This window comes from Ochotona princeps, chromosome 7, assembly GCF_030435755.1.
Source record: "Ochotona princeps isolate mOchPri1 chromosome 7, mOchPri1.hap1, whole genome shotgun sequence".
Lineage (NCBI taxonomy): Eukaryota > Metazoa > Chordata > Mammalia > Lagomorpha > Ochotonidae > Ochotona > Ochotona princeps.
Window position 1 is genome coordinate 40,715,670 of NC_080838.1, and position 72,089 is coordinate 40,787,758.

A 72,089-nucleotide genomic window follows, 5' to 3' on the forward strand; every position below is an offset into this window, starting at 1 on the left:
TCCCAGGTTGTTGTCAAGGAACTGGATTGAAAGTAGAACAGCCAGGACTCAACAGACTCTCACATGAGATAAAGCATCAGCCTTACCTAGTAAACCACAACATACCCCACCCGACATCACAATTTTTAAGCCCTGTGAATTCTTTTCGACAGTGAAGTTTACCTAAAGATACTACAGGAAGTTCATGGGAAAAAATGGAATTTTTAAGGCGTTTGTGTGTGTGTGAGTGTTTAAGTAGAGTTAAAAAGAGAAGGAGAAAGGGATCTTCCACCCACTGGTTCACTTTCCAAGCTGAAACCAGGTGTCAAGAACTTCTTCCAGGTCTCCCATGTGGGTGCAGAGGCCCGAGCACCTGAGGTCATTTGCTGCTTTCCCAGGTGCATTAAAAGGTTGCTGAATGGGAAAGAGAACATCTGGGGCTTGAACTGGTACCCATATGGGATGCTGGCACTGCTGGCAGAGGCTTAATATGACATACCACGGCCCCAAAACCAAAAATTGAATTTTAAAAGGCTTATTTTAGTGAACACAAAATACTTGCACATTGTTAAGGGATGCAGTGCAATAGTTCAATACATGAATTCAGTATAACTGCTCAACTCAGGTAGTTAGCATTTCTATTTCTCTTTATGTTTGGAGTCTACCAGCTCCTTTTTCAAATTCTTTATACTGTGTCTAAATCAGACTGCAGGAATGATCCCAAAGTGCTTCTCCTAGCCCACTCCTGTCACACTTGCTCTCACTTCCCCCAGTTTCATGTGTTGTTAGCTTAGACCATGATCAACTAAGCCACACAGACTTTCTCTTTCCCAAGCATTCATGAAGGTCAAATGTTTTTGATTGTGAACTTTTTGGTGCACAGGAGCTAAATGAAGAGCTTTTGTCCATGCTATTAGAATGAACTATTAATTGTGAATAGATCTCTAGTATCTTGCTTTTGCGTTTGAATATTCATGTCTTTTGGCTGCACGTTGTTCAGTTATTATAACTATCATTCTTATTTCAGAATGAACACACTAACTTAAACTTTTATTATATCACATTGTCTCTTCTGTTCAGCACCACCTCCCTTTCCGTGAATATGTAGAGGTATTCGTGCTAACATGAAACAGCTGAGATGCATTCCTTCCTTTTGCCTTCTTTCCTTAATTCCTCCATCTCTGTGATCCATGCAGATTTCCTGCAGCCTTTACCTGTATTCCTAAGTACTAATTTCCATGGCTACATTCCCACTTTGTAATGATCCTGCCTACTTCATTTTCACAGAACCCAAACTATTTCCCCTCCCTGAACAGATTTCTTTTTCCTTTTCAGCTTTTGTACATTATAAGCTGGAAACTCATTTACCACTGTAAATGCCTGGCATGAGATAAAAAGAGAAATGAGTTAAAGATCCCGAGGATTATAAATACGCATGTCTCCAATTGGCAATGATGCATAGTATTAGCACTTTGACCATTTGTTTATCTGACTCAATAAGGAGAGTATATATATACTTTGTAAAAAAAAAAAAAAAGTTAAAAAGAAACAGAAGTATGCCTAAAATGCATTGACCATTTCATAAGGAGAAATACAAGAAGTAATATAAACTGGATCCATTTCAGAGATGTAGAGGCTGTGAATATTTTTTTCTTGTCCTCTGGCTCAACGGGGCTTTGATCTGTTACAGTATTGTTCTTTTAAAAATAATAAATAAATCAAGTTGACAAGTATTGGGGCAAGCAGCCATTATTAACATGAGCTCCACCTGCCCCCTGGTGGCCTAAGGACCATTGATGTCGCATAGCCCTTAATCTGCATTGCCCAGCACATTGGGGTCCAAGGCAGTATCACTCTGCCTTTCTGATTTATTATCCTTTTGTGTTGCTTTCTTTCATCTTGTTAAGTAGTGTCTTAAATAAAACCCCATATACCACTGCCTGCCGTGCATGGCTACTGGGAAAGGCTCAGTCATCTTTCGTAGACTCATGCCTTCCCTAAGCCATGAATCTGTGGTAAACGCCCTTCCAGACCACCTCAGCTAAAGCCATCTTTTGAATCACCTTTATTCCCATCCCTATCCACCCCTCCCCCACCTAATAAAACCTGTCTTTCATTTAAACCCTTATGTTCACAGGGGGAAAAGGGAAAGAAAGGCAAAAAGGGGCCTAAAGGGGAGAAAGGAGAACAGGGTGCTCCTGGATTAGATGCACCCTGCCCGTTGGTATGTCTGCCTCATGGAACTGTCTCATCTGTGTAAGGGAAGGACCTGGGAGAGGAGCAGGCTGAAGGGGCCTGTAATAGTAGGATCTCAGGCTAAGGTCACTTAACTTGGACTTGAAGGTACCAGAGCATCTATCTCAGGCCATCCTGATCCACCCCATATCCTGTCTCTGACCCTTGGCTCTCCCTGCTGTCTTAACCTTCAAGGGTCACTGTGCCACTGGCTTCTGAATCCAGGATCTCAAGAGGAACCTGTGCCATTCTACATCCCTCCAAAGCCCACTGTTGCTAGAAAAGTCCTCCTATGGGAGCATGCCAGGCTCCACTGCAGTTACACATCCCTTCAGCCTTGCTCTTCTCCCAGCCTTTCGTTGATGTAGTTATTTCTTTAGCAGACTTTGTGTTCAAGTAAATTCTTGTATTAGTAACATTATGAGTTAATCTTTACAAACAGGGATTCCGTGGCGTTAAGGGGGAAAAAGGGGAGCCAGGCCAGCCTGGCCTGGATGGGCTGGATGCCCCTTGCCAATTGGTACAGTATTTCTCTTTCCTACCACCCTGCATGCAGTTCCTTTGTTGATGACCTACTCATTGCCACCCGTGTAAAGTGGTGCTTCCTGGAGCAAGCTTTCCATGACCCACGTACTACTTGCATGCGCGTGAACAGGCTGCTTCCTCTGGGGAAGAGAGCAGGCATGTGCTTCTGTCCGTGATGCCAGCTAATCTCCTGACATCGTCCTCCTGACTGACATGGTTACCGTATCTGTGTTCTTTGGAATATTAATATAGTACATAAATACTTAAACATATTTAAATGTAATGAAAAAATACTGGATGTAAAGATATTGCTAGGCCATAACTTCTGGTTTTATGCCTAAGTTTAACTTTTTTTTCCTCAAAAAATATATTTTTGTCACTTCCATTAATTTTCTACCAGGCTATTTATTAAGCCAAACATGCAGAATTATACATCTGTGGCAAAAGTTAACCAGTTCAAGTAAATGCTAATCAGAGACCATAGAGGGAGGAAAAAAATCAAACTTCCCTGCACTTCTGAAGATGATAATGGTCTGCAGCCCAAACCCTCTTCTTTGTCCCATAACCTGTTCAATTTAATGGTCTCTCCTTTTGAAACTCACTTGCCTTAGTAGACAAAAATCCTATATCTCCATTGGCATGAACTCCAAATCCTCCTGATACTAAAATCTAAAATTCTTCTGGTTGATCCTTCTCCTTGTACCAATCTGGCATTACCAAGTTTTTCCCAAGTAGTTTATAAAGTTATTACAAAATGATTTTTTTTACATTTAAGAAGGAAGTCTTTGATCGACTCTGAGGTCTAAATAAAAAATGTGATGATTGTGTTGATAGTTACTCTTGTCTGCATGTTCTTACATTATTCTTCAGTTATCAGCATGGATCTTTAAATGCAAATTGATTTATATTTATTATGTCTTTTAAGAGATTGTATTTATTTGAAAAGTATTATTTAGGCAATAATTATGGCTATGAAAATCTCTGAATTGCTCTTTTATTTTGTTGTCTTGTATTGATGATAAGTTGCATTTTATAATCACTCTGTTGGGGAAATGTAAGCATGCCATCATAAAAATGTCAGCTCTTTCTGCCTGATTTGTATCATTTGTATCTGAAGAATGCTCACTTAATTTTTGCAATATTTTGGATCTTTTGTCAGATTTTGTCAATTGAAATCTGAAGAATATGAACATAAACACTGAATGCTATGGATAACATTTCTCCCATGCAAGTACTAACCAGGCCCGACCCTGCTTAGCTTCCGAGATCAGACGAGATCGGACGCGTTCAGGGTGGTATGGCCGTAGACATGGATAACATTTCTTATAAAATACAGATACACTGCCTACCTTTAATTAATTGTGTTCTGATTTATCTACTTTCAATGTAGAAAAGTAATGAACATCAGTATTGATGAGCTATGAACTTCAGATAGAAATGGTTCATCACTGATTATTCATTATTATCATGCATTTAGCCATAGTTCCTGGTGACCAGAAAATTATCTTGATTTATTTAATAAAGATAATTGTAAGTTATAGTTCAATGAATTTAAGAGGTATAATACAGATTTGTTATCTATCACTATAACTATGAGTAGATCAGAATGCTTTTTGCATATTACTTTTTCAAAATTTTAGGCATTGTTTGTTTTATACTTTATGCACTTCCACTCTGGAAAATATTGGTATTGGTATCATTTCTAACATTGGATAATTCATTGGAGTTGCTAACTAGTAAGAGATGGCTATGACGGAAGTCACGTAACAGGTAGAAATCTGTTTTTAAATTACTAAGCTTGTGAACTCGGAAGTTTGATTACTCTTGTAGAGCCTGAAAAACTTTTCCTTCTCTTTAAAACAGGGGCCAGATGGATTACCCATGCCTGGCTGCTGGCAAAAGGTAGGCTGTTCCAGAATGATTTTTAGGAAGAAGTGCACTCCATTTCTTTGATCTGCCCTTTTCCATTCAAATCAAAACAGAACTTTGGAATTTGACATCCTGCAAAGTGGTTGGGGCCTTAAAAAGCATGACTCCTGTGTTTTCCATGTAGTTAACATGATTCTGTCTGAGCTGATGAGTGAGAACACTTTTCAGCAAACACTGTCATTTGGAACCATCCGGTTAACTCCTTTAGGAATGGAAAAGAGCAGTGCATCTTGATGACGTTTGTTTCTCTCTAGCAAACCCTGCCCCGCCCTCCACCCCTGCCGTTTAATGCTTTTCTAAGTTGTAATTGCTTTTCTAATCTTACTCAGTTACCGAGACAAATATAAGCATGGTAGAACCCTGTCAAAACTAGACACAAAGCTGTGAAAGCAGAAAATGAAATTCAGTTTTGCCAATGGTATATGGACTTGCCTGATTAAATTGGCCTCCTCTCTGACGCCAGTTCATATACACCTGTTCCCATATCTGTCTAGTTACAAGACAGATATTCAGTAACAAAGAGACCCTGTCCTTTAGAGGAAGCTTACTGGGTACAAAGGTGTGTGCTCATTTTTTTTCTCATTTAGGGAATATCATTTCGTTTCATGCCTACAAAGCCTCTTAAGTGCTGTTCTCAGTGATACAGATGAGAAAAGTGAAATGCAGAAATGTGAATGAAGGAAATGCCAAGAGCACAGAGCTATAACATGGTGGAACAAAGGTACACAGAGTAAGGCATCACAGAATTTTGAAACAGGCAGGTGATATGCATGTGCTGGGCTCTTGGGGAAGACCAGTCTGTGTGCAGTAATGGTGTAAGTCTAATTGGAAAGGGCTGTGCACATGCTCCAAAAAGACAAGACTTTCTTTTGCACAATGAGCTCGAGGGAAGTATTCAGGCCACTTTGATCATGTGGAAGGGTTTTTTTTTTTTTCTCCAGCATCTTGTGGTTTATTCAGTGATTTTGGACAGGCACGCTTCATTGACAAAACTATAACAAAAGTATGATGAGGAGAAGTTTGACTCTTAGTTGCCTTTCACTTCAGCAACCCTGTTCAAGAATTCCTGGGTAACTGGCCTTCCTTCTTAATCAGTTCCACCTACTTGGCGGGGGAAAGGAATATCTTCCCTCTCAACAGCATCATTTATTTACAAGCTTCCTGTGTTCCACTTTCAGCCGGACAGGTAATTAGCTCAATCCTCTCTGAGGTCAAGTGAGTCTGAGGAAGATGGACCTATTGTGGTAGAAAACGATCCACTCACCGTCATAACCCCAGCTCACAAAATTTTAAAGACTATCTGAGCTAGAGTTACCATTTCTCCCCTAACCTTTGCCCTGCAATCCATTAGTATAATGATAGATACGAATATGTACATATTTTGTATCCAGCCATCACACCATCAGGCAGTGGCTCACTTTATACAGCTTATGACCTCTCAGAACTGGGGTTCATTGCTGCTTTGGGCCACCTTTGGGCTTCCTTCTTGAAGGGCAGAATAATGGTGGCAACATGCAAAGGACTCGTTGTCTTTTTGGTTTATGATGTAGCCAAACTCAGTGGTCATTGGAATCATGTTAGAAAATGGTTTCTCTCTCAAATACTCATTTTTCCAAAGAATAGATGCTATGTGCTATTTCAAGTTAAGGTTTTTATGAACCTAGCATCTTCTATAATTAAAATAAATCAAGATAAAATTTTACTGTTGCTTACCACACATATCCCCCACACACACAAATGCAAATCATCCTGATAGGCATCTCTGAATTGCCTGTACATACTCCTTAACACACGGTAAAACAAATAAGTAACAGAAAAAAATGAAAGGCTCTCCAATTCCTTATGTGACTGATTGAGCTATTCCAAAAAAATAGGTAACTAAAATTGTTTAATGATATTTTACAATATGGCCAGTAGATTGCTTTTAATAAGTTCTGGTTTATGTGGACTGCATTTTTAAACACTATTATGGGTTTTTGGTTTCTTTCTTTGTGTTTTGGGGGGTTGTTTTTTTGGGTCTTTTTTTAGGCTTTACAACACAGTGACAAATTCTTTTTTAGTTTGAAATTCAGAATGTGGACCTGTCCTGATGCAGAAGGTTGTCTCCTGCAGTACAGGCATCCCATATGAGCACCTGTCCAGGCTCCTCTACTTCCCACTCAGCTCCCTGCTAATGAATCTGGGAAAGCAGCAGAAGATAACCCAAGTACTTGGGTCTCTGCCACCCAAATGGGAGATTGCATGGAGTTCCAGGCTCCTGGCTTATGCCTGACCCAGCCATAGCCTTTGTGGCCATGTGGGGAGTAAACCAGCAGATGAAAGATCTCTCCCTCATCCCTTCCCTTGCCTTATCCTTCTCTTTCTCTCTCTGTCAAATAAATATTTTTTTTTTTAGAAAATCAGAATCTGGTAGCAGTGTAAATAACTGTGGTTAATTTAAAAATCCAGTACACAGCATGGTTTAAATTGTGAGCAAAACTCAACACCCATTCTCATCCAGATTAGCAGCTATTTATAGGAAAAAATACCCAGAGCCTTATCATAGAATATCACACCTTCAACTGTTTATAATGTTCCACAAGATTTTAATCTTCCAGATGGGGTTGGCAGGTTTACAACAAAACCTTAAAGCCAAGTGGCAGGTTTTTCCAAAAGATTTATTTGAAAGGCAATTAGAGAGAGAGAGAGAGATTCCATCTGTGGATTCACTCCGCAAACAGGGCCAGCAGCTGGGACTGGGCCAAGCCAAAGCCAGGAGCTTAGAACTCCATCTGGATCTTATGAAAGGATCACCTTCTGCTTCTTTCCAAGCCATATTAGCAAGGAACTGGATCAGAAGTGGAGCAGCAAGAACTTGAACTGGTGTTCATATGGAATGCCTGTGTCACAGGTTGCTGCTTAAGCCACTGCACCACAACCCTGGCCCCATATAATAATTTTTGTTCATTATTTGAAAGGAATATTTTACACAGAGAAGAAAAGAGGGAGAGAAATATTCCAAATACTGGCTCACCCTCCAAATAGCCCCAGTGGCCAGAACTGAGCAGTCGAAAGCCAGGAGCCAGAAATTCCCAGAGGTCTCCCACATGGTTGCAAGGGCCCAAGGATCTGAACCATTCTCCATTGATTTCCCAAGCCACAGGCAGGAAACTGGATGGAAAATGGAGTAGCTGGAACATGAACTGGTCCCCATAAAGGAGGCCAGCACAACAGAGGATTAACAAACTGTGCCACCACATAGGAGGCGGGGACATGCAACACAATTTTTAATGAAGTTTTAAAATCAGAGAAAAATATCAAAGCTCTGTAGATTTTTTTACTTGGATGATAGTACCCAAAGTTGCATCTGATTTGGAAAGTCTGGAATAACAAATTCTTCCCATGAGCATCATTTTTGACATTGACATGACATGTGTGAATACTGGGTAGCTTACGTGTCTGAGCACAGAAAGAACAACCTCAGCACACCTGTTCAGGAACCGCATCTGTTCTCAGTTAAGAGATACAGAATGACTATTGTTCATTATCATTTGGGAAATAACCCTGTAGATTAGTCACCCTGCAGAGGATAATTCAACAGTCCCATTAGTCTTTGTCCATTTTGCCATGGATTCACTGATTATATAAATATATGTTTATATGCAAATACCATTACAATTCAAAAGGCAGAGTAACAGAGGGAGAGAAAGGTCTATCCACTGGCTTACACCCAAATGTCCCAAAACAACCACAGTTAGTCCAGCCCAAAGCCAGAAGCCAGAACTCCATCTTGAAATTCCACATGGATGGTAAAGGCCCGAGCATGTAAGCCATTAACCACTGCCTTCCAGGTCCCTAGACCTGGAGTAACTGAGATTCCAATGACTTTCTAATATGAGATGTAGACACTGCATGGGGCAGCTTTACCTACCATGCCACAACACCCACCCCTCCCCTGATTTTTCTAGGAATAAACATCAGAGCTTCCACTATGTTCCCTGTAAGCTTGTGCCTTCAAGACCCCTGATCTTCAGTCCTCTCAGATTTTATAATTCGAGCTGCTCGGGTGAGGAGCCAGAGTTTGTGGAACCTTAGTTCACAGTGGATCCTCTTGTATAGATGAAAGCTCAAACAACCAGGAGGATCCTCCTTACACAACATTCAGAGCAAGCACAGAACAGTACAATCAGGTGTCAGTAAAGCAAACACCACCACTGATGTCAGAATTCTGAAGTGTTTCACAGCTGGGTTGTAGTGTTTTAAGGAGAGTATATAGTTTATAGATCCAGAATGTAACTTTATACATACAAATAAAATCCTAATTTTCTGCTTTCCCAGAATGGTTATTGAAACAAACACCAAATTCTCAGTATGGGTTGAACCTGGGATGGAAATTGTCATGGTACAGAATGCATATCACATGATCAGTTAGTTCGTTAACAAGACTATTCAAGGTTCTACCAACTTTCTTAAATGTTGATTTGGAATTGTTATCTGAAACTACTAATTCCATGTATTTGTCTTTTTGTTGTCTGTTTTTTCACAGTGATGAATCTAACTTTCCAAGCATGAAGTTGTGTATATAATGGTCCACTTTTTATATTTATAGTTGAAACCTGAATTGCAGATTTTACAAGTCTGAGATATGTTTACATAGAGCTGCTTCTTCCTGTTCGCAACAGCACACATGTCCATCTTGTCTCCACTTAACATCTAAAATAGGACCATCTGTGAAATCAGTGAGGAGCCTGCAAAATATATAGATTAGCATCCCTTAACCTTATGTGAAGATATGTATTTAAATGAACATTTCAGTGATAGAGAATTATTGTTCTTGCTCTATTCCTACTTGCAACTTGTTAATTGCATGGACCAAAAGTGCCATAAAATAGTTTACATGAAATCACGACCAAATATGAACTCAAAGCTATGAAGACGTACTGTACTGACTGATTTTAGAGTGTATTGTCATATTCCCATTCACCTGTATTAGTTCTGGTTTTGTACTCCTGTCACCCACTGAAACTGACTAAAAGAGCATGACCGTGTGCCAACCTGCTTGTTGTGCAACCTCAGATTCTAGCATGCTGCTTGATGAGCCCTTTGATTATATCTAAGCTTTTATTCCTTTTGTCACTTCAAGGGGGTTACGCCATGGCTTATTGCCAAAAAGAGATAAGTTGATGGAGCGCACACACGATTGGTCTTGTATTTTGAGGGATCTGCAGTCCTGACTGCAGATCTACAGCTTCCAGCATTGTGGGCTCACATGGCCACTTAGGTTAAAATACCAAGGGCTTGAGCCCATTGCTGCCGCCAGCTTTCCTCAGGCTGCCCTTGGCAGTGAAGACATGGGAAGAGGACCAGTTCAGCATCCTGCACTCTCTCGCATGTGACCAAGTAGGAAAGAGGTTTGCAAATGCCAACACCCATATCAGCGGACTTTTTGTTTTATACACTGAATATCAGTAAGTGTTCATGTGGGTGTGTTTGGAAAGTGACTGAGACATACAGCACTTCTTTTGGGAGAGGAGGTTCTTGGAATGGCAATCTCTGCAGACAAAGGCTGTGGACATCCTGTCAAAGCTCAGGTTGTGGAACGAGTAGCACATCTCAAGGAGAGATCCCCTGAAGACGTAAGGGAGCACACCGGTACAATCTCCCAGGGTTGATGTGAGAGCTCTCCTTTTTGCCAAGATCCAACTACAGCAAGAATTTTCTGCCAAGCTCTAGAAACAGAAAAAAATTTTTCGTTTTTCTTTTTTTTTTCCTGTTTCAACCCCATGAATGTTTAGGAGATAATTTTCATTTTTGTCACAACTGTTTGAAGCAACTTATTTCGAAGAAAATCTTCCTAATTACTTGATGCCAGCAGTTGAAAAGGCCTTTTACTGACCTTGCTCTTATTTGGCATACTTGAAGAGAATATATAGGAAGATCCACTTTCAATGTAATAATTGTAAATCGTGAAGGCTAAACTCTTTTTTTTTTTTCAGTACTTTTCTTTCACATTTTTACATGATGAATGTATCATGTGTAGAGACTATCAGTTAATTTAAAGTCAAGTTTTGTCACATTTGATAGCATTAACCCATTTCTTAGGATTTTGATTTTGCCTATTTTTAGAGTTCTCTCTTTCTACATTTCCAGATGTTTGTCTTACTTTCTCTCAAAAGACCAAATCTGAGATCTCAATAAGCTGTGAAATATAATTGCCACAGAGTATTTTTTCATCAACTTGCTCAAAACTTACCTAACCATGAAGACTGAGCACTTGTTTGCACAGTGGAGTTGGTAGTGAGTTTGGAAATGGCTTATTCAAAGCAAAAGGGTTGCATTGGCAAGACATTAGCACTGAGTAGTCACCTTTCCAGCCCATAAGGGAACTTAATTTCTCTCCTAACTCCCTGTCATTTTTGTGACATTTCTAGTTTTATGCTTGGTTTTCAGTACCAGAGGGGAAGTTAATATATCATTGGCTTATGATAATAACAGTTAAGATATGATCACATGACAAAGGTTCCCTTGTGGTCTCTTTCATACGCTTCATGTTCAGTTACACAAAATGGCATCTTTTTTGTAACAGCAGGCTTTCAAAATTAGAAAGATGCTCAAACTACCAGGAAACTTTGATTGATCACATTTCTAGTAACATTCCGCACCTCTTAGTAAATATAACATTTTTAAAATAGTTCAGAACATTTTCTAGCAATTTCTTGTGTGATGGTTAGGATGAGGTATTGCTCAATGCCTAAAACTATTTATCTTAAGCAGTTTTGGAAATTCACTGGGTGGAATTACATTTTCTCCAGGAAAATGAACTATTGCGTCTTGGGTGGTAGCTATATTTCCTCATATCTTTCTGTTTCCATAGTAGAGAGTTGTTGAGGTGCATCACTAAAACTTGCATAGCTTCAAAAGAGAATACCTCAGCCTCAAATGAGAAAGAATTCACAGCTTTTAAAAAAAATGTGTGTTTTTTTAAACATAGCCCTTTAGTACTCTTTGTTCTGTGTGCTCTGATTTTGTTCTAGAACTGGTTTGAGAACATTGACTTATTGCAGTATTAAAGTTATAACTTTACATTAGCTGTAATTTCCTGGGGGAGAAACAGGGCAAGTATGAGATGATAGTGCTCTATTCATTCAGTGGAATTGTAAGGTCTCTTTACCACCAGAGATGATCTTAAACTGTGGTTACTAAAATGTTTTCAAACATCCATTTGATTGTCAATATAGAAATTTGTCAAATGTTTAAGATGAATTAATGAGTTATATTTGTTAGTATATATTCTTTAAGATTTCTTTGCTTTAATTTATATTGTGATAGAAGATTCAGAAAAACACATAAAATCCATTGAAAATCCAGGTCAGATTTTATTTCTGGTTAAACAGAAAATCTTTAAAGTTTGCCAAATTGATATGTGTTTTAGCTTTAAAATTATTTTCTATTCCTATGGGTTGGTGCTAATGTATTTCTTCTCTTTTTATTTATTGACAATGCAACTCTACTATGGATAATGTTATTTGTCTATACAATAGCATTCCTAAATTCTTAGTGTGTGATTTTTTTCTTTAAAGTTCATGAATTTGCTATAATTATGGTTCAATGACCAGCTTTTCTTAATGTAAAAAGTGTACCTGTAGACTGATGTGTGTTTATTCAGACTGTGGTCCCCTTATTTTATTTTATGTTCACTTCATTTCTAATATGCTTTACACTCATTTTCACTCATTTCATCTTTCATTCATTCATCCAGCCTATAGAATTTCATTCTACATGACAAACCTAAAGTTAAAAAGTCAGTATCCAAAGCATTTTTGAAGAATTTTTCTTTATCATGTGCTCTCTTACAGAAAGCATTGCAATATCTTTTTCAGACAAGACCATGGTAAAGATCTTATTTTTTTAGCCCATAGTCCATGGATATGATGTTCTAGAGGTACAGAAAAAACATCCATCAAGTAGTTTATACCACATGTCCTGCATCTACAAAATGTGTGTATATATATATATATATATATATATATATATATGCTAACTTGAAAAATGGTCAAATCAGTATGTCTGTCAATGGGAAGCTTTCTTTGCTATCTTGTATTCTTATCACTTAGGAAAATGTGCGTAATATATAAATTTTTGGTGTTACTCTTCCAGCATAAACAGTTAACTCTTTGTCCTTTAAAAAAAAAGCCCTATTCATTGTTTTACGCTCTCAGGACTTATTATTCCATGGTGTTGTTTTAATGAGTTCTAGTAAGTGATCATAAGGAACATGCAGATGCTGATGCTTGAAATTTTTATTTTTTTTAATTCCTTGATGATCAAATGTTACTATTTAGCACTACCCAAAAAAATGAAATTTTCAACAAGCAAAAGCCGTAGGAAATCAAGTCCATAAAAACTTTGCCTTACTTTTTGAAAAGAAGATAATCTCAATCTCATGTGATTATGGCTGCTAAAATTGCACATCCCTACTAGAATTAACATGCATAACCTATCACGGTTGTACTCAGCTGCTTTCTAATAGAAGGACCTTCAGTCCCCACTTCTTCCCATTTTTCTTGAAATAACTGCCTAACTAGATTTATGATATATCAGAAAACACTCATTTCTCTAACTTAAAATTTTTACTGCATTTTGGTTTTGCTAATCCAAAAACACTGTGTATTTTAATGGCAATTTTTCCATTTTAAAAACAAAAAAAAAGTGTAACACTTTCTATGCTGCTTATTAACAAAAGTATCCTTTTGAGAAAAGGAAGTTTTTTTCAGCCTGACCTTTTATTCTTGATTTGCAAGCAGTGAAGAAAGTGCCAACATTTCTCAACTGAGGTGAGAGTTTCATATATCTTCATGGATTGGATTCACAAAAGAATGTCTTACATATTGTGGCATTTATGTGAATATTCCTTATAATGTTGTAAATGTTTCATTCAACTTAACATTTTTTGAAAGATGTATTTGATTTTTCTTTAGAAATATATTTTTATTTGTATTTTTTACATTTTAAAGTTCATCTCTATGGGCAGCTATTTTTATATTGCCAAAAACTGACATAAATAGAAGAGAAAAATGCAGAAAAAAAAACCTTTTGGCAAACATGACACTGCATATTTTTGTTAATGTTTCATGGGCCAGTCTCACATGTTTGATCATTTTAATGATGTGTTTCGACTCAACACTGTAAATATGGCACAACTCTGTTTATCTCAGAAGTGTAAATAATTGAACTCTCCTTGTTTGATTTCTTATTTCAATTTCATTGTTTCTCCTGGTGACATTACTGGATCAAAGAACATAAGGGTTTTGATTTGCAGTTTGGAGACAATTGCATTTGTTTTCAGCTTCTAATTTGTTTTTACTTGCTGTTTTAAACTTGTTTTCAGGGTTCCTAGTTGTTGAGAAGTTGATCTTCAGGATTATTTTTACACTATTTATGACTTATTTTCATAATGTAAAGTGTGTAATTTTAAATATTAATCCAAACTAATGGGTTTAGTTATTATAAAGCTTTATTAATGCTCATGAAAATTTGGACCTGTCTTTTTTGATATAGAGAAAAACATAAGAGCTTCTATCCTGCCCTTCTGCGGTTATTGTCATGCCACCATCTAATTTAGTGCACATCCTTGGCTGCCATGATTTTCAGTCTGGGAAGCGATCGTGCTGGCAGACTGAGTTTGTCCTCCACTTCATTCTCCAGAATGCCCTGTCCTGAGACTACCTTACATTCAGTTCATACCCACTCACTCCCCATCAAATTAGTCGTCTTCATTGTGTGATTCCAGTGTAAACATAGTCATCCAGCAGTGCTAACTGGATGATCAGTGACTTAGCACACCCACTAAGCCATCCATTTGTTCCAGTGTGCAACAGGAGCACTCTTCAGGACTCATCCTTGCTCACCTTGCCAGCGCAGCAGCCTGAGATGCAGCCGACTATGGCCACCCTTCCCACCATGCTCCTTAGTTCCCATGTCCCTGTACGCTCTGGCTTTATCTTGCCTTCCCTTTCCATTTTGCTCTGCCAGCCCTCCCTCTACCAGTAGCATGTGCTACATCTCTGTCACACTTACTGCCTCTCCAGAATTCACAGGTTTCTCCTCAAGGCCATGATTCTGTCTCTGTGAAGATTTCTCTGATTTCCAGACCTGGAAACACTGGACATCATACAGTGCTTGCCATCTTCACCTTCCCCTGCTTTTCTTTCGGTCCATATCAGAGTCAGTGGTACCACTTCCCCTTGCTGCCATCCAGGTGAACAAGACACAAAGCTCAGCATCCTGCGAGACAGTCCCCCAGTGTTGCACTGCTCATGGCCTACCTGTCCTTACACATGTGTAGTGTCTCATCTGTTAACACATCTCCTCCTAAATCTCGGGTCCAGGCCCTCTCCCTGCTGTCATTACCGGTGCTTCAGCTTAGTCTCCTTGTTTTCCTCCTGGACATTCAGCTGAAGGTTTTAACTGGCCTACCTGAAGCTAACATCCCCCCCCCCTCCATCACTGGACTGTTTATGAGTTCATCCTCCCATTTCATCCCATGTAAGGTTTGAGGCAAATTTAAAGAATTGTTACAAAGAAATTGAAATATGTGAAGTTTTAAAATAAGAACCAAGAAAACACTAAGCATATGTCCAGACCAGAAAGAAAGTTATAACAAAAAAGAAGTAATATATACAATGTTTTCATTAAAGTGAACAACTGGCATAGCTCTGAGCTTCCTGGTATACATTTTAAAAAGGAAAATAAATACCCTGTTCATATCAGCCATAAGGTGAAAACTTGTGAGTTCCTCGAAAGAAAATCAACAGAGTATTTTTTTTTTTTTTACGTTTGAGTTTTCTTACAAAGGAGATTGCTTTTTAGTGTGCCCTGAAATGAATACACCAGCAGGTGTAGATAGTGTTTCTCCATGAAAGTCAAGTGCATCTGTATCAACCAATGTCACTACAAACAGCTTGACAGGGAAATTAAGTCATTCTGCTAATTTGATTAAAATCTTCTAGTTGGTAGCCATTGTTGTGGTTTAGTGAGTTAAGCTTCTGTTTTTACCCATCCCCGTCTCTGTACTTCTGCCTTTCAAGTAAATAAATGTCTTTTTTTAAAATTCAGAGCTGACTTTGTGACATAACAAGTACAGCTGCTGCCTGCAGCACTGGTATCCTGTGTGGACACCAGTTTGAATTCTGGCTGTCCCACTTTCCATCCAGCTCTCTGCTAATGTCCCTGGAAAAGCAGCAGAGGCTGGTCCCAAGTGCTTGAACACCTGCACCCATGTGAGAGATCCAGAAGCTTCTGGCTCGTGGCTCCTGGCTCGTGGCTCCTGGCTGGGGCTTGGCCCAGTCCCAACTGTTGCAGCCATTTGGGGCATGAAGCAGTGGAAGGCAGATCTCTGTCTCTCGCTCTCTGTAACTTTGCCTTTCAAATAAATAAATCTTTAAAAGAAAAAAAAAAAAAAGACTGGTCTCCTGGCATTCATACAGATGCCATGAAATAGTCCAAAGCTTGCCGTGATCTTCTATATAGCATCCTGTCTTGATGATTAACACACCTCACCCAGTGTGATGCAGTGGGCTAATCTGCAGCCTGTGCCGCTGACATCCCTTTTGGGTACTGATTGGAGTCCCAGCTGCGACACTTCCAATACAGCTGCCTAATGCACTGGGAAAGGTAAAAGATGCTTCAAGTACTTGGGCCCTGTCATCAACATGGAAACCCCGAATGGAGTTTCTGGCACCTGGATTCAACCTAGCTCATCCTGTTCCCCAGTGCCAAGTCACTGCAGCCATTTGGAGAATGAACCAGAAAACAGAAGATTCATTTCCATTCTCTCTCTCCTTCACTCCCTCCACCCCTCCTTCCTCTTCCCTACCTCTCTGCTTTGCCTTTGCTCCCTGCATCTGTCCCTCCCTCCATCCACCTTTCCCTCTCCCTGTCTCTCCTCTCTTTCTCTCCTTTCCCTTCCCTCTCCCTGTCCCTCTAACTATGCCTTTCAAATAAATATCTTTAAAAATATGTGAACATATTCTCTTACAGTTCCATAGTTGAGAGGCACACTTCCAAAATGGACTAGACTGAAATGAAGGTGCAAGAAATGCATTTCTTTTCTGTGACAGAGGGTCCCTTTCCTTGCCTTTTCCAGTTTCCTGGCTCTCCCTCTTCTGTCTTCCCCTGCCTCTATTTAGGACTCTGATTAACTGGACCTGCCAGGTAACCCAGGATAGTCTTCCTATTTCAAGGTCAGTGGATCAGCAACCTAAATTTCATCTGCAAGCCGAATTTCTCTTTGGTACACAGTATACTGTATTAGCAATTTTCAGGAAGCAAAAGACGAACGTCTTTGGGGGGGGGGGTGTTATTCTCCCTAGCACAATGTCATTTCTCTCTCCTTCTCTATATATATGTGTACACACACATACTATATATATATATATATATATATATATATATATATACACTCTACATGTGTGTGTAAACCAAAAAAAAATCACAAATTCTATATTGACATCTAAAAATTACAAATGGTATAACATTACAACTCTTTCATAAAATAAAGATGTTATTGGCATCTTGTACTTTCCACATGCCCTACTATTAAGAACATGTAGAACTGTTATTATTCTAAGACTTGACAAATATTTAGTGCCTTATTCAAAATAGTTTTTACTTTTAGTGTTCTCAGTAGGATTTTTTTTTTACCTTGATTTATTTTAGGCTATTTCAGAATTCCCTAAGAGTGTATGACAGGATGCTACTATTTCTGGCTGTCACACTTAATCCTAATCATTTTACATTACAAAGTATTCTCTCTTTTAAACAGAGTTGAGCTTCAAAAAATCAGAACAGTGGCCTAGGGCTAGTCAGTAAATAAGTAACTGAGTAAGGATTTCAGTTCCAGACAATTGTTACAACTTTACCATTCTATCCCGCAGAGGGGGAAGGTTCCATGCATGAACAATAAACAACAAAAACACCGCCTTATGTTTTCATAGCACTTTAAATTCCTTCCTGTCAATTGTGTCTGATTCTCTGATTAACTACCAAAGATGACTAATAATCTACCAATATTTTCATTTGTGAAAAGCATCAAAAGAGAATCAGCCAAGGAAATATAAAGGTAATGGCAGATTCTGGAACTAGAAAATTCCAATGTTTAGACCATCACACTCCAAAATGAGGAGTTAAAAAAACTCCAAAAGGCAGTGTCCAAAAGCCCTTTTAGCATATATTTTTCATGAGATGTCTTGAAGCAAGCCAATTCTAAATCCTCATCATTTCCTTCTGAGAATTTTCCCATTTTACAATGGTTTAAAAATATGAGTTTTAAAATGTCCTCATCTGATGCTTGCAAACTCCTTGGCATCCAGACCCTCTCCAACCACTTCCTAAGGCAATGTATCTGACCTTAATGGGCCTCGGGTTCCTAATCTGTAAAATGGAAATGATGAAATGACATACATCAAGAAGTGAGTTAAAACATGTTTAGTGAGCTAATTCATACACATGGGTGGGTCCATCTACAAAAAATCACAAACTTTTACTCTGGAATAAAAGTATTACTTTAGTAGAAAGTTTGCAGTGATAAAAATGTTCTGTTTTATACTAAGAAACTGAGATATTTCTTGTTAAAGCCTAAATATTTTTCCTGCAATTCATTGACCATTTCAATATCTAAGAAGCATTTTTATATACTGTATATAAGCTTCAATACTAATTCTGATGTAAAAGCTAATGAATGACTGGAGTTGGGATGTGGCATTCCATAGCAGAGTTCCTGGGTCGGAGTTCTAATCCCACCGCAGTTCCAGCTTCCTGTCAATGTGTAGATACTTAGAGTCAGTGCTTGAGTGCTGGGAGATCTGGATTGAGTGCCCAGATCTTGGTCCAGCCCCATTATTGTGGTCATCTGGGGAGTGACTAGCAGCCAGAACATCTGTTATCCCATCTCCCCCTGCTTCCTTAAAAAAAAAATTTAATGAGAAAATAAGGTAGCTTTCTTTTGACAACCTGAGCTCAAAAGACATGACTATGACTCCCTAAAATAGCAACATTCTTGGATGAAGATAGTACAATTACGAATAGGAGAAAGACACAAGACTCTCAAAAATGAACAATTAGAGGGAAAACCATAAACAGGCAGTTGTATAAACACTGAAAAACAGACATGTTGCATGAAGTAGACAAGTTGCCAGACAAGCTAGAATTCCATGGGGTTTTTTTTTTTTTTTTTTCTCATTTCTAGGTGACAGAACACTTATACAACCCTGAACTTTGGCATTCCAAACTTGGCACTATGCAACACATTGTAATATTAACAAAGGCAAATAATTAACACACAACTTAGGGTGATTACCTTTTCTTGATCCATTCTATTTCTGCTCAGATTTTAATATGGCAGACTTTCATCAACATGCTGTAAAAGTTAACTCGTTAAAACTCCTGTCAGAGATAACTACAGTGTGCTTTTTTTCTTAAGTACTTCTGAGACATTTTCACTAAATACAGCTGGTTTATGTATAAAATGCAACACTAAGCATCATCCATGATGCCTCTTAGTCTAAGTCTTAGTACCTTAGACTTCCAGGCACTTTCTTCTTCTTTTTTTTTTTTTTTAAGATTTATTTTCATTACCAAGTCAGATATACAGAGAGGAGGAGAGACAGAGAGGAAGCTCTTCCGTCCGATGTTTCACTCCCCAAGTGAGCCGCAACAGCCGGTGCTGTACCGATCCGAAGCCGGGAACCAGGAACCTCTTCCAGGTCTCCCACACGGGTGCAGTGTCCCAAGGCTTTGGGCCGTCCTCAACTGCTTTCCCAGGCCACAAGCGGGGAGCTGGATGGGAAGTGGAGCTGCCGGGACTGGAACCGGCGCCCATATGGGATCCTGGGACGTTCCAGGCGAGGACTTTAGCTGCTAGGCCACGCTGCCGGGCCCCAGGCACTTTCTTCTTTAACAGCAGGGATAGATTCACAATGAAACAAAAATTGCTCTTGTTTAAGGTTATCTAAGGTCGACAGCATAAATTTGAACCACTAACATGTCCAAACCTAACTTGTTCCTTAGCTCAATATAATGTGGACACTTCGTGATCAAAATCAGGTCAATTATCTCAGTTCAACAGTCACAGAGGGCTACTGTCAAGCTCAGTGAAAAATAAGACAAATTCATGAACTGTGGGAGTAAAGAGCTAACGGGGATGTCATTTCATGAGTGCCACATCACATTATACTGAGCTATCAAAGGTTTTTCCTCGTTTAATCCTTATAATCACATGATAAATTAAATATTTTCTATATCTCAGTTTACACATTAAAATGAGTAATTCACACACGGTCATACACCTGAAAACTAACAGAGCTAGAATTTAAAACTACAAGATCTCATGTTCCCCTACAGTGTGGCAACTAATGGCCTTACAGCCCATGCAAAGTTGGAGACCTGTTCATGATACAAAGAACATTTGTCCAAAACACTCCATTTCTCACTCTGATTCAAGAACACTAACAAGGGATAGAAATGGGTTTATGATAGGTATCAGTGACCACATTCAGGACCCCAAAAGTCCACAGGCAGCTAGAACTAATCTAGAAGAAGACTGGAGATGAGTGCTGCCTTCTTTGCCAAAACCCACAACAAGTGTAGGAACCATGATACTTGATACAGTGTTTTCTGTCACCACCTTCACACATATCAAATCCCATAGTAAACTGAGCCACCGCTATCACTTGATGAGTTTCCCATTTCCAAAGGCTAGCCACAGATCAATATGTGCCTCCTTTGAAATAAATGTTTCTTTATCAAAGCATACCTACATGTGAGAAAACATCTATTACAGTTGTCAAACTGAAACAATCTTCAGAGATAACTGGAGCCAGACAACAGTACAAAGCTACATAAATGCAAATATTATATACATACAAATATAAAATCTTCCAAGAGGTCTTCAAAAGCTGTATGGAACATGTATCATATGGAAAAATGTGTGGATTTTTTAAAAAATTACACCAAAATAAACTTTCATTTTAATTCCATTTTTCTACATGTCTGATTATCCTGTGTGAATGCACTCTTCTTTCGAGTCTTGGGACAGTAGGAAGCATCACAAGAAATGTATCAAGAGCCCATCCCATGGTATAGAAACAGTCGACTCAAATTCCAAACTACACCAAAGAAGTGAAAAATAAAGATGCTGTTTTGTTACGTTTAATATACTCAGAAAATATTCAATCAACTATCATAGTAAAATCAGTATTAAGAGGTATAAATTGGATTATGAAAAGGAGTGCCTCGAGACAGCTGAATAGTATCCTATAGCCATTTTAAGGTAGATAGAAGCCAGTTTTGTATAAAGTAAAATTGAAATGTCAAGTAGTCACAGGATGTGGTTAAGAACTTGCATTTTCTAACATATCAGTCACTCATATCATTAACCATAATGTTGTAAACTGTTGTTGATGTTATGTTATGGCTTTTAATTGATCGGGGCGATATTCTGCCAGCTCTGTTTTTAGACCAGAGATGGTCTCCCCAGGAAACTGTTGAATTTATCTGGACAATAAGATGCTGGACTCTATGCTTGGTATATGCTTGCAATGAAAGAAGCATGACTGGATTTGAACTGTAATACTGCAACAAAGTGGAGGAATCCACCATGGGGGGAGGGTACGGGGAGGGGTTGGGGGAACCTCAGAGCCTATGAAACGATGTCATAAAATGAAATGAAATAATAAAAAAAAAAGAAAGAGAAAAAAAGAAAAGAGAAAAGAAAGGAAAGGAAAGGAAAGGAGGAAGAAAGAAAAAAAGAATGCCTAAGGAAAAAGCTGGCAATTAGAATACATTTAGTTAATGCTTAAAGTAAAACTCAGGGGCAGGCATTACGGCTCTGAGATGAAGGTGCTGTTTGGGATGCCCACATCACATATCTGAGTGTCTGAGGTCAAGTCTCACCCCTTCCTATCCAGCCCTAAGAGCTTGGGGTGCCTGCCATATACAAGGGAGACCCAGAAGGTGTTGTCTCCTGGCTTTTGCCTGTCTGTTGGTGACATTTGAAAGTGAACTAGGGAATGACGGATATCTCTTGCTTCTTTCCCCACCACTCTCACCACCCCTACCTGTCAAAGAAATAATAAAATAAAATCCTCTGAGTTAGAACAGCCCACGATGGAATGAGTTGCAGACTCTACTCAGGAGTGTAGCTCCAGGGCTACTACAGGAGCTGCTGGCTAGCTTCCCCTTTCCTGTTGTCCCCCACGCAGACCGCCAGGAAGCTGATGCCTTCCCATGCCCATTCTGAGACCCTGGAGAACTTCCTACCTACAGAGGCCCCACAGTGACCACAGTCAGTGGCCTTCTCATTTTTAGGCACATCTCCCCAACAGAGGGCAGACCCTGGATGTCCAGAAAAGCTATGGCTTCTTAAATCACCTTGCACCCATATTCTTTATAAGCACATGTAATAGAGAATTGTGGCTGCAAGTCATTTTGCTTATGTTAGTGACTCTAATTGAATTCGTTTTTATTTTGTAAATGCCTTTCCTGTACCTGCACTGCTTATGTTTCAAATAGCATCCTGTTTTTTAGAAAAGAGTATCAAAAAGCAAAAAGATAAACAGAATGTTTCTGCAAATCCTACAACTAAATAATACGAAGAGTGGAACAAGACCTTGCATACACAACTCAGATTTTTCCAGAACACCCAATGCAAGTAAGCGATAAAATCAAATGCTAACCAGCATGCATACTTATATTTCAATTAAACTAAATAAACGCCAAATATACTTGCCTCAGAAACCTAGCAGAAACAACTTACCTGAGTATTATCAGCCTGATTGTGAAAATTAAGTGCATTTTATAGGTGCTTTTTAAAATAGTAATTTAACATTTACTAAATTACCTTAATTAAATTGATCTAAAAATTCAATTAAGATAAAATTATGCTCAAAACTGAAGGGAGTTCAAAGTTTTTCCTTCTGTCCCAACAAGCCTCCCACACTGCCACATTTTAACTAAATGGCACTTCAGCATACAGCACGTACGAAGTGCTGGAAGAAAATGAGCAAAACCAAACTTGCTGCCTTCAAGGCATTTGCAATCTGCATAAACAAATGTCAACCCCTGGGATGCACAGGCAGCAAATATCAGTTGTTTAATAATGGCACAAAGAATGCATTTTGAAAGAAATTAGTGAGAAATGCTGAATAATTCTAAACTGTTGGTACTTAAATGAAGGAAAGGTGCTGTCCTGTGTTTTTCAGTTTTTAAGCTTTGAATCAGAGGTTTTTTAGCCAGTAAGTAAAAGTGCTTGAGTTTAACAGGTCCTGACATACTTGCAAATAAAATCTTTTTCTACACACAGCTCTTTCACATATAAAAGACTTGTATATGGGTGGAGTCTTACATGTACCACTTCCATAGTGGCATAACAAGTTAAGTTTCTTCCTGTAGTGCCGGCATTCCATACGGACACTAGTTCAAATCCCAGCTGTTCCACTTCCCATCCAGCTCCCTGCTTGTGGCCTAGGAGAGCAGCAGAGATTGGGCCAAGTCTTTGATACCTTGCACTCAAGTGGAAAATACCTGGTCCCCTGCACTCTTAGGAAAAATACAGAGAAAGTTTCTGTCTCCTAGCTTCAGGTCAGCTCAGCTGCAGTCTTTGTGGCCATTTGGGGAGTGAACCTGCAGGTGAGAGACCTCTCTGTCTCTCCTTTTCTCTGCGCCTCTGCCTTTCAAACAAAACTAGAATAAATCCTTAAATAAGTTTTAGGGACCTACACAATGAATAAATTGACCAATCTGCATTCAATCACAGGCATCACATTTGGGAGCCAGTTGCCTAGCTCTCCACTTTCCATCCTGCTTGTGGCCTGGGAAAATAGTTAAGGATTCCCTAAATCCTTGGGACCATGCCCCACATGGGAGATACAAAAGGCTCTCCTGGACCCTGGCTTCAGATTGGCTGAGCTCTTGTTATTGAAGCTGTTTAGGGAGTGAGCCAAAAGGTGGAAGTTACTTCTTTCTTTTCTCTCTTTCTCTCTGTAAATCTACCTCTCAAGTGAAAAAATAAATCTTTTTAAAAAATAATTGTTTTATATGGGCCTAGCTTGGTAGCCTAGCAGCTAAAGTCCTTGTCTTGCTCACACCAGCATCCCATGTGGGAGCATGTTCCTGTCCTGGTGGCCCCACTTCCCATACAGCTCCCTGCTTGTGGCCTGGGAAAGCAGTCGAGGACAGTCCAAAGCCTTGAGACTCTGCACCCACACGGGAGACCAGGAATAAGCTCCTGGCTTCTAGCTTCAGATCAGCTCAACTCTGGCCATTGCGGCCATTTGGGGAGTGAACCAGCAGCTGGAAGATCTTTCACTCTCTGCCTCCCCTCTATGTAAGTCTGAATTTCCAATAAAACAAATCTTAAAGATTCTATAATACGTTGCCTTTGAACAAGCCCTTTCTACACTCTGTCAAGTTATCCAAGTTTAAAATCATCTGGATAATTTTTAATCCAAATAGTAAACTCCTCGAAAATTCTATATTTCTTCTCCGAATCATATGTTATGGACAATACTTAGCAACATTTGCCTAAAATGCACTTCTTAGTCATTCTTGTACACAGCACCTTGCCCAAATGCTACTACCGCTGTAAAAGGAAGAACAATCAGATGTCTAAGATACTCCAAATCATAACTAGAAGTAGGAAGGACAAGCTCTAGCTAAGCCCTGAGTACACATCTACACACAGCGTAACTGCACCTCCTCCTGTGGCGATTATCACTACATTATGCAATCACATGCCTTCCTAACATCTCCAATTTAAAAATCCTTTCAAATTATTGTATCATCTGAATCTTATACACAATCTATAGAAACAAACGCACAAAGTGAATGTCCTTAATGTGAATCCCCTATAGAAATTGAAGAGAGAGAGGAACAAGTGCCGAGCCTCCTGGCTCATGTTCTGAGCAGAAGAGATTCACAGCTGCCAAATATTGAAGAGCCGTGATGCTACCATCCAGAGTTCCAGAAGCACTGCTTTCAGCACTGGAGAGCACAAGCAAGCTCCAGCCCTAAACCCCCCGCCCCCCGGCAGTCCAGTGCTATCAGATCTGACAACTGAAGGTAGGGAAGAGTCCGGCTTAGAGCCTGACATCATTCATTCAAATCCAAGCAAAGTAAAGCCGATGTTCAGAGCATTTACTGTATTCAGAGCTCCTGGAAAACTCAGTGACCCTCTGCAACAGTTGATTGTGGCTTGTCCCCCAGAAATTCATATGTCGCAAGCTAGGTACCGAGTAAGGTGATGCTGAGGTCATGTGGACCTGACTTTGGAAGGAATTGATGCTTGTGCTGTGGGGTTAGATTAGTTCCCTTCAGAATAGGTTGAAGGAAGGATTCTTGGCATCTCCCAGAATCACCTTTCCTTGTGCATCTTCCTTATGTTCTCCTACTTGCTCCTTCCTGGTGATGCGATGACAGGTGAGTCAATAGGCAGTTTGTGTCGCGTCCTGTTGCAATGAAGAAAGAGAGAGGCTCTTCAAAAGTGTGCAAGATGCTTACTTCTACCCAATCGGCACTTTAAACAAAACAAAGGTGCCTTCCCACACTTCTAAGTTTCTAGTTTATTTGGCTTTTTGTTTTAACCTGAGCAAGCTAGACAGGATTTCAGTTCTGGTCTTCTAGTGGGTTTTGTTATTCTGTTGTTACTCTGCTCACTCAATCTGTGCCTAAAAACTAAACTTCAGCCAGATTTGGGGGTCTTCCTCTTTGAAGCCCTTCTCCTGACTACTGCAGCAGAGCTTTCTGACATAAGAAATCTCACTTCGCTCAGAGTTGTCCAAGTGAAAATTCATCTCCGTCCTCTGCTCCGTTTTCTGAGTATTAATGCAGTCTGCTGTGGGTCCCTCACCACAGTGCAGCAGATGTGGGCACTAAGACAGCCTCCTTCCCTACCAAGCCAGCAACATTATTTTTAAAGCAAACAACAAAAACATGAGTCATTTGACCAGGTTCATTCGAATCAGCCCAGGGTCGGGACTGGAATCTCAATGTCCAGTCACGCACCAAGCCAGGTTGTACCTTGGGAGAGTCACAATAAAAGTGACAAAAAGTTTCATTCTGCAGTAACAAGGGCTGGAAAGCACCTTTTACTTCCAAAACCCACTTTTGAAAGCTTATTTTTTCTTTTCTTAATTCTTACTGTTAGTTTCCATGATGTATTTTTTGCATACAAAGGTATTTCTCTCTCACCTCTCCTTTCTCCCTATCCATTTTTTCCTCTCACCATTTTTGTCTGAGCAGGCTAGACAGGATTACAAGCCTGGCCCTCTGAGTTCTCTCTCTGCCCTCAGATAAAGAGCTATTACTCTGTTCCCCCATATGGTACTTAAAAGACCCCCCAAAAACCAGATTCTCAGTCTTTCTTGGGTCCCCTGCATGTGATGGCTGTAGCCATAAAATCTTGAAAAAATAGACAGAAACATCTCCACAACCTGGTGTCCTGTGAGACTCTCTGGAAGGCTTTAAAACACACACACACACACACACACACACACACACACACACACTGTGGCTCCAATGGATTACACAATCAGAGCAGTGCCCAGATTGCTGTTCAGGTCAGGTTGTTTCCAAAATCCAAATTTGCCCAACACCATTTCCTTAAAGGAAAAGATACAAGCAAGAGACTAGACTAGAAAACAAGCTTCCCACCAGTGCTCCGTGATGTCGGCTGCCTGTTAAAAACCTAGGAAACAGCAGCTCCCTTAGCTCTACTAAGGGAGAAGTTCAGCTCAATGTCCAGCCCGAGTGACCCGGAGACCCGTGTCCTCATTGCCATCACAGCCTCACTCTACCACTGCTGCTGCTGAATCCTGGTTCCCACTCTAACCCTGGGTCCAGACAGGAAACTGAGCCCTGTTCTCTTCATTGCACAAAACAATGCCATGGTAGACATGAGGGGTGTGTGTGGGGGTGTGGGGGATGCGTATGCACAACACCTTCACCCAAGGCCTGGTGGAATGAAAGATCCACCCGGCTGCCTCCGTGTCACTGTCCAGCAGCGACACTAACAACGAGGCACACTCTTGAGGGTCTGGGAAAAGCCGGAACCGCAACCAAACCCCTCACTGCCGCAAGCGGCCACGTTTAAACCCTCTTCTCCATTGCCCCTTTCCCCACTGGTCTTCACTTTCCTCCCCGCTTCTCCAGCTCTCTCTCCGCCACCCTTCCCCATTCTTATCCCCGCAATTTCTGTTGCATTTCCCCATTCTTGTCCCCATACGTAGGTCTTACTGCTTCTGTACTGCTTTTGTACCCCCTGCTGCTTTTCCTCCCCGTACGCTTTAGCTTTTCCACCTGAAGATCTTAGCCCCTCTTCCCCGCAATTTCTGCTGCCCCATTCTTCCCGTTCCGTCCATCATTCTTCTCCCAGTCTTTCTCCTCGTCGTCCCCCTAGCTTTTCCCTTAGCTTCATCTACGCTGGTCTTCTGTCCTGTTGCGTCTGTCATTCTGCTCCCCATCTTTCTCCTCTTCATCCCCCTCCTTAGCTTTTACCAGCTGCTTTGATACCGTTCTCCACCAATCACTTCTCCCCGTGGGTCCACTTGGCACTACCTGATAGGCCAGTAGCAATGACATAATCGCAGCGAGGGCAACAGCCTAACCTTGTGACTTCCTGTTTACCTGCTGGCGAGACCAACTCTGCCTTCTGGCCCTGGGCCAACTGCCATCTTGCGATGGCCCCTCCCAATCCCAGGAGCGGCTTCGGCACCCTGCTCCCCACACCTCCAAGCATGCAGCTCCAAATGGCACATCCAATAGCTCCATTCTTCAAAAACAAATGTTCCATGACTTCTGCTTCCATTCAGGCCTCAGCACCAAACCCACCTCCACCCCGCCCAGCCACACCCCTCCTCACAACACCGGTCTCTCCTTGCTTTCCTCTGCTCCTTAATGAAACCCTGCATCTCCACTTATCCCTCCTCCTTCTCAGGTGGAACAATGTAGCCATGACCCCCACCATTAAGACCTCATAGCCACAAGCCTCCCTGGGGCATGCCTACCTTCTGCAGCAGGTCTCCTTTCCAGAAGAAGTGTGATTTGGGCTTTATAGTAGCAACTTGAACAGCAGCTGCCAAATCATACCACAGATCCATATACTCAAGGGAATCTAAGTTTTGTCACTTTTTCTCTAAAGCAGGATTTCTGCTCCTAGAGCGCACTGTATAGAAAAGAAGTTTGTGCTGCACACCATGCACCATAAACTTGTGGCAAACTCAGCCCAGGTGGGGAGGGGTGGTGAACAATTCCAGTATCCAAAGCTTACAAAATGGAGTGCCATGTCAATCTCATTGCTCTTCCCTTTTAAAAAAAATTCATAATATCAATTACATAAAATTAGGTATACATCCATTCTTCACTGCTGAGCACACACACTAAATTTGCTATTTCTGGCCTACTTTTAGAGTGCAAGTGGCAAGGCAAAAAGAAATGAAACTCTTTGGATAGCAATTCAGCAAGCGCCTGGCTCCAGAGGCTGCCAGGCCTGCCGGCTCCCAGGAAGGGGCTTTCTGAAAGTCTGTGTCTGTCCTTTGAGTGTTATCCCATATTCCTGCACTCAGTCACCTCAGAGAGAGTTGCCATTGACATTTCTGGACTCTCCTGCCTGGAAGGAAGCTAATGATCAGACAGATGCTGCTGCACAGATGACTTTAAGGAAAATGGGCAGTTTGTGGCCCTCAAACCTAGATTTTCTCCAACAGAAGCTGATTCTCTATCAGTATCAGCCAAATATGCCAAGGAGCTTCGTCTAATCCCTAGTGTAGCAGAGAACAGCTTGGCAATATGAAAACACAACAAGCACAAAATCCTGATGAAAGGAGTATTAAGAAAAGGGCCATTGCTGTTGGCACAATGTGGGACTGGGGGCAGGTCAGGTCAGGTAACCTGGCAGCACCCACAGGCACATGCCACAACTGGGGCTGGGAGTGGCCCTGGCAGGGCATCTTTGGGGACACCCCTGCTAAACCACAGTACTTGCTGACACACGTGCAAGCTGGGGATGGGGGTATGTAACACACAGCACCTACTAAGATACATGAGAACCAGGGCTGGGAGTGGCCTTAATCAGGGATTTCTGGGGACACCTCTGATAGGATGCAGCAACTGCCACTGCATGTGAGAGCCAGGGCTGGGGCGGATGGGTCTGGGCTAGCTGCAGCACACACAAGCACATGTGAGAACTGGAGCTGGGGCAGGCATAGTGGGGACTTGCAGGGGTCATCCCCATTAGGTCACAGCAATCAACAGTTTACACAAAAGTTGGGGCTGGGGGATAGACCACAGCACCAACGGTGTGTGCAAGAGCTGAGTCAGGGAGAAAGCTGAGTCAGGCAAGCTACAGTATCCACCAGTATATGTGAAAACAAGAGTTGGGGGGCACACTAGGTAGGGATCACCCCAATTGGCCACCACACCCACCACTATGCACACAAGCCAGGCCTGGGGAGAGATGGGCTGGGCTACACTGCAACACCAACATTTATATGACAACCAGGTTTTAGAGTGAGACTGACCAGGCAACTGTTACATGCATTGGCTGATGTAGGTAGCATACCGAGCCCAACCCTGCCCTAGCTGACATCAGGAAGGTCTGAAGGCCTCCCAGGTGAGGATTTTTAGGGGGCTCCCCAATTAGACCATTGTGCTTGATCCGTGACCTCAGACATGTGGCCACCTCATTGCCAATCCTCATGCAAGAATGGAAAGCATACCCAGATGCACACGAAAGGCAAGACAGCCAGCTCAGCTAACCCCAAAGCAACTAGATCTGTGTGCACACTGACATGGACAAGAACAGCCTTAGGCCTTGGAAAGAACTTCACAACTCTGCTATAACAAAGCCAACAACTTTTCAATACCATTCTTGGCACGTTCTTGCCCACATCGTGGCTTCAGATGACATCTCATTTCCTGGGCGATTCTGCAGTGTGACAGCAAGGAGCAGTGCACTTTCGCCCATCCCACCCTCTGTGGAGGGATATGCCCAATCCCCGACCTTCTCTATCCTAATGGGAATTACAAGCCCACATAGGTCTTTAGCCCCCTCAACTTTGTAATAAACATTTAAATTAAGTAAATAAATACATACAAAAGAGAGAGAGAGCCATTGATGGCAGCAAAAGAGGTAGCCGTCAAGTACCGGGCAGGATGGAACAGCATGGATTTCAGAGAAAACCTACCTAGGGTCTTGCTGTGCCTCAACTCCAAAGCTCCACTGACGAGTCATGCAGCTTTCTGATTCCCATTTTCCTTGTCTGGAAATGGAGGTGACCATGTCTACCTGGCTGGAGTGACAATGGAGACACTGTAAGTCACAGCATCTGGGGCAGGCCAACCATATGCTGATTATGATTGCTAGAGTACTAGTTATAAACCTGATGCTCACCTTATTCATTTATTTTTATTTACATTCATCTTCTGACATACGAAGTGACTGAAACACAGAGTGGAAGCAAGAGATCTTGCATCCCCTCATTTATTCCCCCAAATGCCTGTAACAGCCAGGCTGGATCCAGCCAAGGCCAAAGGCCAGGAACTCTATCTGGGTCTTGCACATCGGTGGCAGAAATACAAGTCCTGGGCCTTCATTTGCTGTCTCCCATGTGTATTAATAAGCAACTGGATCAGAGCTGCAGGGGCAGAACTTGATTCAGCACTCTGATATGGTATACCAAAAGTGGTGACTGTTCCCACTGCATCACAACACCTGTTACTCAGTACTAATTTTTTAAAAATCTGTGCAGTACCTGTTATATGCCAGGACCACGACTAGACTCCAGAAACACAGAGAGAAAAATCAAATGCAGCTCTGGCCCTCCGAACTTTGATTCTAGGGAAGCCTTAAATATTTAAATAACATAACTAATTAACAAATTAATAGAAGTCACCAATCAAAACCTTCTGATTATTTTTTGTTTTATCATGAGGAGGCCAGACAGGATTAGAATGCTGACCTTCTTGGTACTGTTGCTGTAGCATATCAGAGTAAGCCTCCATCTGTGGTACCAGCATCTCATATGAGCACCCACTTGAGTCCAAGTTGCTCCACTTTCTTTATTATTGTTGCTGTTGTTGTTGCTGTTTTATGGTACAGTTCCATAGGCTCTGGGATTTCCTATCCCCCTCCCCAAGTTCTCTCTTTCCCCATTGATTTCCCCCCTAGTATTACAAAGGGTAATCCTTCATGAACAGTCATAAGTCCATCATTCTGCTATTAAAGTGTTTTCCAACATTGTAGGAATGGGCAACGTCAAACAGTCCACCAGCTGCTCCACCTTCAATATAGCACCCTGTGAATATGCCTGGGAGAAAAGCAGGGGGTGACTCATGTGCTTCAGCACTTGAATCCTTGTGAGAGACCAGGAAGAAGCTCCAGGATTCTGGCTTCGGACCAGCCCAGCTCTGGCTGTTGAGGCCATTTAGGGAGTGAACATGCTGATGGAAGATCTCTTTCTCTCTCTCTCTCTCTCTCTCTCTCTCTCTCTCTCTCTCTCTCTTTCTCTCTCTCCTTCTGTATCTGTAACTCTACTTTTCAAATAAATAAATCTTTAAAAAGAAGAAAAAGAACAACAACAACTTTGGCCTTCTGATAAATTCTGTCCCCGTTGTTGGCTGGCAGCTGTTGTTCTGCTCACCTGAACTTTACTTAAAAGACACCACTTCCATTATTTTCTTGGATCTTTCTCTTTTGAAAACCCCCATCCTGATACCACAGCATATTTTCATCTATAATAAAGTTCGCTGTGCTCATTGAAACTGCCTACATAAAAATTTTTCTTTGGTGTGAGACAAGAACCAAGGTCACTTCCATCTTCATGTGAAACTCTCTGCAACAAGGTTATGAACTGAAATAAAAACAGCTAGAGCTGAGGTGGGTGCCAGAGACCCACAATCACAGGCGACTTAAGAAGCAACAATGGGTGAGACTAAAGGTGAAAGAGCTTGTAGGCCTTGAGATCATGGATTTCATCCCTAAGAAGACCATGTTAGCAGGGGAGGGAAAACCTGTGACCTTCAGGTCTGGATTCATTTACCCCAGGAAAAGCCAATCAATGGCAACAGGATCAAAACTACAGGAGGGGGAAAGGCCTTACAGCGCCCACTCCCAACCATACCAACTACACTGGAGAGGTACATGAGAAAATATACCCCCAAAATACCTTGGATTTTGTTTTTGTTTTCGAAATAGATTGTGTAAGATTGTTGTCACTTTTTGCCATCTTTATATTGGTGTCTTTATTTTAAAGACCGTCCTTTTGAACTTACTTAATATTATGTATTCCACCTTGTGAACTAGGCTCAACAAAGAAAAACACTTCATTGCTGGGGTCCGTGCAGTGGATGTGGGGGACACGAAGGTGTGAAGGGTATTGTTTCATTGCAGGCAGGGCCACAAGGAATTGCCGGCTGTATGGCAGGGCCCACCTGAATGCAGCTCCACCTTTCTTTGCATGGACACCTGACCACCCTGCAGAAGAATTCCAATCCATTCAGGCATTGTTTGATACAGTGGAATTGGTTTTTTACTCAAAGTGAGCTTGGAGGTTAATGTCAATAATAACTCTTGCAAAAGGGGCTTTTATTATTCATACTGTCTTGGCTGTCTCCACTGACTTTATGCTAATCAAGGGATTTGTGTTTAGGGTTTCATTCTTTTCTTGATCTTTAGGTTCTCCTTTTCTTTGTGATACAAGATTGAGTTTTAGAATAAGAATTGTAATAGGAACTTCTATTGTTTTTAAGTGAAACAAATGGCAAATTACTCTTGGATACACCCATTTGGCCATGACACCAAAAGTCTGTGCCAGGGCTTGTTATTGCTTCTGTATAAATTAAAGGGACAGCTTTCTCACATCGTCCATTATGATTCTGAAATTGTAGTGGTCCATTTCTTTCCTCTTTGCACCTCATCCACATACCCTTCTCGAGTTCCGAACTCAGCTGGAGCTGGACTCTGGCACTTCATCCCTAAAACTACATTTCCGTGCTTTTTCATAGAAATTAGTGAATCTAAAACATTTCTCTCCTGAAACTATGATTAAAACAGAAGTTAGCAGTGAATACACAAGTAGTCCATGTAGACAGTTTCAAGGGCTACCAATCACCTAGTTGACCTTCAAAACGAGGGCACTACATATGAAAACATGCTTCCCTTTCATTCTGTCAGCCAGCAAATATTTATCCAAGCCAACACTACACCAAGTGCTGTGTTACTACTGGAACAAGGCAGATAAGAACCAAGCAAAGTGGGAATTCAAGAGAAACAAGGTAGGACTTCGTTTTTAAGTGAGCTGAGAACCGCTTGGGATGAAATTGTCAAGAATGACTTCTCTGAGGCTGTCTGTTTCATTTCAATTGAAATGTTGAGCAAATGTATGGTCCCCAAACTAAGAAAACTGAACAGGGTCCAAGAAGAGCCTGGAGAAGAAAGCTAGAAGTTATTTGAAGGATTTTAGGAAAAAGAAGGACATGGTCCAGATACATGGAGAATGGGGAGAACCCTAGAAATGAATGATGCACACTCCGCAGAGGAGTCTCAGGGGACAGACGTATGGGTTACATGGGGCAGAAGTAGTCAGCATTGTATTTTAAATGAAATTAGCACTACTTGAATATAATTTGACATGAGGACTGGATGGAAAACTAGGAATTGTCAAAGACTTCTAAATCAGCTTAAAATGATTCTTCATTTTTTTTTTCCTTTAAGGCACTTATTACACTGAAATCAATGAAAGCCATCTTGTTTTTTTATTTACTTGTTCAATCACCTACAATATGTTCATACAGTTGAAGAGCAACACAAGCAATGTATATAATTTGTTTAAGATCTATTTATTTTGAAAAAGTTATAGAGCGAAAAAGAGAAACAGAGAGAGATCTACCAGTTTACTTCGCATAGGACTGCCAGGGCTAGGCAAGGCCAAATCTAGGAGCCAGGAGCTTCTTCCAGGTCTCCCTCATGCCTGCAGAGACTCAAGTGCTTGAGGCAGCCTCCACTGCTTTCTTAGGCACATGAACTGGGAGCTGGATCAGAGGTGAAACAGCAAAACTCAAACAAATGCTGATACAGAAACCACCTTTGTATCGTTCTTGTTCTCTTTTTCTCTTAGCTAGGCCTTCTCGTACTTTGGCCATCGACTCTTCATTATCCTCGAATGGTCAGCGTAGACAAGGTGGCTTCACCAGGAACCAGAGACCCTAACTGCCTATCATCCCATCTGACTCCTCCCATTTCCAAACAGAGGAATGGACCCCAACTGCTGTTTAGGGAAGAGGGCATGGTGACCACTCTTAGCTACTTCCTGCTGAAAGGGAGTATTGTTGAGTAACAGCAGCAGTAGGGGGGGTTCTAGAGGTTCCTGGTAGGAGGTAGAAGTCATCAGGTGTCTGAAGTACTGCCTGGCACTTGAAGGCTTCTCTTTGTTAAACCTAGTGCTTGCTTCAGCAGCACATATACTAAAATTGGAATGATACAGAGAAGATTAGTATGGCCCCTGCACAGGATGACTCTTTGTTAAAGCCTAGATAACAGAACATAGCATATTTATAATATTTCCCAACCTAGCAAGTCCTGAATTCATTTAGAAACCCCAGTTGGAATACTTGAGCTGTAGAGTTTGAATGTAAAAGATTTTTCAGGTTTCAACCTTTGTCAAAGTAAACATTAGTTTGAGACAATGTACTAGATTTATGTCAGTTTAAGTTAACTCCTTTAAGTCTCAAATTTTGGAACATACACAACGAATACAATGGAACATATGAAACCTCTTCTGAGCATAAAATTGCTAATCTAGATTAATCAGAAGACACAGTAACAATGCAAGGATTAGCACATAGCATCAGGATATAAGCCCATCACAAGACAGGTAAATGCAAACTGACTTCTTGGCTAACCTTAACAATTATTGAAATTTGACGTTTTAAAATGCTACAGTAGTTTTGCATCTAGCTAGGAAACAGCCAAGTATTAGATTTTCTAAAACAATTATACTTTACCAACCGTTGCAAGCCCTAAAAGTTTCTGGAAGACGTCTAGCCTAGAGCATAAAGCACAGCACTCAAAACATTCTGTTACAAGACCTACTAGTCACAGTGTAGAAGGCAAAAAATTTAAGCCAGTTTTCATTTACAACAGCCCAGCAGTGTTTAGCAAGTACCCCAACAAGATTTTACAGGACTTTATACACTTTAAGGCAGAGGCAAGCAATCTACTAGTTTGTAGCCTAACAAACCATGTACTTGCAATTGGAGAACCCAAGAATCTTAAACAGATGAGCAAAAAGATCCCAAACAATTTGGCAAGTGAGGAAGGCATAAGCTCTGCTCCAGAGCATTCACAGTGTATTACCCCAGTGAAGTCTAACAAAAATTTGAGAGGGGGATGGCAAACATCCCTTTAGGGGTTCTAGTCAGTGGTACTGGTTAAACAGTCATAGGTCAGCCAAGTTACAGGCCGCCAGGAGCCACTGTGTTCTAAGCTCTTCCTGTTGATAACTTTTATATCAATTAATGTAAGTACCTAACAGACATAAAATTCTGTCCATTTTTAGTTATAACCAAAGTTATTCTTCTGTCAAAATGGATATTATTTACAAGCTACACATAATTAAATCTAGCCAGTTAGACTACTGCTTGCAGGAGTGCACAAAACTTCTGAACAATTGCCTCAGAGCAAAAGAGCTAAATATTCAGACATAACCAAACTGAGATGATAAATCTTTTTTTTTTTAAGATTTATTCATTTTTATTGGAAAGCCGGATATACAGAGAGGAGGAGAGACAGAGAGGAAGATCTTCCGCCTGATGATTCACTCCCCAAGTGAGCTGCAACAGCCAGTGCTGTGCCGATCCGAAGCCAGGAACCAAGAACCTCTTCCGGTCTCCCATGCGGGTGCAGGGTCCCAATGCATTGGGCCATCCTCGACTGCTTTCCCAGGTCACAACCAGGAAGCTGGATGGGAAGTGGAGCTACCAGGATTAGAACCGGCGTCCATAAGGGATCCCAAGGGCGTTCAAGGTGAGGACTTTAGCCGCTAGGCCATGCCGCCAGGCCTGAGATGATAAATCTTAATACACTAAAATACAACAAGGTTTACTATTAATTTTACAATGACTCTGAATATACAGGTCCTGCATGGAAAGTCAGAACAAAGTAACTCTAGTGAATTTAACAGATTAGCACTCTTATGTGTGACGTCAGTGATCACCTGAGGCAGTTGCAGGCTTTTTTTTTTTTTATGGTTGGCACCAGTGCTTATTTCAGGAAGAGAGGCTTGAAGGCCAGCATCTGTCCAGTGGAGTCCCAGAGACTCCCACTTCTCACTTGGCCTTCAGGTTACAGAACTTTCGTCCAGCAAAAACGGCCTTGCCCCCCGAGAGCTTCCTCAATCATCATGAGCTGGTTGTACTTGGCCAGATGCTCTGAGCAGCAGGGGGCACCAGTCTTGATCTGTCCTGTGCAGAGCCCAACCACCAGGTTGGCGATGAAGGTGTCTTCTGTCTCCCCAGAGCGGTGGCTTACCATCACCGCCCCCCCCCAGCTATTAGATTGAGCCAGTTTGCAGGCCTGGATGGACTCGGTCACTGAGCCAATCTGGTTGACCTTGAGCAGCAGGCAGTTGCAGGCCTTCTTCTCCACAGCCTGGGCAATCCTCTTAGGGTTGGTGACTGTGAGGTCATCCCCCACAATCTGGATGTTCACCCCCAAAAGGAACAAGGTCCAGGTGGCCCAGTCGTCCTGGTCAAAGGGGTCCTCAATGGATACCACAGGGTAGTTCTTGATGAAGCTCTTGTACAGCTCCCCCAGCTTCTCCCCAGTGATGTGCCGGGCGGGATCCTCCAGTGACTTGAAGTCAAGATCATATTTGCCATTGCAATAGAACTCGGAGGCTGCCACGTCCATGCCGATCACCACCTTGTCTGGGCAGCTGGCAGCCTGGATGGCCGTCTTCAGCAGCTCCAGGCCCTCATAGTTCTCCAGGATGTTGGGTGCGAAGCTGCCCTCGTCTCCTATGTTAGTGGCATCCTTCCCTTACTTGGCCTTGATGACCCCATTGAGATGGTGGTAGACCTCAGCCCCGATGTGCATGGCTTCCTTGAAGGAGCTGCACCCACGGGCAGGATCATGAACTCCAGCATGGCCAGCTTGTTGCCAGCGTGGGAGACCCCGCTGATGACATTGAAAGCAGGCACTGGGAGTACAAGGTCGGAGTTCCCGGCGAGGTCTGCGATATGTCGGTAGAGGGGAACTCCCTTCTCCACCACTCCGGCCTTACACATGGCCAAGGACATGCCCAGGATGGCATTGGCCCCAAACTTGGATTTGTTCTCAGTCCCATCCAGCTCAATCATAAACTTGTCCACTTTTTCTTGATCCACAATGCTTAGTTTCTTTTCCTGCAAAGCAGGGCCTAGGGTCTTGTTGATGTGTTCCATAGCCTTGAAGACCCCTTTGCCCAGGTAGTGGGATTAGCCTGTGGAAGCCTCTTGAATCCACAACAGCCCCAGTAGACCTGGCCACACACACAGTGGAAGTTCTCTCCTCCACTGAGAGAAGAGCACAAACATCTTTGATGGCTGCTTCTTTGCACTAGGACGTGGACCACTCAGGTCCTTCACGGAGGGACACTCTTTGCAGCAGTGTCCTGGCACTCCACACCTGATATCCTTGCTCTCTTGCTGGCTCTCCTGTCAGACCAAAATGCCTTTTGGGCTGATTCTGAGGCCACTGAGTGCTACTCAAAATTGCCAGTCTTTGAGTCTGCTGTAAGAGCTGCTTCCCATGTTGGAGCATACATACATCTACCCATACATACATACATATACCCATATATTTTCCATCTAGCTCATGGGGATTTGGGGTCCCATGGCCAGTTTTGAAACTATACCCTTAGCAGTAAGTCCGCTTGAAAACATTCAGAACTATACAGCTGAACAGACTTTGTAGATCCTGAGGAAACAGAAACAGACATGACTCTCCAAGAGCCAAATTATACATCTATACATTATTTTCGAATGGATTTAGCTTAGCAATTCTCATTTAGGAACATTTTCATCTATAAGCCAATTAAAATAGACTACATAACTTGCCACGTAAACATGTACATGCATATCAGGTAACACACATTATAAAACAAAACAGCTTTTATAACAGCTACTTGAAAATTCTCTTGGGCCCGGCGCAATAGCATAGTGGTGAAAGTCCTTGCCTTGCATGCCCTGGTGCAGGAGTCCAGCTCCAGCCGAGAGTTCGGAGCTCGGGAAGGGTGCGTGGAGTCGGCGATAAAGAAAGACACAGACACTGACACTTGGTGCATTCTTGCATGTTCTTACTGGTCTCACACGTTCTTACATGGTCTCACCCGTTCTTGCATGATCTTGCACAGCCCAAGAAAAGGCTGTCCTTTTTATTTACTCAGACACCTCACAAGCCTCTGCATAAGTAACTAATTATTTTGTTTTTTCTTCATGATTCAGGGGACATGTACAGTCATTTGGTCACTCTGTCTGCACTTCAAGTCTAAGCAGGCGTCTCAAAAGATAATTCTGAGCAAGCCATTATTCACTCTTTAACAGTAGTTATGGAGCAACAATTATATTATCCTGTCTTCCTGCTGCTTCCTGGCCTTGAACCAGAGAGGTTTTTTTTTTTATTTTCAGATATTTACTAGCATTCCTATGTGTGCACACTTCAAAAACTTTCTGCAAACATATCAATTCTAATGTAAGCCTATATTAGGTATTAATGTTAAAAACTTAAAGTGTTGTAATAGTACCTTAAAAATTATAGCTAATTATATATAAAACTTACAAGATTCATTTCTCAACTTTTCCGACTTCCTCACCTCTTTCTCGACATGCTTAAACCTTTAAGTATTTTGTCCCAGCTTTCCCTTTCCATTCTATGATAGCCATTCTCCTGTAGGACAAAATATTCAACAAGCAATGCTCTTCCTTAATAATTCTCCTTCCATAACCTTCTCACTAAGAACACACTCTCAGGCTTATCACCATTTTCCATCTGCCAGTTTTCTTGATTTACATTTTGAAACAATCATATAAGACTTCAAATTATGACATTTTCTAAATAAAAGCATACCAAATTTTAAATACAATGGCTTTAAGCAATTTTCAACCATTTCTCCCAATTCATGGAAACACATTTTAACACAAACCTGCCTCAAAACTGGAAATGAGAAATTTTTCTTTTTTTTTTTTAAGATTTATTTATTTTTATTGGAAAGGCGGATATACAGAGGAGAGACAGATTGGAAGATCTTCCGTCAGATGATTCACTCCCCAAGTGGCCGCAACGGCAGGAGCTGAGCCAATCCAAAGCCAGGAGCCTCTTCCAGGTCTCCCACGAGGGTCGGGGGGGAGGTGTTGCAGGGTCCCAAGGCTTTGGGCCATCCTTGACTGCATTCCCAGGCCACAGGCAGGGAGCTGGATGGGAAGTGGAGCAATCATTCAGAAAATATACACATTATGGCCAATTTTACTACACATCTTTAAAGAATTTGTTATTTTCCTGCAAGGCAAAATCTCACATACTTCCTTGTAAATAAGAACACAAGTAATTTACAATCTGGACCAATTTCATGATTAGGCAACACTTCGACCAATGAGCATAAATACTCATTTGCTTTAATAGCATATATGACACAACAAATTTAGCAAAATTTTATAATATTGTGAGATTATAATCCAAAAATTTAAATGACAATTATATTATACAAATTTTGTCTCAATCTTTGAGAGTTCCAGGAATCCTACTAGAACTTTCAAAGAGCTGAGACTTGGTTTTAGGACTTTGAAGAATTTAGAGGTCTAAATGAGTTAAACAAAAAGTTCATCTAACATTTAACTGAACATGTTAACAAATACTGTATGTTAGATCTGATCAGTGCTAGGATAACACTAAAAAATGATGACCAAACAGCAAGAAAACGTTATACAAACCTTTCCCCAGCGGGGGTTGAAAGTCTGGTCTGGCCAGGTCCTGTTAGATAAGTTAGACCTCTCTAAACTTGTTTACCAGGAGAGAAAGGGGGGTAGTCATGGTCTATCCCATCGCATCTGTCAGTCAGTCACACATGCACCCAATTCAAAACAAGAACACCTCAACGATAATAAACCAAACTATTTAATCCAACATTTGGAACAAAGGCAAGGACCCTGTTTCAGATCTTTAGCTTGCCCCCTGGGAAGCATCACTTCCTGGGACCCTGGCCATCATCTAAAAGATCCCAGCTGACTAGCCAATACCAGTGCGTCCACCTAGGCTTATGTCAGCTCTTGGTTTCTTGTTCCGGAACACCTCACACTCAGGGGACTACTTCCCAGGGACTCTCGAACGTTGTCCCCACTCTGTCCATTCAGAGAGTTTGGGATGGGGACCTTCTGCCACTGTCCCCACTAAAACTTAGGGGTGCCCTGGTAGGCTCAAACCAATTCTAGACAAGGGGCTCCCTCACAGTCCCTCAAGGTTCAAAATTTAGCACCTAATTCAGCTATCCAATTTAATGTTTAACCTTTAGTTGCAAACACAGAACACACGACAATTTAAGGACAAGACAAGCACAAACCAATAAAAGAAAATCAACCAGAGGGGACGTGCCCACTCCTTAGGTGAAAACACGTGACACATTGGGAGCTTCCTGCCCCCTCACTGGTGCAAAAATACCCCAAAATCAGCCGAAAACAAAAACAGAAGAAAAACAAGATGAAACAATTAGCTGGCAAAGAATTGAGGTGAGACTTACCACACATGCTCCTCCAGGGGAGTCCTGATGCTTTTGGGGATGCCGGATGAGCCCCTGCTTGTTGTGCCCAGATTTTGAGATCCCCAGAAATCAGCAGGAGTCTGAAGTTGATCCAAGTGCACAAGGATGATTTATTGAAGCTCAGTACATCCAAGCCTGGGTTCTTGGTTGAGAGCAGCCAGCTGGCTGTCAGAATGGTCAACCCACTGGCCAGAACCAACACCCCTTCCTAGGAGTGTGGTTCCGAACAGCACATCCATAGGATTTTTATAGGGGCAGTCCACAATAGCTTTAAAGGGGGAAATTCACAATAGTCTGCAAGATGAGGGGGAATAACATACATTCCTGACCTATCTCGGCTGGACAGCCCATGTCTCCAGCAACTAAGGGAAGCACCCACTTAATTACTTGGAGCCACCTGTGGGATAACCAGACTTGGGTGGGCCTTGATTCGTAAGAATTGGGACCCATTAGTGCTAAAGGTCACATAGGCCGTTTAGCCTGCAAGCTCATACAGTTTCTTAGCAGCAATGAGCCATGAACAAATGGTTGGGATTTTGATACTGCGGTTCTTTACTAGCAACAGAATGACCTCCCCTTCCCCATATCTTAAAAAGGGTAGCAGCTCTCATGCTTATGGCTCGGGCGTTGTTTTGAAGCTTGAAGGAAGATAAGATAAAAGAATATGCTTTGCAATCTGCACAGCTAGAGAAACGAGGACTGTAATTATTGTTAAAGTAGATGTTTGAAAGAAACACTGTATACATCACTCTCAACTGGGATAACAGGCTGAGTCCTGGTTATCTCTCACGTGACTTGCTACTTGTGTGGAGTAAATGACAGGTTATTATTGGACTCCGGGCAGCGTTGGAGTGGAGAAAATTGTAGTCTTGCTATCTCCAAGGGAGTGCTTCTTTAAATGTTTACATGAAAAAGAACCCTCCCCCCCCCCATCCCCACCCCCAGAAGGAGCGCAAAGTGAAGTGGGAAGAAGGAATTCACAGGCAGAGGAGGGACAGGGCCATGACCAGGAGAGGTCAGTGGGAAAACAAAAGGCCAGCTGAAAGAGACAGGGGATGAGGAGGGGCAGTGGGCACGACAGGGCAGGGCCCAGAGCCAGTCAGCCTGGGGCGGGGGTTGTGGTAAGTGAGTGGCTAGCCCAGCGACCTGCCAAGCAGGCAACAGGCGGAGGAGGGGAGTAGAAGGGAGGGACTTGGCCAAGGGCACAGGCAGGACGACACTTTAAAGGGAAATGAACTTAGACTTTAAAGGTTAATTCCACCGGCGACCTCCCGAGCCCAGGCAGGGATAACTAAAGGAAGGCTGCGCTGCTGAAGCTACTCCCAGGCCCGGGAAAGAAGTTCACTGAGCAGAAAGGGGTGACCTTCCACTATGTGCGAGCTGTACTGCAAGCCGGACACCCTGGCGCTGAGGTGGAAGCACATCGGGTAAGGTCGCCCCAGTCCGCAGACATGCAGCAGAGAGGCAGCCCCAGGCCGAGCCGAGGGCGGGGAGCTGGAGTGGGAGAGGGAGCCTGCGAGCGAGCGCTGACCCACGCGCCCAGGCACAGCGAGCGTGGCTGCGACGCATGCGCGCGCGGCCGCGCTGCAGTGCCCGGGTCCGGTGGGCGCGCAGAGGTGCACCTGCTGCAGGCCGGCTCGCGCCCTCGCAGTGGAGCGCTCAGCACCCGGTGGCCAAGCTGGGGCTGCAGGCAGGCTGGGGGTCCTGACGGGACTGGGCTCTTAGGGGGACAAGGTGGAGGCTGGGAGGGCGGGTGGGGGGAGAGGAAACGAGCGTCTGCCACCAACTTGAAAGTTTTAAGAAACTGAACTCACATCCCCCCACTTGACTCTGAATACAAACAAATTCTGATTATTTATTTATTTCTGCCCAAAGTGAATCTTTTGGGCTTGCTTGCTTGAGTGGGAAAGGAAGGGTTAGTATGCCAGAAACCTCCTTCGGTTGGAGAAGCCCTGTCCGCACCCAGGTCTCCCAATTCGTTCCTTCACTTGGATTCTGACCTGCTGTGTTCTGCCTTGCCACAGACCACATGATCGTGCACTGAGGCGCTCACATCACCAGCCTAGGCACTGGTCCTGGCTGGGAATCACTGCCTAGGTGATAGATAGATGGATGGATAGATAATTTAGATATATTGATATATATCTACTCTGCCTTTCAAATAAGTAAACTTTTGAAAAATGGAAAACCGTAGATACAGGAGAATGAAAATGACATGAGAATAAAAATGAGCTCCTGTAATATCTTCACACTATTTAATTTATTTGTACTTGGTATTTAGGGCTGCTTATTTGTTTTTTATTTCTCATCATACAGTTCAATAAGCTCAGAGGTTCCCCATTCCTCCTCCCCCTCACTGTTTTCTCCCATATTATTACAACACTACTTCAACAAGAGTCACAGGTCCATCATTCTGCTATTTAGGTATATCATGACATTGCAAGTATAGATAATGGTAGAGAGTCCAGTATCCTGTTGTTGCCAGCAGATTCTGGATGCTTATTTCTTAACGTGTTAGATAAGAAGGGGGGAAAGTGTCATCTCATATGGGTTCAAGTCCTGGCTACTCCACTTCTGATCCAGTTTCCTATTTATAACCTGGGAAAGAAGCAGAAGATGACCCAAATGCTTGACCCTGCACTCATGTCAGAGACCTGGAGGAAGTTCCTGGCTCCTGGCTTTCAATGGGCTCAACTCTGGCTAATGTGGCCAGACATAACCAGCAGATGTAAGATCTCTCTCTCTCTCTCTCTCGTTATCTAACTCTGCCTTTCAAACAAAAATAAAATAAGTCCTTAAAAAAGGAGGACAGAGAGAAAGGAAACACTTTCTTATTATGCATAACTCTGGATTGTGCATAACAACTTTGCGTTTAAATTATGTTTTTTTCCATTGGCTGTGTAACCTTAATCAACTCACTTAGTTTTTCTTTGCCTCTCCTTTATCATCCATAATGAGAGAGTTGTGTTAATTCCTATCTGGTAGGATTGTTGGAACATGAAATGAGATCATATTTGTAAAATACATAACAGTTTCTGACACAAAATAAGCCTTAAAAATTTTTTTTCTCATAGAATAAAAGTTCCACAAGGGAAAATTAATTCTTGGTTTGAGTGATCAGAGCTGTCAGCAGTTTAATTCAATGATCTCTAAACAAAACTGTCAAATCTCAGCAAATTTAATGTAACAAATGCACAAATATGAACAAACTTGTAGCAGTGTCATGAAAAGGAGGTTGAGGTAAAATGTTCCAGGACAATGTGAAGTAGAAAAAAAAGGCCATGTGTTTTCTCCTCCCCTCTGTACCGCTGTGATTTTCCACTGATGATGACCTTCATTGAGAAGGGAAAACACAGTGCCGTCCTGCAAGACCAGTGTTTCCTCTGATTCTCCTTAGGCCTTCCTGCAAAGTTTTCTTTGCTGCGGATCCCATCAAAATAGTGCGAGCCCAGAGGCAGTACATGTATGACGAAAAGGGCCAGCAGTTCTTGGACTGCATCAACAATGTCGCCCACGGTAAGTACCCTCGGAAGGCGATGTTGGTGGAGGATCACAGTAGCCGCAGATCCTTTACCGGCAATTCTAACAGGGAGTTTGCGGGGGGGTGAGGGAAAAGCATGGAAAAGAACTCAACTTTTTTTTTTTCTTGTTTCTGGACTCTCACTTCCCAGGTACTTAGAATTGTAACTTGTTTTGGGCTTTTTGTCTCCTGAATTTCAGTGGGGCACTGTCACCCCGAGGTGGTCAGAGCCGCCCTGAAGCAGATGGAACTGCTCAACACAAATTCTCGGTTCCTCCATGACAACATCGTGGAGTATGCCAAGCGCCTTACAGCTACCCTGCCGGCCAGACTCTCCGTTTGTTATTTCACAAATTCAGGGTAGGTTTTGGATTTTAACAGGGCTCCCATTCCAACTGAACTCTGTCCTCTGTCTCTCCCCTTTTATGTATTTATTTCTGGGGGAGCATAGATGTGATTCTTGCCATTCTGTGAATAACCACACCAAATTAGGACCTGACCATTCTCGATCTGCTGTTCTATTACATGACTCTGAACCAACTGATCCAAAAAAAAAAAAAGTTACCCTCTTCAGACTGTAGAGGAACTAACAGAGAACTGACAGGCCCTAGATAGTCCTTGCACAACATGAATGAGAGATTTTTGCAAAGAGACGACTCTAACAAATAAGCAACAACTTAAAATATTTTTTTTAATAGACAAAGAGAAGAAGAGACAAGACATAGAGATCAATCCAATCTTTTATTTGCTAGTTTACTCCCCAAATACCTGAAACAGCTGGCACTAGGCAAGGCCAAAGTCAGCTGATCAGAACTCAACGTGGGTCTGGCATGAATGTGTTAGGGAGCCAGGAGCATGCACCATCACCTGCTGCCTCCCAGGGTGTGCCTTAGCAGGAAACTGGAACAGGAATAGAGCTGGAACTTGAACCCAGACCTTCCAATAAACAGGCATTAAAATTAACTGTTAGAAATTTTGTAAATATTTGATTGTATTATTGTTATTCACTCTTCAGTAAGATATTTTGGAAACAAATTTGAAACCGGACAATTTTTTTTTCTTTGTAAAACTTTTGGGAGACCTTTTCTCTGACATTATAAAGCAGAAATGGGGAACTTTCCATCCATGGATAAGACCCCCTCAGAATCACTTGATCTGGTCTTACGAAGGCAACAACAGGAAGCACTCAAAATTCAGTAAATCTATAGCAGACTAATTTTTAAGTTGGGAATCTTGAATGATCAGCAAGTAATTTCATATATATCCAATATCAAGAAAAAAATTCATCTCCTCAGAATAATCTTGACTTCTCATTTCAAAAAGTATCCCATTCAGTCAGAAAGTGATTAGTACCCAAAGCACTGCCTCCAAATTGGATATGACAGGGCACATCCAAAAAACAAAGAAGAGCCTTGAAGTTAGACAGATTGCAGTGTAACTCCTGGCTATAGGGACCATACTAAGATTACCTAACCTCTATGAAGCTGTTTGTTCACCCACGAGAAGGAGGTGGCAATACTTGCCTTGCAGAGCTGCTGTGGGAACACACACAGGTACGTATGCTATCTAGCCAATAGCTAGCACTCCACCAGTAACTCTGTTTTCCTCTGTGAGGGGGAAGCATACTTAGACTCTGGACTAGGTGGAAAAATGGGATCTTTAGCAGATAGATAAGGAAACTAAATGTTAAGATCAATATAACAGGACCCAAGGTGGTAGCTTAGTGGCTAAGTCCTTGCCTTGCATATGCCAGGATCTGATCAGGCGCTAGTTCATATCCCAACTACTCCACTTCCCATCCAGCTCCCTGCTTGTGGCCTGGGAAAGTAGTAGAGGACGGCACCCATGTGGGAGACCCAGAGGAAACTCCTGCCTGCTAGTTTTCGTTAGGCTCAGCTCCAGCCTTTGAGGCTGCTTGAGGAGTGAACCAGCAGAAAGAAGATCTTTGTCTCTCCTTGTCTCATAAATCTTATTTCCAATAAAAATAAATAAACAAACAAACAAATAAAAAAATGAATACAATACAGTTTGGCAGCTAAGCAGTCAATTTTGGCTGCCTTTCTTCCAGTACAGTTCAGGTTTAATGCAGATTTTTTCGTGTCCTCAGAGTTGGCGGCCTCCTGTCGATGTGGCTATACTAGGCAAATTAGTAAAGGCAACTTCATTTCCTTTTATTTTCATGCTGTATTTGTATTATCATGTACTTCATTTCTTCATTTCTGCAGGTGTCTGTCTTTACTAAAAAACAGCTGGAGAACTTGTATGAGAAGGGTGAAGTAAGAGTAGGGGTTGGGCAAGATTGAAGGGAACAAGAGGACTTCAACCTACAACTTTATAAACTTCTTACGAAATGAAGCTTCCAACTTCGCTAATTAACATTTTGAAATAATTCACAAAGAAATGATGTCCCCTCTCTGTACTGTGTCATCCTAACAGATCAGAAGCTAATGACTTAGCCTTACGCTTGGCTCGGCAGTTCAGAGGCCACCAAGATGTGATCACTCTTGACCAGTAAGTCTTGGATGAGACAGATGTGTGTGTCCTACCCATATTAATACCATAAGTGCATGTTTAGCAGGGTGGATATATGGAACAATACTTTTAAGATTCTGTATTAAGCTACCAAGGCCAGCTTAAATTTGGAGACTACTTACTTCTTCTTAGTACCTGCAAGTAGGAAACTGTGCTGGGTACTAGGGTGGCTAGAGTTCTGTGAGCCTCACATGAATCAGGGAGTACTCTTCAATTAGCTATCTTAAACCACTACCTAAAGGAACTCAATCTTTTGTCAAAATAAAAATTCTCAAAAATTTTAGTATTCACTTACTATTGTCATTATCCACCATAATGAATTGTTTTAAGTATTTTATTTATTTGAGAGACAAATATTCCTCATCTGTTAGTTTATTGCCCAGTTGCTGAAGACAGTCAAGGCAGAGCAGGGCTGAAACCAGGAGACTGCAGCTCTGTCAGAATACCCCATGTGGGCAGCAGGAACGCAAGTACTTGAACCTTCCAGAGTGCACGTTAGCAGGAAGCTAAATTGGGACCATAGCCAGGGTTTGATCCTGCACACCCTGACATGGCTGCAGGCACCTTCACAGGTATCTTAACCACTAGTTAAGTGCTGGTCGCTGACTTCTTGCCAAAGAGCCTCCTGCTGCTTCCCAACTGCTTTTTGCAACTGGATGCTCTTTGGAAATCATCCCAATCCGAAACATGTGCATAGTGTCCTGATAAAAAGTGATTTTGTAAAATTTATTAAAATGTAAACATCAAATACATTTGGAAAATGCATATGTGTAAAGTTTCACATGAAAAGATGGAAAATATTTTCCACATATAGATGATATGATTTAATAATATAATCCAAAGAAGTTCAAGGTTTTTTTCCCTACTGAAAATTAATTGTGAGGACACATATTTGACTTCCCATGTATCTTATTACATGTATAGGGAGAAATAGACACATTAAATGGCCAGTCTTCCCATAAAAATAATCTAAGCCTGGCACCAATGTACAGGTTTCTCTGGGTGAACACATATGGGTATTTTTTTTTTAGTTGAAAACCCTATTTCTTAGAATGATTTTTGTTCTTTCTTTTCAGTGCTTACCATGGTCACTTATCATCTTTAATTGAGATCAGTCCATACAAATTTCGGAAGGGCAAAGATGACAAGAAGGAATTTGTGCATGTGGTGAGTACCTTAGGATCACGGAATCAGGATGTTAGTCCTAGAGGGACACCTAGTAGTCAGCCAACTCAACACTTTCATCAAAATGAAAACAAGAAAAAACCCATAATATAAAGCAGTTATGTTGATTTGCTAAATTCAAAGAGCTAGACAGAGAAGGAATGTAACTTAGAAATTGAGAAGTATTGCAGTAGGCAAATTAGAAGAGCAGTAGTGTATGCCATTTTTGATACCATGTCTTTGTCTTGTTCCTTGGTCCTCAATCAGATTTTTCTATACTGATATCTATTAGAATTGAATAGTGTATATACAACTAGATTAAAAATTTTTGATTGTTCTTCACTAAACTTATTAATGATTTATTAAGTAAAACAAAAAAAATTAACTAAGTGCCTGAAACACTGAAATTCTTTTGGTGTGTTTATATTAATCGAGACCTAGTAGACTTTCTTAAGAGAATTATCAAGGGCTATCATTGGGGTATAACAGGTTATGCTGCTATCTGCAATGCTGGCATCACATATGAGCATTGATTCGTGTCCCAGTTACTCCACTTGCAACGCTGTTAATGCTACTGGGAAAGCAACAGAAGACAACCCAAGTGCTTGGGACCCTCCCTCCACATGAAGCTTCTGGCTTCACCTGAACCATACTAACCTTCCTGGCCATTTAAAGACTGAACCAGTGGATGGAACATTCATTCTCTCTCTTTCTCTCCACATACATATATATTTCTCCCTCCCTCATTGTCATTGCTTTTCAAGTAAGTAAACTAAAGCTTCGAAAAAAGATTCTTTTTGAAAAGTAACACCTTCTCCCAAGATTTGCTCTGGAGTCAATGCCAAAAAACACTTTTTTGCTTCCTTCCTTCCTTCCCTTCCTTCTTCCTTTCCTCCCTTCTTTCTCTCTCTCTATTTCTTTTCTCTCTCTTTCTTTTCTTTCTCATGACATTCTTTCATTTTTGAGTGATTAGAGTTTGTAATATAATGAATAATCACAGTTTCCATTCATTCATCTTTTCAAATAATGTGATCACAGGGACTTGCTATTTCTGTGAATAGGGCCACAGTCTGGATTTATAAGGATCTGGGACCATATTCTGGCTCCTACTGAAAATTCAAAGCTCTCAGCTCTTTACCCAATTCAGAAGTATTAAGGGAAAAATAATAAATCCATGGCAATCTCCTTTCTAACTGGCCTTTGTAGGTTAATGTCTTTCTACAAAGTCTGTCTAAGAGACAAGTGATGAGAAGCTGTTTCATTGGATGTTTTCAGGTGCCGACTCCAGATACTTACAGAGGAGCGTACAGAGAAAGCCACGCAGACCCCGCCAGTGCCTACGCAGCTGAAGTGAAGAACGTTATTGAAAAAGCTCATGCCCAGGGAAGGAAGGTTTGTATTTTGAGAAACAACAGTTTTCATGAAATGAATTGAAACTGTTGTTACTCATGGGGAGATAGAAAAAGGATTAGATCTAAATGTCCTTTCTGTTGCTCTCTGGTTACATTTTCACTTGGTTCCTATTTCAAGAAGTGCATTATTACATCCATGCCTCTTGCAAGACTGTTGACTTTCATTTATCCTGGAAAGGCAATCGCTATGCCCGTTGCAGAACATGTGGCCTAATTCTGACCTCTTCGGTGGCATGCAAGGTCTGGTACAGAAGGATAAGGGAAGAGAGAATTAAAAGTGTTGATAATTCTGAGACTGGCTGCTGCAATCCAGAACAACGTGAGTGGTTAGCAAGGAAACAGAATAGAACTGGCATAGCAGCGCCACATGTGACTTACATACAGTATATCCCTTGAGCTGGTTTACATCTTCCTTAAGCCATGGAGGCTGAGGCTGGTCTGCACCTGCACAAGCCAAGGCAAAAAAATATCCTCCCAACCCAGATGTGAACTTCAAAGACAAGAAGCAGAATCCCTGACAGCAGAAAAAAGGGATTTATGTTTTCTCAGTTTTCACCTGACTGTCTTGAGTTTAATTTTCAGTCCTTATCCTACTTGGGGACGGCTTATATAGATTTTTAATGCAAGTGACTATAGTTTGCCTTTCAACTGGCTTATAACATGGACACTGGGTGGAGTGGGAAGAAGGTCAGAAAACAAAATCTTAAAGTAAAAATTTTGCTTTTGCCAGTTGATTTAAATATTTTTATCTTCATGACAAAATATTCACATTTTTAATTGTTTCTTCCTTATCTTGCCATGCCATTCTTTTTTTCTGTATCTTCTTAGGCGATATCTCTGTGCAAGTGGCTGTCCCTGTTGTGAAGGAAGTCCCTTCATGTACCTCCTCTTCAAATATAACGTGCATCTCTTTAGATAGTGCTTGCAGGGAAACATTGACATGAACAAGATCGTATTTGCTGCTGAAAGGAAATTTGGGTAACTAACAGCATTCACCAACAGGTGTTATTGGCTTGATGTTACCAGGCTGATAGTTAAGCACTAAGGAAAATACGAGTGCCCATGAATATTAGTTGGATGTGTAAAGTCATTGAATTTGGGGACAGGAATTTCTTATGCCTGTTGGCTTGATTGCATAGCGAAGGAACTCAATTTAAAACAGAAGAATCTAGGGCCCGGCGGCATGGCCTAATGGCTAAAGTCCTCGCCTTGAAAGCCCCAGGATCCCATACGGGCGCCGGTTCTAATCCCGGCAGCTCCACTTCCCATCCAGCTCCCTGCTTGTGGCCTGGGAAAGCAGTCAAGGACGGCCCAAAGCCTTGGGACCCTGCACCCGCTTGGGAGACCTGGAAGAGGTTCCTGGTTCCCGGCATCAAATTGGCACGCACCGGCCCGTTGCAGCTCACTTGGGGAGTGAAACATCGGATGGAAGATCTTCCTCTCTGTCTCTCCTCCTCTCTGTATATCCGGCTTTCCAATAATAATAAAATCTTTAAAAAAAAAAAAAAAAAGAACCAGAAGAATCTAGCCGAAGATAATAGTTATCGAAGAGTTGTCTAAACTCAACCTTGGTTTTCTTGATTTATTTCATTCTCTTCTTGTGTTTTCTCTTCTTGGTTCATTTTTACTTCTTTCCTACTTCTTCTTTATTAGTCTCTAGAGCACTTCATCTGTAGTTCCTATTGTGAATTGCCTAATTGTTACATTAAGCCTTTTTCAGGCCATAACACAGTAACCAGAATGTGTGGCCACAATCACTTACCTTCCCATTTCCTGGGTGCAAATTTCAGCCTTGGTCAGTCCTGTTTCATCTAGTTGGAAAAGCAAACACGGTGGTGAACCTGGTTACTTTGAAACTGCGACATTTTTAGAGAGTCATATCAAAGATTGATCAAAACATCAATCTTACTGAGTTCATCCTAATGAAACCATTGTATTTAAATGTGGAGAAATGGAAGTCACTCTCTCATCTCCACCATTTCTCATGATAACTTCATTCACATCATAGGAGTGCAGAACCAATGCTTTAAGTCCATTGCTTTTCCAACATCAACATCGTCTCTTTTCTGCTTAATGAAATGACCTACTTGCTACTTCCTCATCATTTAAAAAATAACCTGTTCTGTAAGAAATCCTCTTTTCTAGAGGGGAGGAGGGGGACCTAATAGACTTTGACCCCATCTTCTCTTGTGTAGATTGCTGCCTTTATTGCTGAGTCCATGCAGAGTTGTGGCGGACAAATAATTCCTCCAGCAGGCTACTTCCAGAAAGTGGCAGAGTATGTACTTGACATGGGCCTCCTTGGTCAAACTCAGGGCACTGTGGCTATTCTGTAGGGCCATACTACTTGCTAAAATATTGGAGTATTTCCAGACTAGCTGATCAATATCTGCCCCTGAGTGTCTGCCATCCCAAGACTCTGGGATGCTTCTTCAGCCTTCCTTAAGATCAGCCATCAAAAAGTCCTCACATGTAAAGGATTGACCCAGGGACACCTCCAGAACTCTGCTGCCGTGCCCAGCTCAGCCCCTTGTCTTACTGGCTGGTGCTCAAGCCTCCCAGCCTTATCCATGTTTTAAAAATTTGGTGATAAATCCTGCTTTTAAAAACTACTTGTATATTTCTTTCTCTTTCCACTTTTAAAATTCTGCAACATAATTTACTTTAAGCAACACAAACTCAGATCATGTAGCACATAAGAGCACTCCCAAAACTTACTAAAAAATCAAATTAAAAGATAAGCTTCTTTTTGTACAAAAGCATTTTTAAATTCTTGCATATTTATTCCGTAAGATACATTTTCCATGAACCTTTTGAAAACCCCACTGTTGTTTTATCTGGAAATTATGTGATTATATTGCAAAGTTGTTACATCTCTGTGGGGGGTTTGAGTCCAGAAATGTTTCTAAGAGAGATTAAGGTTTGGGCTGACAATATTTTTTTTCTTTTGTCTCTCTGTGGGTGGGTATGGGAATTCTCAACAACCTGAAGACATTAGCTTGCTTCTTTCTTTTCAGATATGTACACGAAGTAGGGGGAGTGTTTATAGCTGATGAAGTTCAGGTAGGCTTTGGCCGCGTTGGGAAACACTTCTGGAGCTTCCAAATGCATGGTGAAGACTTTGTTCCAGACATTGTCACCATGGGAAAACCAATGGGCAATGGCCACCCGATGGCATGTGTGGTGACAACCAGAGAAATTGCAGAAGCCTTCAGCAACTCTGGGATGGAGTATTTTAATACGGTAAATTTCCATCTCCAACTTTACTAATAACAGGGTAAAATAACTCACATTCCTACCTTCTTGCTAATGTAATTGAGAATACAGGTCAGTGTACCAGCTATCATCCTAGGAGCCTCACCAAATTTGGATTCAACCGAATGCTAATTCTGCCAGGCATAATGATGGATTCTTCTATTATTTTTCCTTTGTGTATCTTTCCTCTTTCCCAAAACAGTCTCACTAATTCTTCCAAAGATAGGTGGCTGCCCTGCTTTATTCTAAATGTTATGATATTTTTATAATATTTGACATGATTTTGTTTGTTTTGTATCATATCTTCAAAACACTTTTAAAGTGTCTAACTTAATTAGTGTGGTAAATGTTACATAAATTATAATATTATAAAAGATGAAGATATAATAAAAGATAACAGATTTTTTAATGTTTGGGAACTTCTATTTCCTTTGTTTTACACTCAAATGTCATAATCTTTAAGCTTAGAGAAATTATTATTGTTTGTGCAGTGTTTAAGAAAGCACTTGTTGGGCCCAGCGGCGTGGCCTAGCGGCTAAAGTCCTCGCCTTGAAACCACCGGGATCCTATATGGGCGCCGGTTCTGGTCCTGGCAGCTCCACTTCCCATCCAGCTCCCTGCTTGTGGCCTGGGAGGGCAGTTGAGGACGGCCCAATGCATTGGGACACTGCACCCACGTGGGAGACCCGGAGGAGGTTTCTGGTTCCCGGCATCGGATCGGCGCGTCGGTCCGTTGCGGCTCACTTGGGGAGTGGATTATCGGGCGGAGGATCTTCCTCTCTGTCTCTCCTCTGTGTATATCTGGCTGTAATAAAAAAAAAATGAATAAATCTTAAAAAAAAAAAAAGAAAGCACTTGTTACAACTAAAGGACGCACTCAAAGATGAGGCTGTAAGTTATTTGAAAATGTTGTTTCTTGGCTGTGTAACACAGTTCTTCAAGGGCAAATACCCTTTTTTTCCTCACTGAATTACACTCAGAAGTCTGTTTCCCAATATAATTTCTGTTTTTTGTTTGAATGAACCAATAAACTCCTCAATAGCTCTTCATCCCCATAATGTAGCATGGAGAATATAATTTTCAACGAAGTGTCACTCAATCCTGCATGAATATAATGGTGTTTTCCTGTAACTCTAAGAAGCAAATAAGAGAATATTTGATTGAAACTGTTCCTTCGCATATGTACATAAGAGCCAGATTTCTCACGAATGAAGCAATACCACTAATTCTCGTTTATCTTTTTGCAGTATGGAGGAAATCCAGTGTCTTGTGCAGTTGGTTTGGCTGTCCTGGATATAATTGAAACTGAAGACCTTCAAGGAAATGCCCTGAGAGTAGGGAATTATCTTACTGAGTTACTAAATAAACAGAAGGCTAAACACACTCTGATAGGCGATGTTAGGTATGTTTATCATGTAGTCATCATAGAATTTATCCTTTTGCCCAATATGAAGATAGCTTGTATGTTATCTTATAAATCTAAGACAAAGTGCATAAAAGCAAGTGCAGAAAACATTTAAAAAGCAAGGAAAAAATTATCCTTAATTCAGAATCCAGCTGTCATTATTACTGTTAACATTTGGACATGTATCGTTCCTGAGCCTATGCTTTGCCTTTTCCAGTAAAGCTAGGATAATTTCAAACCCAAGAGGTGAAAGAAACTGAAATTAGTGCTAAATTATCTACTGAAAAGTATTTAAGATACTACTCTGAGAAGCTAGATATTTTTCAGAGTTATATGAATATTAGCAACTACTAACACCCTAAGGAGCGTGAAAGATAATATTACAATTAAGTCATTTTTTAAAATGGACAGAAACTTCTTTCAAAGGGTTGATACAACTAGGAACATTGTATAAATAGATAGCTTGGGTTAGAGTCAATAACAATTACCTTTAATAGGCATTACCTTGCACCTGAAATCGAAGTTTGGAGAGGTGATGACTTTCTGTGACAATGCAGTGTTTCACAGTGTATGTCTGGTTTTCTTTCCTGCCTCCCTCAGGGGTGCTGGACTTTTTATTGGGATTGACTTAGTGACGGACCCTTTGAAAAGGACCCCCGCTACAGCTGAAGCTCAGCACATCATCTACAAGTACGTCCATCCCCAACCCCTTACGTGTCTCGGCTCCAAGATACCTGCGCACCTGGAAGCTTGTTTACTTCCTCCACACCCTCCTAAAGAAGAAAATTTAAGACAAATGCAAACTTTCAATCTGGCATCTTTAATATTATTTGCTTAACTTCTCCATGATCACACCAGTCTTGTGTATTTTCTGAACCAATTAGGATGAAGGAAAAAGGAGTGCTTCTCAGTGCTGACGGACCTCACAGAAACGTGCTGAAAATAAAACCACCCATGTGCTTCACCGAAGAAGATTCAAAGTTTATGGTGAATGAGCTTGATGGGATCTTAACAGGTTGGATCCCAGCTCTTCTCTTTGCCCCTCCCCTACACTTCCTGGTTCTGGTCAAGCATGGCCCTTGCACCTTGTCGTTCGTGATCGAAGCGATGCAGGACAAGACATAAATGTATGTTATAGAGTTAAGAAGAGACAAAAAGATTCTTCGTTAATTGAGATTTTCTGTTTGTATTTATGCAACTCCAAATCTGAATTCTCACTGAAATAGCACAGCTCAACCTTTTTCATCTGCCTTTGCTTCAGAATAAGTAGGAAGCTTTTCCCTAAACTACAAAATTACTGTAGTGTGTAGCATTTTGGCTTTTTTTTTTCATTAGGGCACATTGTTTAAAAAACTATCAGCTATTGGTTAACAATTTTCCATATTTCTTTACTTTTCATTTTAACTGATTACTTTCTCTTTTAAATAATTTTAAAATTATTATTAGAACATCTTTGTTTTAGTACGACTTAATTTTGCATGACCATGTCATTCAGAATTATAGACTGCCATGGGAATTTATCTTTTGTTTATATTATACAATCAGGTTAATTTGGGCTTTTGGCATAAATGTAAATGGAGCCATAAAGTAAATTCAAATCATAAAATCACATTGAAAGACATAAAACACTCTTGAAGTGTGAGGTCATTTTTGTTGTGGCTTTAGTTTTGTTTTTAAGATTCAACTTCTCTATTTGCTTCTGAAATTTGAGAGGTTAGGACAGACTGCTAAGTCAAGAATGAACATGCTTCATGCATGTGGACTTGAAAGTTAGCCTAAGCTAAACACCAAAGGATCACTTTTTTGTTCACACCCAAACTTGGTGAGCTGGGTGTCCTCTGGTCCTGGGGCTAGGTGCAGGAGAGAGTGTAGGCTGGGACGATCTGTCACTGTGAGACTTGGTCAGCTCCAAGAGCGGTTGTGATCACTAGCAAAATGTTACTGAGTGATGTGGAACACAGGTAAAACAGGTAGAGTGGTCCTGTAAGTGATAGTGCTGAATTACTGCAATCAAGGTTTAAAAGCAGCCATTTTAATAGTGGCACATTGTAAATGTACTATATTCATTTCTTTATTCTTCATTGAGGGCATCCTTATAAACACCCATAAAAGGGCTTGTTAAAGATTTTTATTTCATTCAGTCTTTTCCCCTTGTATCTTTTTTTGATGTAGCTTTAGAGGAAGCCTTGGGAGCCAAAACTGAGAGTGCGGTCTCTGCAACAGCTCCGTGCACAGCAAAGGTGAGAGCCAGCTCCTTTATTTGAAGAGAAGTTGCTTAAAACTTTGGGGATTTAGAAAAAGAAATGCAAATTTTAAAAAAGAGTTGAGTAACCACTGGGACAAAACCATCCTATCTCAGGGTTGGTTTATGATGGAAAATTTGAGTGCAGCATTCGCTTTTCAAAGCTATGTCTTGGCACAGGAGAAGGAAACTGGTGAAGGGCCATGTTACAAGGTTATGGCCATGGCAGTAGGATCTCCCCTGGCCTGCCTTCAGGGCTTGGGCTGTAGAGAGACAGTAACGGCAGTGTGGACTCCTGCTTTTCTGCACTGAGGCCACCTGACACTGCCTCTGATTGCTGCACATGGCTCTTACTCCTGGCGGAAGTATTACAAATGTGGATCCAAACTGCTAAAGCTGGGCTCCCGGATGAACTGAAATGTAAGCTTCCAAAGCCAGCTGGGGCCTGGGAACCTTCTGGCAAGGGGTGGCCTAGTTTCTGCATTTGATGTGCTTCCCGCAGACAGTCTTTCCCACTCTCTCCCTGAGCGGCTCGGGGTGTCTGAAAGAGTGCCCTGGGGACAGGAACCAGAAAACCAAAAACTGGAGTGGCTTTGTTGCATAATTTTGTGTTTGTTTATGACTGACATGCGTAAAGGAACACTCTGTGCTGAGCGACTCCTGGCACATTCAGGGCAGCCAAGAAATGCTTTCCGTGATTTGAAAACACCAGGCTGTTTGAGAGCAACTGATTTGCTAACAAGTCCACTTCTGCATTTTCCATGACACAAACCAAGTCTAGAAATCCAGTATTGTCTGATGTCCAAGGGTAGATTGTGAAGGCCACAGCAGAATCACCACACATTGGAAACGGTCTTACACAACAAAAAAAGTCACCCACCCACTCACGCTCTCGAGTTAGCCAGAGTGGCACGGTTCACTGACATCACATTTTAAATGTATATGGAAGATATTAATAAGGGGGTTAGACAGAAACAGCCACCAGTATTATAGTACTAGTTCGTGTTGTTTTGATTTTCCCTATGGTTTTCTGCTGTTGTTTTATTTTGTTTCTTCTGGAAAATAAGGCCTGCAGAGGCTGGGTGCATTGCGAAGTGGAGACCCATGGCTTTCTGTGTTTCTGGCCACAGGTGCCTAAAGGAGCACACGTGGAATTGCTCGACAACAGCACTGCTGACTCCAGAGAAAATCCTGGCAGAAAAAGAAATGGGCTGTGCACTGACACGTGTCCTCTGCTCAGTAAGCGGCTCAAGACATGAAAGAGGAGAACTGCAAAGCCAGCTCAGTGTCCAGGGGGACAGATGATGTATACATGGGTGTCTCGTCAGTTAATGGCTCTGCTGTACCCTAATGGCCCAAGGCAGAAGTTTCATTCAGCTTAGATGTGCAAATAAACTGGTGAGTCAGAAGAACAAACCAAGTCATAATCAACCCATGTCAAGATTGTTAGTTCAGTCTCTAGCCTATGAATTTCTTATTGGAGATTTCTGAAGGTACTTAATTTATTCCATGAAATTTAGGCTTGCAAATTCAAACTCAGGTTGGTAGTTATGCTTTATGTTTTCATGTTTGAAATGACAAGGTCACACGTAATAGGTTCCTTAATTGTTGAGGCTTTATGCCTTAAGAAACAAACTGTAGAATGATTTGTTATGTCAAAGCATATTTATGGACTGCAATAAAAATAAAAAGTGATCCATCAAAAATTTACTAGAAAAGTGTTTATCCTTCTTTTATAAGAAAACTTAAATATTAGGGTGGTAAAATCACTTCGAAAAAGTTACATGTAGCAGATATTAAAAAGTGAATGAGCAGTTCACACCTTTGGCAGTAAATGTGGTTAATCGCCATCCTATGGGATGGAGAACAAGGCATTTACAGAAACACTCACACAAAGATGTTTCTGGAACAACAGCTAGTAGCCAAAGCAGGAGCTCTGCATACTAACAACTGAGTGCCCTTCAGCAAGTCAGTTTCTAACTTGTCAGTTAGAAAGCTCTCTCTCTTAGAAGCAGTCATGGCCATCTTGTTTGTCATTTGTATACATTCCTCCACACACTCCAATAAGAACACAGAGGTCACACACACACACTCTTCTAGCTCCACACACTGGTGAAAGAAAAATGAGGAGACCTAGGACACTAGGAGTGGGTCTCTGTTATGGTGGCACTAGCACAGATATTTCAAAGAGGCTAACATACCAAACTGGAAGAGACTGGATTTTTAATGTTGACCTGTTTTCCATTCTTTCTCTATTGCTTTCCTAGTAGACATTACCTCTTTGATTTTTCATTTTATGTAGAAGAGATCATAATCTTGTCATAGCCTGTTCATAACAATTAACAGAGAAATGGAGGGAGAAATTAATTGTAAAGAGTTTCTCTTGCTTGAGTTCATAAAATGCTATAAAAATGCATGCTGCTTTTTGCTCCTTAAAGTATGCCTATGCATTGTGCCCTCACTTTGGTTGCCCAGAACCCCAGCTCTGGTATCATAGAACCTCCTGGGAAGCAGCCGATGATGACTCAGTCCCTGGGTCTCTGTCACCTGCATGGGAAAGTTGGGTTGACAGCCGGTCTGCTAGCTTCAGCCTAACTCAGTCTTGACTCCCACAGGTGTTTAGGAAGTGAGCCAGCAGATCAGATGTATTTCTTTCTGTGTGTCTCTCAAATAACATGAAAATAAATGAAAAATCATAAAGGTCAAAGCAACTGAGGGCTATGGACTGAATCGTGGCAGTATTCCCTTCCCAATGCATATGTTGAAGCCCTAATCCCTATGTGGCTCTCTTTGGAGACAGGGTCTAGAAAGAAATAATTAAAATTATATGAGGTCATAGGTGGAGCCTGGCCTTAGACAATAGGATTTGTGTCCTCATGAGAGAAGAAAGCCCTGAGGGAGCGTTGTACCACTCCTCCTTTCTGCCTGTCTCTGTCACTCCCTGTGCACACACAAAGAAAAGCTCATACAATCACAATCACATGGTAAGATGATGCCTGCCTAGAAGGCAAGAAGAGAGGTTCAAGAGAAACCAAGCATGCTGACACCTGATTTTGGAATAATTTGCCCTGAGATACAGAGGCCTGGTCATATCTTCCGATGGGATCAGTTGGAAGCCCTGACTCATGACCATCTAGAACTGAAATGGACAGAGATTAAAGACATGACCCAAAGAGAAGCAATGAAATTATAGAATCAGTAGTGCCAGGGAAGGGCAATAATTGGAAATTATTTTTATGGCCAGACTTTAGGTTAAAAATTTAATCATATAAGCTAGTCCTGGTATTATTTAATCTTATCTTATTCAGTGCAAGATGCACTGAATACAGTGTTATCCTGTGCAGTGTGGCTCAAAAGCACCATTCTTCTTGGAGCATGGAATGGTCCCCCTCAACACCGGTTAGCATCTCTAAGGCCCTCTGGACTTGAAGAACTTGACAACATTGGCATGGGAGCCCAAAACACGGCAGCCGTTAACTGTGTGAGGACTGTGTTTTGTTCTTTACCGTAAGAAAAGACCTTGTCTGGCTTGCTCTTGAAACCCTGATAGAGAGGTGGTGTTATTTGTTCGTTCCTAGGGTCCATATCTTGTTTGTTAAATATTACATTTGTAGGGCTAGTAATTTGCTCTATGGCGTGTGTCCTCTCTGGGCCAGTCTCTGTTCCACAAGGGCAAGGATAACCCTTAAAAATTTCATCTCTTGTTAGATCAGTTGTACTTTTTCCTTGCTTCCCTTGCAGTCCCATTTTATGAGGAAGTTAGGATGCTGGACAAATTCCCCTAACTAGAGTCTTTTGTAGGGGTATAAATGAACAAATCATCCACATATTGAATTATCTTTCCTCCCCCATCTAGAGATACATTCTTTAGGTCCTTCACAAGGGCCCATCTAAACCAATGGAGTTGTCTGTAAACACTTGTAGCACTGACCGCCTTGCTTGTTCCTTTAGGTTCTAATTACAAACCCAATTAAAGTCAATTAGAAATTAATGGAAGTGTTTTTTTTTCTTTTAAGCTTAATTATAGTTAGTTTTAAGGCCCAGCCAGATGTGTCTGAGTACCAGACCTGTGTGTTGACCTACAGATCTATCTATTTACATGAAGTAGTAGAAGATCCAGGATGATATATGGTAATGATGGGAATCTGGCTATTCTCATGAGTGAAGAAAATTACCAGGTTCCCACATTGTTTACGACATCCCTTCCCAGCATTGCTAACACTTAGCCCTTAATACCAACTGGTGGGGAAAATAAAGTCTGGCCCCAGAGACAATGTAAGAAGAAAAGTTGTGAACTTGCTGAGAGAAGATACTCTATTCACTCATTACATGGCTGGACTCAGGAAAAATTGACCTGATCAGAGAGTTACCAAAGAGTAGGATGCTCTGTGTCTAAAAGAAAATTCATGCTTCTACCTGCAATGTCAACAATGATCCTAACTTCCATTTCCTCAACCCTAATGGTTGACATGGGAACTGGGCAGAGGTATAAAACAAAGAAAAACCTTGATTGTAAGGATTAGCCTATGACATCATCCAATTGCTTAGGACAGTTAAACATTTCAAGAAATAGGCATTCCTGTTACTCAGACTGCTAAGATACAAGAGTTGACAGAATAATTCCCTTCTAATCTCAGTCAGCCTAAAACTCAACATTAAACGTCCACAAAACTTCTACAATGTTCTTACAGTTCCTCAGTTCCTCTTTCTATCAAAAAAAAAATCTTAAGAATCCTCACCAACTGCATATTCTCATGTTTATAACTTCCTCCACATTTTTCTCCTCCTACCAACTCGTTCCCTCAATTTACATTCTGAAACAATACTCTAAAACCTCTAAATGAATGGAGAACATATTTAAGTAAAAGAACATGTGAAACTCTAATTTCAAAGAAATTAAATAGGAAACTGGTAATGGTTTTATCTAAGGAAAAAAAAAATCTAAGCTGAAAGTCTAAGGAAAATCTGTAAACCAGGTAGACAAAATTAAAGCATAGACTGTAAATCCATGAATGTAACTGCAAGTATTTTCAGGAAATAATCAGTATTGTAGCTAACAAAAGACTTAAAATACTCATGGTCACAATAACAATGTCACAATTTACAGCATTTTAGAAAACACAGCAGATTTTCACAAGATATTTTGTCCTTGATGGTTCTGGAGCAAAAATGAGATGGGGATGGTGGTGATTGGAGAATTTCATGAATTTAACAAGACAAAAATTTGCCATGACAGTAGAACAAGATTATCTTGATAGTAGATCAAGTTTGTTGGTACAGAAACTTAGTGAGCAGGAAAATGGGCACCTTTTGAGTCAGGTGGCAAAGAGGCTTATCTTGGCCAGAGTAGGAAAAAGAAAAAAAAGAAACTTAAGGAGGTGGAGAATGTGGCACTGGGGAAGTCCAGATGGTGGCAAAAAAAAAAAAAAAATTAAGACAAAGCACCATAGGACTAGTTACTGCCAGGGCTTTTAAAAACTGTGGCAGAAGAGGCAGATATGTCCTGTTAGAGCTATAAGCCAGTCTAGACTACCCGAAAAAAAGCCAGGTTCAGCAAAATCATGCTTCAACGCTATAAAATGCTAAATACTATAATGAAAATAGACACAAGACAGCTGAATAATAATCTATGGCCATTTTAAGGTGTATAGAACCCAGTTGTATATAAACTAAAATTGAAATGTCAATGAAGAAGTCACAGAATGTGTTTAAGAACTTGCATTTTTTTTAACATGTTGGTTACTCAATACTATGCCAATTAACTCCATAACGTTATAAATTTTTGCTGATGTCATGTTGGGGCTTTTAATTGATTGGGATACTCTGCTGGCTCTACCTTCAGAAGAGATGGTCTCCCCAACAAGCCATTGAACTTATCTGGACAATAAGATGCTAGACTCTATGCTTGGTATATACTTGCAATGAAAGAAGCATGACTGGATTTGAACTGTACTACTGCAACAAGGTGGAGGAATCCACCATGGGGGGAGAGTTTGGGGAGGGGTGGGGGGAATTCCAGTACCTATTAAACTGTGTCACATAATGCAATGTAATTAATAATTTAAAAAAATTTTTTTAAAGTTGGTGGTGAGGAGCCAGCATTGTGGCTTAACAGGTGAATCCTCCACCTTATGGTGCCAGCACCCCATATGAGTGCTAGTTTGTGTTCTGACTGCTCCACTTCTGATCCAACTTTCTGTTTATGAGAAAGCAGCAGAGGATGACTTATGTGGGGGATCCAGAAGAGGCTCCTGGCTCCCAGCTTTGAAGCAGCTCAGCTCTGGCTGTTATGGCCATTTGGAAAGTAAACCAGTGGATGGAAGATCTTTCTATCTCCATGTCTCTGTAAATCTGACTTTCAATAAAAATAAATAAATTTTTAAAAGTAAGTTGGTGGCAAAAATAAATATATTGAAAGCCATTTTTATTCTAAACACTGTAGTGTCTAGGAGTTTGACCTAAAACAGGATTGAGGAGCAGTGTTTAGCTTCAGGATAAGTTCCATCCCATATCAGAAGGCATGTGTTCCACTCCTAGCTCTGTTACCTAACTCCAGCTTCCTGCTAATGCAGATTCTGGAGACAAGTGTGGTGTGAAAGCTCAAGTAGCTGAGCACCTGCCACTCATGAGGGAGATGGGAATTGAGTTCCTGGCTCCCAACCATGGCTCTGATGCAGGAATTTGCAGGGTAAACTGGCAAGTGAGATCTGTTTCCATCTATTATCTATCTTTCTATCTATCAATCTATCTATAATTTTTATCTTCATTTGTACTCACATAAAAAAAGAAAGACCAAGTTGATGAATAATCTCTGACATTCAAGTTAACATCAAACTCCAAAGTCAAGATGTCTCTGACAGAGCAGAAAGCCTAAAGCTTCTGTAGTTGGCTATTTACATGAGATCTGACTTTACATAAAAATGTGAAAAGTTGTTTTTATAAGTAGCCACTTTGAGAATCCTCACACAAAAAGAATCAATCTGCATATTCAAAGAAAAAAATGTCCTGTGATGAATACAAACTTGTAGCTGAACTCCCAAACTGGGTCACACTCTGTCTCTATCAATTGAAAAATGAGAAGTGAGAAATCCATTGCTTTGAAAATAAAACCGGAGAGTTTCTGTAAAACCCTCTAGCATGATGGTATCCAACTATAAAGATCATTTTTTAATAAATAAGCTTTACTCAAAAGCACATAGACTCCTCTCATTGCAGTTTTTTATATATCTTTGAACACTTCACAGCTACAAGAATGATTTAAAACAGGTTGTTTTTTTTAAAATGCAATGCTTGAAATTAGGTAGTCTTGCACTATAGCTGTGTCTGGCTTGACTCTGGGTGTGAGAAGTTGAGAGAGCTGCTCTGGGAGAAGGAGAAGCAGGGGATTGGCTAACCTGCCAGAGGAGCACAGGCAGCGAGGCGTCCAGTGAAAGGATAGAAAACCGGTTTTAACTCTACCCACATAGTTAAGTCATAAAAGTCTTGACTTTCACTAATCAAGAGCCACATGGTTTTTTTTAAATTCCCGGTCTGAATACTTTGAAAAATAAACCCACAGGCCAAGACTTCAGGACAGAAGTGAAAAGAACAAAAGGAAAATGGGAAGGGAGGAAAGTGCTAACAGAGTTAGCACGCTACAGGTGAGACGCATTTCAGAACTGGAGGAGGAGAGGACTGTTTTTCTCTTCACTTCCTCCTCCACTGGTTGAGAGGGTGGTTTCCAAGGGATGCCTTTTGATTTTTTGTTTAAAATAATCATTTTTTAAAATTTAATTTTAAGATTTTTTTGAAAGGAAAAATTAGAATGAAAAGTAGAAACAGAGAGAGAAATATTCCAACCCTTGTTTCATTCCCCAACTGCCCACAAGTCAGAATGGGGCTGTTCCAAAGGCAGGAGCCTGGAGCTCCCAGCGTGTCTCCCATGTGGGTGCAGTTGGGCCATCTTCTGCTACTTTCCCAAGCACAACAAGAAGGTGCTGGATCGGAAAGGGGAGCAGCTGGACACAAACAAGGGCCCATATGGGATGCTTAGGTTACTTACACTACAGCCTCAGCTCCTAAAATAGCCTTTTTTTTTTTATTTACTTGTCTTCACGTTTTGTCAAGTATATTTTTCTCCATTGTTAGCTCATCAAAGTATTCTGATGAAATCTATGTGATATCCTGCTCAGAAGCAATTTTCCTCATTTTATTTGTTTCTAAAAATATACTTATTTCTTAAATTTTGTATTGACCTATAATACTTGTATACCTTATAAAGGACAGTATGATATCTCAACACACGTACAAAGCATAAAACCGTCATACAGGCAGAGAGCCTTTCCATTTCCTCATCTGTTCTTTGCGTCTAGAGCCTATTGGCTCTTCCCTGCTAGTTCTCCATGCAGAGTTCTAGTTCTTCATACATCGTTATGAACTACAGTTGCCTCACCGGGCTGTGGAACATGAGAATTCATAAGCTCTACCAAACCGCTTTATTTACACCTTACTCAATCTACCTACAACCTTCCCTTTCTCTAGTATCTGCTACTTGGACTCGATACATTTAGCTACCACATATGAGAAGGAACACTTAACACAATGATCTCCAGTTCCGTCTATTTTGCTTTAATTTTTCAGGGTTTCATTCTGATTTGCAACTGCTAAATACTATACCATTGGGCATATATACATGTATACACACACAGCTATCACATTTTCCTCATCCTTTCATCTATTGGTGGATGTCTAGATTGATTCCACTTCTTGGCTATTGTGAAGAGTGTGGCAATAAACATTGATATGTAGGAATCACCTTAATATACTGATTTCATTTCCTTTGTTTGTACACCTGAAAGTGAGATATTAGGGTTATATGGAAGATCTGTTTTCAATATTTGAAAGAGTCTCCACACTGTTCTCCATCATGGCTAATTTATGAGAACTAATTTATGTTCTCACTAATAATGTATTAAAGTTCACTTTTCTCTACATCACTACTAGCATTTTTTTTATCTTTTAAATAATAAGCATCCTAATTGGAGTCAGAATACACCTTGTAGCTGTGAGTTGTTTCATTGATAGCGGGATGGCAGTGAAATTAAACATTTTCTGTGCATTTGTTAGCCATTTGCTTTTACTCTTTTGAAAGATGTGTATTCAGATCCTCACCAATTTCATGTGTGTTTCCTTTGCTGTGTAGAACCAAAATTACTAGGAAGCAATTGTGGATGTTACAAGTACTTGGGTTTTTGCATCTTCATGGGTGCCCTGGTGGAATTCTTCCCCCCTCGCTTCTGCCTGGCCTAGCCTTCAAAGTTGTAGGCACTTGGAGAATGAACCTGTGGATGGAAGATCTCTCCCTTTTCTCCCTCTGTTACTCTGCCTTACAAACGAATAAAAAGAATACTTTTTGAAAAGGTCTTTAATTTCTTTATGTATGGAAGCATGTCATTTTCAGAAAGGGATAATTTGACTTCCTCCTTTCCAGTTCGTATGCTTTTTGTTTCTTCCTCTTGGCTAACTGCTGGCTTAAGTTTCCAGTAAAATATTTAAATTAAGCATTGACAGTGAACTCTCTTACTAGGTTTCAGATCTTTGAGGGAATACTTCCAGCTTTTCCTCACTCAGTAGATGTGATGCCAGCTGTGTGAACCTTTATTGTGATGAGCTATATTCCTTCTGTACCTAATTTTTAAATGTTTTATTTTGAATGAATATTACATTTCAACTATTAATATTTCTGCATCAATTGAGATGATCATGTAAATTTTATTCCCTTTTCTTTTTATGTGAGGTGTTGTATTTCCTGATTTGTATACATTGAATCATCCCTGTGTATGTGGGATAAATGACACATATTCAGGATGATTAATTTTATATTATGGTGGATTAAACTTACTGGTATTTTGTAAAGAATTTCTGCATTTATATTCATCAGGGATAGTGGTCTTGAATTTTGTTTTGTAATTGTTGTTATGCATTTGTTGAGTTTTGGAATCAAGATCATTCTGGTCTCATAATTTGGCAGAGTTCTCTTGCCCTCCATTTATAAAAATAATTTGATATTTGTCTTCTGGGGATTGGCTTATTTGAAATAAGCCAGTTGGGACCATTTTGCTGCAAATGGAAGAATTACATTCTTTTTAATGGCTGAGTAGGATTCCGTGGAGTAGACATATCAATTTCCTTATCCATTTCTTTATCAATGGGCATTTGGGTTGTTTCCATGTCTTCTCTATTGTGGATTGTGTTGCTATAAACACAGGGTCACTTTCTTATCAGTAGAACATCCACTCCAAAGCATGTTGTTAATAGATTTCTGAAATGTAGGCTGATCTCATTGGAGCTAGGTGGAACCTCAATGTAATTTTTATTTGTATTTCCCTGATAACTAGGGAGTCTGAATATTTTTCCACATATCTATCTGCTGTTTGAATTTGTTCTTTTCGAAAAAGAACAAATCTGTTATTTTCCTTCACCAATTAATTTTTTCTCTAAAATTTATTTTACTTTTTTCTTGGAAAAGCAGGCATACAGAGAGGAGATAGAGAAAGATTTTCCATCTGCCAGTTCACTCCCCAAGTGGCTCAATGGCCAAGCTGAGCTGATCTGAAGCCAAGAGGCAGGAGCCTCTTCTGGGTGCAGAGTCCAAAGGCTTTGAGCCATCTTCTACTGCTTTCCCTAGTCACAAGCAAGGAGCTGGATGGGAAGTGGAGCAGCTGGGTTACAAAATAGCACCCATATAGGATCCCAGCAGAATGTTAGCAAGGATTAAGACACTAAGCTATTGCACTGGGTCCTAACCCATTTCTTAATAGGGGTATTTGTTTCACTGTTGTTGAGTTTCTGAAGTTCTTTGTAAATCCTGGATATGAGTCTCCTATCTGTTGAATAGTGTGCAAAGATTTTATCCCATTCTGTTGGCTGCTTATTCTCTTTTTTGACCATTTCCTTTGCTGTACAAAAAGCCTCTTAGTTTGATGTAGTCCCACTTATTTTGACTTTGACTGCCTATGCCTGTGGTGACTTTTCTAAGAAGTCTTTGGCAACTCATATATCTTGTAGAGTGTGTCCCATGTTTTCTTCTAATGGTTTTACGATTTCTAGGTGCACATCTAGGTCCTTGATCCAATAAAAAATATGAATTTCCAATTACTGGTTGGAATGTTTTGTAAATGTCTATTACATCCATTATGTCTGCAAGGTAGTTTAATTCTAATGTTTCTTTGTGGATTTTTTGTCTGAATGACCTATCTGGGTATAAGTGGGCTATTGAAATTCTCCTCTTTATTGCAGGTTCCATGCTCTGACCATGGAGTGCAAGCGTGAAAGCTGAGCCTCCTCAGAGGCTCAGATGGGACAGTAGACAGCAAATCCAAGTGCACAAGGCAGATATGGCAGTCTATTGGAACCTGCAGAAGACACCTGGTACCACAACAGGACAGAGGACAGAACAAATCGATATCTACCCCAGCCATGTGTTGGCAGCAAAAATCTGGACAAACGGAAACACTAAGGTAGACTGTGTCAGCCAGTGGATTCTGGAGAGATTTAATCGTGTTTGGAATGGCAAGATTGGCAGCAATTCAGAACTGTTGGACTATCAAAACCACTTGAGCAGGACCCTCGGAGCATGCCGCATGTCGGGGACCTGGGATGGGTGGAAGGCTGGGTGGGCTTCTCCCTTTATTCTCCCCTAACCCCAGATACAGAAAAAAAAATAATGTGGAAATAATGGTCTTACCCACCTTCCTGTAGCCCTTGGCCCTTTGTGCCCTAATCAATTATGTAAAGGTTATCAAAATAAAAAAATTCTCCTCTAAATCTAATAATCTTTGCATTATTAAGGCTTTTTCAACTCTCTTCTGTAATATTCTAGAGATTTGTAGAGGTAATGATGATGAAAGAAGGTAACAAGGAACACAGTTGCGCCCCAGAATAAGAGAGTCAGAATGAATTATCAATGGACAAAGTTCTGCTTCTGCTAAGTGACAAGTTCAAATACTTTGTGTCTCATTGTTGTGTCCTTTTAGAAGGAACTTTGAGATCATTTGTTGAAAAGTAACTATTAGCTGACTTGCTCTGATACAGAATTCCCATATCTTTCTTTCTAAAACTACTCCAAAGCCAGGACTGGTTTGTTGTGTTTGCATCCCTATGCAAAGTGCTCTAAGAGGATCTAACAGCCTGTTTTCCACGCCAGCCACTCCTGAGGTCTTTTCTCTGGCTTGGCAGCCTGTAATTAAGCTATAGCTGCTTGGTAAGTTGCAATGTAGATGAATCATATCAGAGTCCTTCTGCATACTGCCTGAGGAAAAAGAAAAGATGGTACCAGTCACTGGAGGCAAGATGAGAGGACACAGATGATCACCCACGCCTCTGGCAAGTACTGGTTGGACAGTTTTGCTATTCTTACCTGGAGCAGCTGATGTCACCAGCACAATGCATTCACATGTGGAAGTGCCATGAATCAGCAAGCACATAAAGAATGCTATGGGGGCATTGAAAAAAGGACAATTGACTATATCCAGAGAAGTTCCAAAGTCTCCATAGTGAGAAAGAATGGACATTTACCAGATTGTGAAGGGTGGATACCCTACCAGGAGAAGAGCAGCATCAGGCCCAACAAAATAGCTCAGTGGCTAAATCTCACCTTGAACGTGCTGGGATCCCATACATGGACAGTTTGTGTTCTGGCAGCCCCGTTTCCCATCCAATTCCCTGCTTGTGGCCTAGGAAAGCAGTGGAAGAAGACCTAAAGCCTTGGGATCCTGCACCTGCATGGAGACCTGAAAGAGGATCCTGGCTCCTGGCTTCAGATCAACTGAGTTCCAGCCTTTGCAACCAATTGAAGGGTGAATCAGCAGATGCAAGATCTTTGTCTCTCCTTGTCTCTGTAAATCTGACTTTTCAATAAAAATTAATAAAATATTAGAAAAAGAATAAGAGCAGCATCTGCAGAGGCAATTTCATGTAGGAGCCAATGAAGGAAGGGAGAGGGCCCGACACGGTAGCCCAGTGGATAAAGTCCATGCCTTGCATGTGCCAGGATCCCATATCGGAACCATTTCTAATCCCGGTGGTCCCGCTTCCCATCCAGCTCCCTGCCAGTCGCCTAGGAAAGCAGTTGAGGACAGCTCAAAGCCTTGGGACACTGCACCTGCATGGGAGATCCAGAAGAGGCTCCAGGCTCCTGGCTTTGGATCAGCTGAGCTCCAGCAGTTGTGGCCACTTGGGGAGTGAATCGATGGATGGAAGATCTTCTTCTCTGTCTCTTCTCTCTGTATATCTGACTTTCCAACAAAAATAAATCAAAAAAAAAAAAAAAAAGAGAGAGAGAGAAAAGAAAGAAGGGAAAAAGGAGGATCAGGGGCTGTGCATTATGGGTAAAGCAAGTGTCTGATATGTAAGCGTCTCATATAGGCATCGATTCAAGCCCCAGCTGCTCCACATCTGATCCAGTTCCCTGCTCATTTGTCTGGAAAGACAACAGCTGATGGCCCAGGTGGTTGGATCCCTCCACCCACAAGGGAGACCCGATAGAAACTCCTGGCTCCTGGTTTCAGCCTGGCCAGTAGGGGAGTAGACCAGAGGATAGAAGCCCTGTCCTATCCCCGCCCCACCTTCCCTTTGTAACTTTGCCTTTCAAAAAAATAAAAACAGATTTTTTAAAAAATGAAAAAGGAAAGAGAGAAGACAAGGAAAGGGGCTGGGGGGTTAGAGATGAAGAGGAAAGAGTCTGTACCTTATCTCCTGGACTCTGAAAGTCCTATGAAAAGCTTTAAGCAGACAGGTGGCATGCCATGAAGATTTCTAGAAGGCAGCTGAGGTATAGGAATAGAGTCTGTAAGCAAGGGTGCTGTAATTGTGTCAGATCCTTTGCTGCTATAAAAATTATCACAAACTTAGTAGCTTAAAATAATACAAACTTGGGGCAGTGCAATAGCACAAATGGCTAATACTCTACCTCCAAATGCTGACATCTCACACGGGTGTGGGTTTGTAAGCTTACTACTTCACTTTCCATTAAGCTCCACGCTTCTGGCCTGGGAAGGCAGTAGAGGATTGCCCAAAGCCTTGGGACCCTGCACCTGCATGAGAGACCTAATGGAGGCTCCTTGCTCCTGGCTTCGGATCAGCTCAGCTCTGGCCACTGAAGCCATTTGGGAAATAAACCAGCAGATGGGAGATCTTTCTCTGTGTCTCTTCTATGAACCTGTTTTTTTTTTTTTTCAATAAAAATAAATAAATATTTTAAGAAAAAAGAATACAAGTTTCCTAGCATCCTAGAGATCAGAAATCAAAATGGGTTTTAAGGGTTAAAAACAAGGTATTGCCAAGACTTGTTTCTTGTAGAGGCTCCAGGGAAAATTCTACTTTTCCCCTTTTCCAGCTTTTGGAGACCACCTGCATTGTTCAGCTCTACTTCCTGCATTTTCAAAGCAAATCCCTCCAGCTTCTGGGTCTTTCTTGCCATCTCCTCCTTTGACTTCCTAGCCTCCCCCTTAAAAGGACTCTTGTGATTACAGCAGACACAGCCCGATAATCCAGGATAATCTTCTGCCTCAAATCCGTAACTTAGTTACATCTGCAAAGTCCCTTTGCTGTATAAAATAACATAAACAGTTCCATGGATTCCAACCAGGACACCTCCAGGGGACCATTACCCAGCCCACCACTGCGATAGCTTTCAAATACACTGCACGAGCCTAAAAGAAAGGTGCTCTGAGATAGGAGAATGTTTCATCTTCTTTTCTCACATGTAGAGTGAGAAGCTTATTAAGAAATTAAGAGATCAAGAACAAATACACTCAGATGAAAGAACCTAGCATTTTTAAAGACTATAGGTTTTTCCTCTTCTTATTTAATGCTTTCACTGTCATATTTGGTGTTTATTCTCATTGTTTAACTACCATAAGTAGTAGTACAAAATGTAACAATGCTCTTTTTCACCAGGGTTTGCTTCCAATATCATAGTTACGTGATACTGCAGTGAAAGCCCATGGATGTATAGGAATTTGGGGATTGTTTCTCATAGTAACTATTTCTCTTTAGGACTCTTGACAGCAGTAACTGCTCTTGATTCCAACATTTTTTCCACCCAGGCAGTAAACCACTCGTACGGTGGACATGAGTAGTCTGTTACCCTAGTATAACTTCCACGCCTTCTTTCCTTCCACATCCTCCTTTCTTTCTCTCTCTCTCTCTCTCTCTCTCTCTCTCTCTCTCTCTGTCTGTCACACACACACACAAATACTTGTTGGTGAAGCTAATTAACACTTTCTAGTTTCTGAGCAGCACTCCATGAACCATCGACCTAAGCTGGTTTAAGCAGAAGAGTCCCTGTAATAGGAGCATGTGAATTTAGAACTTCCATAAGACACTTCACCAGCATGAGGATGAAAGCCATACTTCAATGGAGAAAAGCACCTTGTTGAATCACTGGAGAAAAACAACCCTGAAACCTGCCCCTTTTCTGGCCTTTCCAGTTAATAGGTCCACATAGATGTGATGTAGAAGGGATTTTCTGTATGGAGGGTTTCAGGAGCATTAACCTGGATCACAAGGCTGAGAACAATAGTCTTTATCATGGAGGAGTTTTGCAAGGTAAGCACTTAGTTTTTCTTAGTTTGTATGAGCTCAGGAACAGAGGAAAATTACGAGAATGTCAGGCCACTCATTGGTACCAATCCAAAAATCACTCCAGAAGCACTTAGTGTAAACAGTTATCATATAAGAAAATGCTAACGGCTAAAGCAGAACTTAAAATTAACTCACTTCCCAGATCAATCCACTCTTACGTTCAAGGAAAGATCTTAAAGGACGGAGGATATAAAGAGTAGATTCTGCCCACTTATCCTGTTCTTCCTATGTGACCAATACCATTAAGCTTACCTGTTACCATGAAAACTTATTAGGAACAGGGAACTAGGCATTTTTAGTCTTTTGAAAGTCACAGAATATGGCTAGGCCACCTGCAGAGTGACCTAACAAACCCCTACAAAATTACCTCCCTCCAGAATTCAAACTTCTTCTCCAGACTCCTTTCTATTCTGCTTTTCTGTTGGTTTGTCAATTTGTCTCATTCTATACT

General features: G+C 41.2%; 1 protein-coding gene and 2 pseudogenes across 1 annotated transcript; 2 read left to right on the forward strand and 1 right to left on the reverse strand.

Annotated features, from left to right (window-relative positions):
- Positions 1–34,134: 34,134 nt before the first annotated feature.
- Positions 34,135–34,250, forward strand: LOC118759054 (U6 spliceosomal RNA; annotated as a pseudogene).
- A 1,676-nt stretch (positions 34,251–35,926) lies between these two features.
- On the reverse strand, positions 35,927–37,171 carry LOC101524268 (beta-enolase-like; annotated as a pseudogene).
- Positions 37,172–41,818: 4,647 nt separating this feature from the next.
- ETNPPL (ethanolamine-phosphate phospho-lyase) lies at positions 41,819–57,684 on the forward strand. The gene is made up of 13 exons (XM_004594263.4): positions 41,819–41,911; positions 43,882–44,000; positions 44,205–44,364; positions 46,441–46,515; positions 47,613–47,703; positions 48,976–49,092; positions 51,308–51,390; positions 52,130–52,355; positions 53,615–53,769; positions 54,373–54,462; positions 54,657–54,787; positions 55,945–56,012; positions 57,145–57,684. The coding sequence occupies exons 1-13, from the start codon at positions 41,856–41,858 to the stop codon at positions 57,271–57,273; spliced, it is 1,500 nt and encodes a 499-aa protein (XP_004594320.2). The 5' UTR covers positions 41,819–41,855; the 3' UTR covers positions 57,274–57,684.
- The last annotated feature ends 14,405 nt before the right edge of the window (positions 57,685–72,089 follow it).

Coding starts and splice junctions, on each gene's coding strand:
- ETNPPL (XM_004594263.4), top strand. CDS start 41,856: ATGTGCGAGCTGTACTGCAAGCCGGACACCCTGGCGCTGAGGTGGAAG. Junction 46,516..47,612: donor GATGTGATCACTCTTGACCA/GTAAGTCTTGGA, acceptor CTTTCTTTTCAG/TGCTTACCATGGTCACTTAT. Junction 52,356..53,614: donor GGATGGAGTATTTTAATACG/GTAAATTTCCAT, acceptor ATCTTTTTGCAG/TATGGAGGAAATCCAGTGTC.